The sequence below is a fragment of the Periplaneta americana genome, chromosome 14 (genome assembly GCF_040183065.1).
Source record: "Periplaneta americana isolate PAMFEO1 chromosome 14, P.americana_PAMFEO1_priV1, whole genome shotgun sequence".
NCBI classification, from domain to species: domain Eukaryota; kingdom Metazoa; phylum Arthropoda; class Insecta; order Blattodea; family Blattidae; genus Periplaneta; species Periplaneta americana.
In genome coordinates this window covers 89,264,545-89,325,492 of record NC_091130.1, presented here as the reverse complement: position 1 = coordinate 89,325,492, position 60,948 = coordinate 89,264,545, and the positions used below count along the sequence as shown (strand labels likewise).

Below are 60,948 nucleotides of genomic sequence, written 5' to 3'. Positions count from 1 at the left end.
CTTTTAAGTATGGATAGTCTTTTCCTAACTTCTGTTCCATTTATACTTGGACCAGCTAGAATGTGGTATGTGCTTGGAATTAGGCTTTTGGGCAAACCACTGTGTCCTGGAACTTGACTTTTCGGAACTACATACAGGTTCCATCATCAGGGTAAGACCAGAGAGGTTACCTACTCCTTTGGGCTCATTACACCAGGTTAATCTGGATGCTCTTACCCTGATGATGGAACCTGTATGTAGTTCCGAAATTTTGGAAATGTCAAGTTCCAGGACACAGTGGTTTACCTAAAGCCTGATTCCAATCATAGTCACCGTGAAAACCTAAAAACTCATGGTATGTGCTGTTGATTCTGTGTTAGTAATTGGCCTCGAAGATAGTGTTTCATTTTAAGGATTGCTGTAATATACTAGCGAGAGTAGGAATTCCTCTTCATCTTTGTTGGAATCTCTGGTGCTTCTCCGATTGTTTTTAGTAATAAAGGTTGGATTTTAGCTTTCAAATAGTCCCATTATAATCAAGGTGACCATATGAAATTTTGAGAAAAGAGGACAGTTGGCATCAAATGTAGAACATCCAAGAAAAATGTAGGACACTTGAAAATAATCTAAATACACCAACGATTATATTGATTTTATTTTATTCTGACAAACACTTAAAAAGTACAGAGTACTTACATAACTCAAAGATATAATAAAAATAATGTTTCAAATTAGATATTAATAGAAACATGATTCTCCATTAATGATACATTTAAAATACTACAATAGGCCTACTATAGTAGGGAGCAGGAATATTGGCGGATGGAGGTATACCCCTTCATACTAACCCAACCCACGTTCCACCCCTACTTTAGCTGTAAACGTTCTTCGAAGGGTCGCTTCCGAAACATCTTTCACTCCTCGCTACGTAACCTAAAGTCTGTAACATCGAAATAGTGTTTACATATAAACACTGTCTGTGTGTCAGTATTTAGTGTAATTTCTGTGCGCAGCATTATAATTATATCATTAAACAACAGCACATGTGAACACTTCATTTGTTATAATACAAACTACTGGTATACAATATGCGACATGATTTTATAACTACTATACTGATATCGAATAGCATTTGTATTTTGAGGTGAGTGAACTAAGAAAATCAGTTGAATTCATATCTTCCAAGTTCGACAGTCTTAGAGAGGAACTGGTGCACACAAGACATGAACTCAACTCCACGCAGGAGGAGATGAAGAGGCTAGTGCAAGAAAATGACCATCTCAAACAGGAAGTGAGTGATCTGCAGCATTACACACGCAAAGACAATATAATGCTATTTGGAGTTCCGGAGATCGATGAACAATCAACTTATGAAGTCATTGACCAAATATAGGAAGTCATAGGCGGTAATGAATTGGTGCAACATGATGTAAGCGTAGCACATCGCATACCATCCAGGCCAGGGAAGACGCGTCCTATTGTCATCCGCTTCACAAAGAGTAGAAGTCGTGATGAATGGCTCCAGCTGTTCAGAAATGAGGCCAAAAATGATGGCAGCGGTCCTGGGATTACGACAAAGAAAGTCAGCAGGGACCTTCCGGCAGGAAGAATCACAGCAGGTGACCAACTGACAGCAGTGACCAGAGACCTTTTGAACAAAACAAGGGTTGCAAGAAAAGATGAAGCCAGTCCCGTGAGTAAAATCACTAATGTTGACGATGTAAATAATTTGTAAATAGTATTGTGTCGGTACCCAGGTTTTATTTTATATAATATAATTGACTTGACAATGGCTAGTAATACTACATTAAATGAAATCCATCAGTGCAAATTTAATAATAATAATAATAATAATAATAATAATAATAATAACACAATGGTTTTTAACGATTTACTTCACTGTAATGAGTATATTGCCAATATACTGTCAGATCTTAAAATATTTCACTTAAACTTATAGTGACCTAATTCCTGTTTTCCTCATTCTCTTAATAACCAGAATTTCAATCATATTACGAAAATTTTAATTTGTTGTATTAATTAAAGTTTTTTTTAAGTATTCGTAAACACTATAAATAATTCCTTTCGCTTGGCTCTGCGTATCTGCTCCCTTTTAGACATGTCGCTCAACTAGGCACAGAAGCAATTCCACTGTTAGTATTGAAAATTACTGTTTGAATATGTGCACAGTGAACAGACAACAGCTACGATGACTACTCTCTCAATACCCAACAATTGGCTTGCAAGCAACTACACCCGAACGCATCGACACACTGCCAGTCAGTCATCCCAATGGACAGGTCAGAAGAGAGGGGGTGGTACGTGCAAAGATGTGCTATGTACGACCCGCCAATATCTTTGCTCCCTACTTTAACAGTTATTGTGATTTGGTTTGGATGTATTTTTCTGACGAACTTATTTGCTTTAAAATGTTTTGCTGGTTTAAAATATTTACAGAACTGTAAACAAGACAAATGTTTAAGATTATATTTTACTAACAATAATCCTTTAACTGAAACTATATTTAACTGATTTCTTTTATTTGCCCATAGGGCTAAAATTAAGGAAAAAACCCTTTCAAAATTTGCTTTATGGCTTGGCAGTGCAAAAAGTATTCCGCAATTTTCAGCAGTTCTGAATGACATTCAACATGTTTGCTAGTTTAAAAATATTTAACCCACTTATCATTACAAGACATATTTCTGAGGTCTGTACTGTTGTTTTTAAGAAACCAGTTCAGATTCAATAACTGGTCACAACATTTAGATTCATTATTTAATAAGCTTTTCTCATGTAAAAACTTAATACATGTTTCCATATCTTTCATCAACACATTTCCATTCATATTCATCCATTTGAAACATTGAAAATCAGTAAAAGATACAGTTCATTTCTTTATATACCCATAATCACAGCTTTGCCTATACAAAGAAATTGCTTCCTCTATAAAAACAATCTACCTCACTATCAAAACCCTTCTGCCTTGCACATGACAATACCTCTTTAGCCTTAAGAGAAATAAAGAAACACTGTATTCTGTTCTCTAGCAGAGAAGATACATTGTCGTATATTAAGTATCAACGATATGTTTTTTTCCTTTTGCATTTCTGTGACATTGTCGTGTAAAACAGACATCAATGAATACATATGGCATAGCTAAGTCTTACTTAACCTGTCTGAAAAGAAACTATTAAGAACTTTAGGAGCACTAGGCAATGACGTTGTCGGGTGTAGTTCCTCGGTAGCTGAGTCGGTAGAGCATGTGTGTGCTAAGCGAAGAGACCCGAGTTTGATACCCGGCCCCAGAATAATTTTTACCTTAAAATTATTCCAGTCTGCTTCACAGGGAGCTTTACCTGAAAACCAAATTTCCATAATATGTACGTCATTTTAGGTATGTTAACAGAAAAGCACAATTCAAGTCATACAAAGTTTTTTGTGTGCACTTAAAGTTGAGTTTCTGGCATCTTTTCAGCCCACTTGAGTTGTGTGGATATAAAGGGAAAAATTGTGATGGTGTCGGGTGTAGTTCCTGGGTAGCTGAGTCGGTAGAGCATTTGTGCGCTAAGCAAAGAGTCCTGGGATTTATACCCAGCCCCGGAACATTTTTCCCTTGAAATTATTCAAAACTTGAGATGTTTGCATCGTTGTTGTTGCAATCTAGATGTTTTGATTATGTTTTTGGCATTGAAGATGGACTTCCAGATCTTGTGCCCATGCAAAGAGCACACAGTTATTATAGCAATATTTTGTTAACACTTATAATAATATGAGATCATATATCATTATTTTCTTCTGTTTTATTTTAATAGACATTAAAAAGATGCATATATAGACTTCTTATCGAATCAGGACCACATTTCATAAACACATTAAAACGTAGATTAAATCATACATGGGCAAAGGTGCCTCATTTGAGAATTGGTGCCTTACCGGCTTTGGCAATGCTTATCGCTCTGTATGACATAAGTGTCTTGCTTCCTTTTTCCCTCTACTCGTAGCTCATTGGTGTGGGCAGATTATATGTTTAGTTAACAGTGGCAGAATCATGGCTTATCAAAGTAGTGTGTATGAGCTGAAAACAACTCTCATGTGAAATGAGAAAGGTTCTTTTGCTGTTTAAAGGGGGGAGAACAACATTGTCTGTTAAGCTCGGAAATCGTAGTAGCCTATCAGGTTTGACTGCATCAATTACATGGTACATATTTTACGTATATGTTAAATGTAACTTACATTGCGTCAAAAAACTAATTTTTACACGATTTTATATGTGGCGTAATTATTTTAATTTTAATAAAATGCCATCACAATATAACTGGCAAACATTTGTTTTAAATAATTTCGTTTATGATCACAGGAAGGAAAATAATTTGAGTGGTAAAATGTGATGTACATACAAGATGATAAGAAAAAGATTATACTATTTTGAAATGTGGTAGTAGGCCTATTCATAAAAACAAGGAAAAAGTCTAAAACATGGGTACTAAAATAAAGATTTTTGAAGAAACAAGGACTGTGAAATTCGTACTGTAACAACATTTAACATTAATTTATTTGAAGAAACAAGGAGTGTGAAATTGGTATTTTAACAACACCATAATTATCCTCTAATGTCAGCAATTTGCTTGTTTCCTATTGCAACACAGTACACTAAAGAGTACTAGATGTGACATGCACAAAGCGAAACAAGCGAAGAGCTCATATGAAAATATATGCTATTGTTACAGTAGGCTTACCTACCAATTTAACAGTCCTTACTGTGTAGTAAAAGTCAAAGGTGTTGCCTCTGGGAAAGTGTGCACAGAGAGTTTTCAAAAGGACAATAGATTTTGTTTTTTCTCTTTTAATATTAGCCCTATGAATAGGACTTCTTCTGTCAGTGGTTGGAACAACTTACTTAGTTGAGATTTTTCCAGGATTTTCCCTCAAGTCATTAAGAGCAAATGCTGGATAACTTTCGGCATTGGACCCTGGATTCATTTCGCCAACATTATCACCTTCATCTCATACAGATGCTATATAACCATAGCAGTTGAAAAAGCGTCGTAAAATAACCAATTAAACAAATCGTCGACAGCTTTGATGACTAATACGAGTAACCTCTGGTATATGTACCAGCATGGTGATTAGCTAAGCAATACACAGAAACACTGTGTGGTGTCAGCGAATCATTTCAAATGATAGACGATATTATAACACTTGATATGAAGAACACGTATGAATTACTACAAGTAACGGACTTTGGTAGCCTGGGAATTCGAGTTAACAATTATTTAACACTTTGTTTATTTAATTTGTTAGAGGAAGTTGTGATTTTATTACATTTTTCTTTACATTAATAGCAAATTACACATTTTACGCATCGTGTAGAAATTAATTTTATGCGCAACTTCCTATGTCTGTCTAATACCCATTAATAAATGTTATACATTACTCCTTAAACACACCAGATTAAAAGGTACGAGAAATTAAATGTTGTTGGTACGTACTATTTCCCAATGAAATTTATAAATATCAAATGTGCGTAGAAAACAAAATATGATTTTCTGAAATTATTTTTAGGTCGAGAATGTGCACATCTATTAAGCAATCTTGAGAAACACCAGAATATTCAAGAGAATAAATGTAGAAAACGTGATGGAATAATATTGGCTAGTTTGCAATTTCTTGGGAACTTGCCTGTGATTTAAATCAACTCAATGATGAAGAAACGGTAAAGAGGTTTATGATTAAAACTGCCAAATTAATTTGTCCAAATTAAATAAAAGTTTTCGAGAGTCTCACATTAACCAGGCACTTTCCTAATAATTCACCATTGCCTGCCTTAGCAATTACGATAAGGTGACGCAGGTCACAGCAGTTTATATTTCCCATCCCACTCTGCAGTCTGCTCTCCTAATAAACAAACTATTTCAAATAGAGTGCCTCATGTAACAGAAAATTGTGCCCATGTCTGGATTAAACTATATAAACACGCACAGACCTTCATCTAGATTCGGGACCAGGTGTTCACAAAAACATAACCTACAAAGCTAACAAAAAGTAAAAAACAAATCATTCTCATGTATTCTGAATACAAATGTTATTCGACTTTTGAAACACTGCTTGTAGACTTTTATTTCTAATTGGGAACACGTGTTCACAAAAATACATTTTTAAGTAACTTGCCTGTATTGATTGACATTTCTTCCACCTTTGAATGACGTGTAATTATTTGTAAAATTTGTGCCAAATTGGCATTTATGTTTCAGCATTCTTCAAAATTTCCAGAGTCGCAAAATACTAAATAACCAGACCACAAACATGAGAACTAGTTAGTTACTAGACTCTCACACACAACACAACCTTCTCATATTATGACAATTGTTGCTCAAAAGAAAGAAACCGCGATTATAAATTCAAATTCTCCTTGAGGCAAAGCTGCTTTCCAGAAACCTTGTAAATAACTGCGACTTTTTCGACAAAAAAGTGAATATTATCTGTTATGCCATCTTACAGCAAAATTTGTAAATGCAAGAGAAGTAAATACGACATAAATGTGACAAATTGACACAAACTGAATCTAATTTCTCAAAATGTAGGACATGTCTGGGAAAAGGAGGATGTATGGTCACCTAGGTATAATATATGACGCATGTCATTCACAAAAGACTTTGCTCTTATAGACTTGCATTACTTATAGTTTACGTCATCTGCATTAAATAAACAGAGACCACATATTCGAAATGCAGAAGTTATAGAGTATTTTACTGACATCTCGGCCATATTCAAGTGCCAATTTTATATTTTTCTTTACTTGATCTCCATCATTTTCCGACCTCTACTAATGTGACAAAATTTTCATGTGTTTTTTTTTTTTAAATCAATCAATCTTCTTAATGTAGCCAGCTGTTTAGTGACAACATAAAGTCCACTATAGTCCACTGTAGTCTATTCAGTTGTTGTTTTGCACGAGAAATGAGGGGTATTTTGATCGGTGTTCATTATGCTGTACTCCAACCACGAGAAAGTCTTCGGGGACTGAGACGAAGCAGGATAATGCTGTGAATGAATGTTGATGTCATAAGATCACACACGTGGATACTCTTATCTCTATTGGCTAGCTGTCACAGCACAAACAATAACATTGATATACACATGTTTATACTACCCTAGTTACAAAATTGGATCACAGTTAATCTCCTGGTCTTTTAATCTCTCCATACAGAAAATAACATATGGAGGAGAGCGCATGGTTTTTAAACTGATGTTATAACAGTAATATCGTCTATCTACTTCATTCCAATAGATGACGCAATAGTAAACACATTCCTTTCACGGTTGATCTCCTGGTTGGAGAACAGTAGATGCCTGTTGCTAGTAGCCAGAGTTGGGGTGTAGTCAATATATACTGCAGGGCTGTGTTTTCTGCAACCGGTATTGATGAGTTTAATTTATTTCTTCTGTGGTTTATGGATGGGCAGTATAGAAGAATGTGTTCCAGATCTTCATCATGATTATTACACCACAGACAAGTAGGTTTATCAGAAATGTGAAATCGGCATAGGTACAATTGAGTGACAATGTGACCTGTTCTGGCTCTTGTTAAAAATGTTTAAACATGTCTGGGCAAGTTTTTGTACATTTCCAGGTCATTTGGTTTCTTTTGTACAGACTGTAAAATTTTTCCTTTGTCAGAAGAGAGCCAATTGTTGATCCATAGGTTTGTAAAATGAGACTTTACTGAAGCAAAAGCACTGGATAGAGATATGAAGAGGTCTTGGTGGCAAATACAGTATGTTGCTTGTTTTGCAATATTATCGACTTTCTCGTTTCTAGGTATACCACAATGACTAGGTATCCATTGAAATGTTATTTCCTTTTGGAGTTCTTTTAGTTTACTTAGTTGTTTCTGAAGTGGAATAATTCTATGTGCATATAGGTTTGGTACATATTTAATTATATTAAATATAGCCCCCTTGTAGTCTGTAAGTATGCAGATAGATTTTTTTTTTTTAATAACCAGAAAACTATCACATCAAATGGCTGAAGAATATGACTTTTAGACGTAAAGCCATAACTACAAAGCATTAACCTGAGAAGGAACATTGGCAATGTTGATGTTTTCATCAATAGTGTGTGTATTATACTTCATTCGTGAAATGTAATTGCAATGGCAGATGAGTATTAGTATCAGTAATGAGGCATTTAGACTTAAGTATGCAGCTCATCTGAAATTACGTGGAATGTTGAAAATAGTTTCCTTCAATGGCCAAGCAAAACTGGCACTGCATTACAAAATTATTTGAATCCCACTAAAGCACCTCGTGAATAATGCTATTTATTGCTTCGCAAATTTCTCTCTTTAGATAATAAGTGATGCTAGGATTGTTCTCATCAAAGTTATTCTATAAATAAAAGTTGCAGTACATTAAATTGTGTGATCTTGGTCACCATAGGCCTCTGCTTATCATCTCAGCCCCAAGAACTTGATGCAATGCTGACATAGGAACATTTGCTGTGTGAGCTGTTGCTTCATCTTGTTGGAAAAAATTCATGAGATTTTTAGTCCTCTTTAATTTCTCAAAAATTGTAGCAAGATCATATCGCTGTATTGTACAGCATTCACGGTTTCTTCGTAAAATATAACAAGAGTGATTGATATGCTACACCCCAATATTAACTCTTTGGAGGAGCACGTTTAGGTTAGCATGTGAATTAAATTCATTGTGTGTTTGAAAGTAATCGTGTAAATAAAAGCAAGCCTTGTCATTCGTGAACAATGATTGGATTGCCAGCTTGAGACAAAAAGTGTTGCAAGGGAAGCAACTTACTACTATGATGTAATCATTCAGTACTTGTGATAAGCGTGCATTAATAATTCACACTATGCAGGTGAGTGGTGAGTTGTTCAACTACACATGCACTATATTTAATTCTTTAATGTTATTTGTAGTTATTTGATTTAAATAAATGTGAATCATTCATGATGTGACGAGCGTTTTCTATAGTCACACATTTTGATAATTTTTTGATGCAACAACAATAACATAGCATTCCTCTGCCTCACAACTGTATTGCACAAAGTGAGCTCACTGTTTTTTTCTATTGCAGGGTATCGGTGGAACTGAACTCCTAAGTAAATATTTTCTGTTTACCCTGCTTGTTTTCGTTTGTGAATTTGAAGTTTCATTCTGTCTTATGAGTCATTTGTTAATTTTATAAACTGGTTATTTCTTCATTTAAGCAATTATTTTCATTATAGATATGCCTGCTGTGCTGTGCTGACCTCACAACAGCCATCATAATGATTAGCATCATAGATAAAATACATGGATGAGATATCTGTGAAAACACAGTTCCTTGATGAATCTAGTAGACATCCACTAAGAACAAACCAACAACTTAAGTTTTCCTTCTCAGTAGAATTTAGTTTATCATTATTATTATAATTATATTATTATTATTATTATTATTATTATTATTATTATTATTATTGGTGAAGGAAACAATAATCACCAATTAGGAACAGGATTCATAAAAGAATAAAATCAGCAGTAAAAAAGGTCGAATTTATCAGTGACAGGTTATCGTATTTAGTACTTAAGGGTAGATGGTGCGATATCATAGTTATAAATGCTCACAATCCTACAGAAGAGAAAGACGACCATATAAAGGATAGCTTCTATAAGGAATTGGAATACACTTTTGATCAGTTATCTAGATATCACATGAAAATTTTATTGAGGGATTTCAATGCCAAAGTAGGGCAGGAGGATATTTTTAAACCGATTATTGGAAAAGAGAGCTTACACGTAACTAGTAATGACAATGGAGTTAGGTTAGCCAACTTTGCGACATAAAAAAATTTAATTGTCAAAAGTGCAACATTTCCCCATAAGGATAAACATAAATATACTTGGACTTCTCCAGATGGATTGACACACAATCGAATAGATCACATCTTGATAGATAAACTCAGACATACTAGTACAGCAGACATTCAAACTTTCAAGGGGGCAGACTGTAATTCTAACCATTATTTGGTAATTGGAGAATTAAGAGAAAGACTATCAGTAGCTAAGCAAGTAGAGCAGCAAGTTAATATTAGTAGATTCAATATCCTGAAATTAAAGGATGAGGAAATTAAGCAATATTATCAGGTCGAAATTTAAAATAGGTTTGGCACTTTAGAAAGCTCGGACGAAGTTGAGAAAGAGTTACATGTTAATAGCGTGTGAGAAAATATCAGAGATAGTATTAAAATTGCAGCTGAGCAGAGCATAGGTTATTATGAAACTAAGAAAAAGAAACTGTGGCTTGATGAAGATTGTTGCACGGTAGTAGAAAGAAGGAAACAGGCAAAATTGAAATTCTTACAGGATCCAGTTGAGGCAAATAGAGATAATTATTTCAATTAAAGACAGGAAGGAAGTTGTAGACTTAGGAATAAAAAGAGAGATTACTTGAAGGAAAAAATTAATGAGGTAGAAACAAACAGTTGGAATAAAAACATTACAGATTTATATAAGGGTATAAAGAAATTTAAGAACAGATATCAGGCAAGGGTAAACGTAATTAAGGATGAGAATGGTGACTTGCTTGCAGACTCTCATTCAATCCTGAACAGATGGAAGAACTATTTTGTGCAACTACTAAATGTACACTTAGCGGCAAAAAGAATGGGCCGACTCTTGGTCGATAGAAATGCTGAGTTATATCGCACGGTTCACTTGTGTAAACGTAACCCACTGCAAGGCATTGCTGTGGTGTCTCTTTATTGAAAGTCGTCCACCTATAATGTAGTAAACCTTACGAGTAGTGTGTGGCCCAGTGGTAAGGTGTCTAACATCCGTACCAGAGGTTGTGAGTTCGCATCCCGGTACGGTACAATTATAATTTTTTTTATTTTAACTTTTACTTAATTTATTAGTTTAAATGTGAAATGGCATTTGTTAACAAACTTCGTTATGCCTGTCTTGTAAAAATATTATTGCCCGTCACCTGTGGGCTATTAATAGGTGAGACCTGGCCTGTATAAACAAAAATACTTGTTTCACATCCTAAAAAACCGGATGCATATCAAACACAAATAAATAATTAAATTAACAAAAACAAACAATTTTTTAATATATTAACAAAACAAGGCCTGTGATGTGGACTAGTATCTCGTCCACAAACCATCTGCGTCAACAACTGCCCTCATTCTGTGCGGCATCAAGTCTACAAGATTATGGAACAGGACTAAATTCTTGGCCAACTCCTCCCACACATCTAGAACTCTGTCCCACAATTCCTCGGGTGTCTGAACACGTGGTTGTTCTGCCCAATTAGACTGTAGGATATTTTTGACTGCAGCCCACAAATTTTGAATCGGATTCATATCTGGTGAATTTGGAGCCAGTCAACTGGGTCGACATCATGCCTTCTCGTAAACCATCTTTGAATCCGGTTGACGGTGTGTATCAGATGATTATCCTGTTGGAAGAAAAGTGATCCTTCTGGATATCGTTTTCGGGCAGAAGGGATCATTACATTTGCCAAAATGTGTTCGTAGACTTCTGCCGTAAACCGCCCGTGGATGCGTTCCAGAAGTCCTGCCCCATCATACGACATCCACCCCCTAACACTCGACCCTCACGCAACCCGACTTGTTAATTCGTCTCACGAAGCGTTCATCATATTGGTGGCCATTCATACAATAAAGTAGGGCAGTACTGTCGTTGCTACTGGAGACAATTACTTCGTCGGAGAAAATGACATTTCTCCAATCGAAGTCCTGTCGGAGAGTAGCATACGCAGAATGCTACCCGAGACAATTACCTGGTCGGAGAAAATGACATTTCTCCAATCGAAGTCCTGTTGAAGAGCAGCATATGCAGAATAACCTATGCAAACAAGGGCAATGCGTTATTGTTCCTGTGCCATCTTCAAGCGTAATGACGAGACAGAACGTTGTATTAACAGATAGCAGTATTGCTTGAAAGAGAGAGGGAGGTTTATTATTTATTAGAGTTATTCTAAGAGATATCGCCACATAATTATAGCTTTGCAAGACACATATGATGACAAATTTGTAATAAAAAAGAAGAAAATTGAGGGAGATTCGAACCTTCAGCTACTACTACCAACTTGTTCAATAGTCCAATGCCGTAACGACTTATGCTACTGTGACTGTTAATACCAGTGCGGCATAATACGTGGTTTTCCTGTTCATATTCGCTCCGGTTGATTTTGTATTTATCAATTTTATTATTATTTCACTCTTCAAGGGCCCTGATGTATCTAGAATCAACTCGCCATTCGATTTTATTACATATTTTAGACTCTTAAACAAAATACAGCAAATTTAAATGGTTTAATTGTGTGTTACCTAGTGAACTATGGCTTTGACGAGACGAGCATGTGCAATGTTATGTCTCTGGAACTTAGAAATTGTCGGCCGGCCCATTCTTTTTGCCGCTAAGTGTACATAGGCCAAATAGAAATTATCAGGACGAAATTCAAATACAAACTGCTGAGCCACTTATACCTGAACCCACACTTTCAGAAGTCGAAATCGCGATAGACAATCTGAAAAAAGTAGAAGTCTCCAGGTATCAATCAAATTCCAGCAGAATTAATATAAGAGAGTGGAAGCACATTATCTAGCGAAATTTATAAGCTTGTACTTGCTATTTTGGAAAAGGTAATTGTACCAGAACAATGGAAGAATTTCATAATTGTATCTATTTTTAAAAAGGGGGACAAGACTAACTGTAGTAACTTTCGAGGAATATCACTTTTGTTGACGTCGTACAAAATTTTGTCCAATATTCTTTTGAGAAGATTAACGCTCTATGTAGATGAAATTATTGGAGATCATCAGTGTGGTTTTAGACGTAATAGATCGACTATTGATCAGATTTTTTGTATTCAATAGATATTGGAGAATAAATGGGAGTATAAGGGTACAGTACATTAGTTATTCATAGATTTCAAAAAGGCATATGACTCGGTTAAGAGAGAAGTTTTATATAACATTCTTATTGAATTTGGTATTCCCAAGAAACTCGTTTGATTAATATTAAAATGTGTTTCAATGAAACTTACAGCAGTCCATATAGGCAAGCTTCTGTCTGATGCTTTTCCAATTCACTGCGGGCTAAAGCAAGGAGATGTACTATCACCTTTACTTTTTAACTTTGCTCTAGAATATGAAAGTTCAGGATAACAGAGAGGGTTTGAAATTGAACCGGTTACATCAGCTTCTTATCTGTGTGGATGACGTGAATATGTTAGAAGAAAATCCACAAACAATTAGGGAAAACACGGGAATTTTACTTGAAGCAAGTAAAGAGATAGGTTTGGAAGTAAACCCCGAAAAGACAAAGTATATGATTATGTCTCGTGACTAGAATATTCTACGAAATGGAAATATAAAAATTGGAGGTTTATCCTTCGAAGAGGTGAAAAAATTCAAATATCTTGGAGCAACAGTAACAAATATAAATGACACTCGGGAGGAAATTAAATCCAGAATAAATATGGGAAATGCGTGTCATTATTCGGTTGAGAAGCTTTTGTTATCTAGTCTGCTGTCAAAAAATCTGAAAGTTGGAATTTATAAAACAGTTATATTACTGGTTGTTCTGTATGGTTGTGAAACTTGGACTCTCACTTTGAGAGAGGAACAGAGATTAAGGGTGTTTGAGAAAAAGGTTCTTAGGAAAATATTTGGGGCTAAAAGGGATGAAGTTACAGGAGAATGGAGAAAGTTACACAACACAGAACTGCATGCATTGTATTCTTCACCTGACATGATTAGTAAATCCAGACTTTTGAGATGGGCAGGGCATGTAGCACATGGGCCAATCCAGAAATGCATGTAGAGTGTTAGTTGGGAGGCCGAAGGGATAAAGACCTTTGGGGAGGCCGAGACGTAGATGGGAGGATAATATTAAAATGGATTTGAGGGAGGTGGGATATGATGGTAGAGACTGGATTAATCTTGCTCAGGATAGGGACCGATGGCAGGCTTATGTGAGGGTGGCAATGAACATTCGGGTTTCTTAAAAGCCATTTGTAAGCAAGTATTATTATTATTATTATTATTATTATTATTTATTATTATTACTATTTTGCAGAACTGCCTTAAATGAATAGTCTTATGTTAATAATGTCTATTCAGCAACCACACCAGAGGAAGCTAAATTTTATTTAGATTGAGCATTTCTTTGAAAACATTTGCTATGTATTAACAAATACTTCACCTTAGATTGAACCAGTTTTAATTGTTGAAACTTGATTAACAATTGTAACATTGAAATAAATAACGAGTTAAATACTAAAATCATATTTATTCAGGCAAGGAAAAAATCTGTTTAAATTATATATATTCATAGATACATACACAGAAAAATTATGATCTAATCATTAACTATAATTCTTTAATGCCTATTTGTAATTTCGAATAGTATTGAATAGTTCTCCTGCAATTTAAATTGCAAATTGAAAAAAGTAAAATGACATAAGTACCAAAGTATTTATATGAATAGTTGGGTACGTCCACTAGGAACAAAATGAATAATATGATGTACCAGAGATATTAATCAAAAATAATATTAGAGGACAAAATAATTTCATCCCTTAACACAATACTTTGGGACCCATGAGTGAAATTAAGAAATTCTAAACTACAACAACTAGATTTTTCAAATTTGGACCATAGATGTATACTAATATAACTAAAGAACTCACAAAAATTTGTCCTTGTAGCTTTCATGCTTCACAAGTTATGGGCAAGTTTACATTTTGGGGGGTGGGAGGGGTAGTAACTCGAAAAGTCTTTTATGTAACAATTTTCTTTTTTTCATTCTCATAATTTTTTAATAGGCTCACTACACATATACTTATTTAAATTGACCTGGGTTTCCATGCAGATTGATTAGATAAACCTCTAGAATCTTTTAATATTGTTTTTTTTTTAATAAAAAAATATATTAAGAAACTGAAAAAAATATATATTGAAATTTTATTGACTTTAAAATTCAGAGCAATTTTTATTCACTACATATCTGTGAACTTAAATACTAAGTTTGAACTGTCTATCAAAATCTACTTCGCAAGGAGCATTTTGTAGGAATGAAAATGCTGAAAATTTCAAGTGTGAGAAAACAGTGCAAAACTGAGCGTGTCGCAGCTGGAATTCAAAGCAGTGTGCAAATTTTAAAATTGGCATATGGACTTTAAAAATGGCGCTACCATAATGGTGGTACTATTTTTTGATAGAGGGAGGTATGAAGTATTTTATGACAAAAAAACGAAATTGTGATTTTTTAGAGAATTTCTTCAAAATTCACATATGGGTACCCGCATCACTCTTCTTCAAATAACTGTTCATAGAATCCTCTGTTCTCAGGCTGCAGAAATGGCAACATAGCTCTTAGGTTGTTTATTTTTTTCTTTGAAAGTTTGCTTCCGCACTTCAATTGAGGGATATCTGAAAAATTGTTTCTAGTGCAACATTATTCTTCATTACCCAAATGTCAAGGGCGGCCAGGTAGCTCAGTTGGTAGAGCAGCTGGCTATGGACTGGAAGGTCCGGGGTTCGATCCCAGGTGCCAAACTTTCAGAACGGCCCCGAGGTTCACTCGCCTCCTATAAAATTGAGTACCGGGTCTTTCCCAGGGGTAAAAGGCAGTCAGAGCGTGGTGCCGACCACACCACCTCATTCTAGTGCCGAGGTCATGGAAAGCATGGGGCTCTACCTCCATGCCCCCCCAAGTGCCTTCATGGCATGTTACGGGGATACCTTTACTTTACCCAAATGTCATTCCAGGCTTCCAAATGATTGAGGGTTCTCTTCACTTGCACAATGTCTGGCCTATCCTTTGTAATCCATTTAGCCTGTGTGATGTGTATGTTAGTGAAATTGATTAATGAACCTGCAGCATCTTTGAAGTCCAAGAAATCTGTAACTTTTATAATGGTGACATGAAATGGTTTTGATGTTACAGTTACCATAATTTTAACCAAGTCCAAAGGTAGTTCATACTTCTCTTTCTATTTTCTATTTGCGCAAAGTCCCTATCACAACTCATGTATGAATGTCCCTTTACCAAGTATTTACCACCATGTGTTGCTATAGCTAACTGAACAAGATCAAACATGTTCTGGTACATAGCTCATATTTTATGGAACAATGTCGGGTACATAACTCAACTGTAATCTGTCATTATAATATTCACCTGCTTCTCCTGGTGTTTGAAGTTAGCCCAGTTTATACGTTATAAGCATTGGCACATAAATTTCATTTTCTCCATTCACCCAGTTTCTCATGTTTTGGCACTTATTTATTTGGCACTTGGCCATTATTTATTTCAGTATTACAATTACTTATAGCACTCCAGAAATTGTACGAGATTTATGGTGGTAACATGTGACTCTCCACTTTAAGTGAAGCGATGGGTGAAAATTTGACAAGTTTCGCTCAAAAATCACTTTTTTTATGAAAGTGAATCTGTGGTCCTACTTTGCACTTCGACGAAGTTTTAGAATCCCACAGCAATTGTGTCATTAATTATGCCATCTTTTAAAAAGCTGTGCTCATTGGGCCAATTGCAGAAACAATGTTTAAGGTTAAACACCACCTAAGTATGGCTGCCATGTTGCAGAGATGATGTTTAATAGTAGACACTGTCCAAATCTGTGTTAGCAGTTGATGTTTAAACACTGCGAAGGACACTGTTTACAAACATCTCGGCAACATGAAACGACCTGGCCAGTCAGAGGTGGGGAGGCAAGAATAAGGAGATGATCAGACTGTCAACTGTCATGGCAGAATAACATGCAGCGCAAGCAGTTAGAATCTTGCTTACTTACAAATGAGTTTTAGAGAACTCAGAGGTTCATTGCTGTCCTCACAAAAGCCTGCCATCGGTCCCTATCCTCAGCAAGATAATCCAGTCTCCAGCATCATATCTCAATTCCCTCAAATCCATTTTAATCTACATCTCGGCTTCACCAAAGATCTTTTGCCCCCAGGTTTACCAACTAACACTCTATATCCATTTCTGGATTCGCCCATATGTGCTACATGCCCTGCCTATCTTATTTATGTTGGGGTTTTGCAAAAAGCTCTTTTTTATGGTGTTGGGTTGTTAGCCCTTCACTCAATCCCCAAGCTGGAGACCACTCCTTATCGGCTGTCTGCGACTGCTTATTCAATATATCCACAGCTACCCTCCATATCTGAGGCCATCTCCTCTATCCACATACTGAGGACGCGCCAGTAATTCAAGGGACCTATAATACATGGGTCTATCTAAGAATCTAGCAAGCCAAAATGAATTGTGATGTTTGCAACAATGTCTTTTCTACATATTATTTAGTGAAGAGACATAAAAAACAAATACTTAAAATTTTGCCTAATTTCATTTGTAATTCATGTGATGAGAACTTCAAGTGAACACGAATTAAAACGACATGTGAACAGTGAACACTCCACAAAGAAAGGTAAAGATGAATTACATTGTCCTGACAAGTGTTATTATTGCCTAAAGTTGTGGGGTGAAGGGAACATTAATTCTTCGCAGATACTGTATGTGAAGAATAGTTAAAGAAATGAAATAAAATATTAAATTATTAAAACCAAACAGGTAGGTCTACCTGTTAAGAAAACTGTTCCATCACAGCAAAGCAGCCTACTCTTTATAAGTTTAGTATGCCTAGTATAAATACAACACCTCCCAAACGGTGATATGCATGTTTCTGATTGATATAAACAATTCTGAAACATCCATTCCATTGTTTCATGTTAATTGAATGTCTTTAAAATAATTTCAGTTGATGGTTCTACTGATTAGTTCATTACTGTACAAAAGTTGAGCAGGCATGTTTTGAATAGTCACAGCAATGAAATTGGTGAAGGATCTTCTATCACAGAGATATATTTTAATGATATGGGAGGTGAGAATTTATATAATATTATTTTCAATTCTTGATAACTATTTAAATGAATTCACAGTTTTAAATATTGTGCCAATATTGTGATATTCATATATTTGGTATTTTATTTCAGGATTTAAGGAATGAACATTACAGGAAGAAAGGAAAACAAGTACAAAATACATACTACGACGTGTGCCAAAAATTACAAATGGAAAAAACAGCATCAATATATTGTCATTGTAATGTAGCATCAGAAAAGAGTAAAGGGACAGGGAATATGTCATGCTAAACTTCAACGTTATTGTAAAATAAACAAGATCTGCCCAGCAACAATGAAGGTTCTAAGTGATGTTCAGCAATGTACATTTTGGACACGATAATGAGATAGGTCATATACCTTTATCAAAGAAAGAAAGAGGACAGTGACAATTTAGGTGCTTCTTCAACATTGTTAAGGAATCTACAGGTGCTGTTCCTGTGAAAATATTAATGACTGATGTCATTCTATAGTACAGGAATCAACAACCTACGGTCCACAATGTACAGCTGTCAAAAAAAAAAGTGGCCGCACTCGTGAACAGCGAATATTTTCAAAGTCCACTTCGGATCGCGGTGATGTTACACGATGCATGTGCTTGTACAAGCAGTTCCGGAACTATGAAAGTGTTCCATATCTGCGCCTCGTAGACCAGTGGTAGAGTGCTTGTTTAATGATTCAAAGGTCGTGGGTTCGGGCCTTCTTCAAGTTTTCATTTTATTTTTTAATCGTTCTTTAGCGATGTAAATGATATTCAAATTATCATTTATATCCAGTTATCGTTCTTTATGGATATCATGTTATTTATATTTTGTTATCGTTCTTTAGAGATATGAATAAAATTCAGGTCATCATTTGTATTCTGTTATCGTATTATAACGATATGAATAATAATTATTATTGTATCTCCAATGGGGGTTAGCCCTATTTTACATATGTATGTTAGGGCTATAGTTTTACACACAAAAAAAGATAAGCATAAAGAGAAATGGAAAAGAAAATTAAATTAGCTTACGCGATGTAAACAAAACATAAACAATCCGTAAATTAGGCATTGCGATTGCAAAACAAATATCAGGTATCAATTTGAAACATACAAAAACATTAACAACACACATATGTAACACTTCTATAACACAAATATGCAGCTTTCCGTACCATACATAATAAATTAATACACAATAGTCACACAAACACAAACTATAATTACGACATTGCGACGACATCAAGCATCCCATAACTGACTCACATACATAACAAATCAAGCATCCGTTACAACACATACACTTCAACATAGTAACCACACTTTTAAAAGTTACAAATTTGGCTCCAAGAAGAATAAATAGGACACTGTTACTAATTACTATTCTTCTACAATTTCTTAAGTACATCTGTAATAAATCTGTGAAATTCCGATATGAATAATATTCACGTTTTTTATATTGTTATCGTTCTTTAGCAATTTAAATAATATTCAAGTTATCATTTATATTCTGTTTTCCTTCATTAGCATTATAAAACAATATTCAAGTTATTTATATTGTTATTGTTCTTTCGCAATATATTAATTAAACAAACCGATATTTATCATTTATATTCTGTTGTCGTTCTTTAGTGATACTGTATAAATAATATTCAAGTTATTTATATTGTAATCGTTCTTTAGCGATATAAATAACATAAATTTAATATTAGGTTTGGAAAAATCCAGTTGCATAATACTGGTATTAGTTTTTCTTTTTGTATTATTACATTATACTATCTTGAAGCACAATAAAATGAAAAGGAGTAATGAGGAATTGAACCTGAGACGTTGACATCTAAATTCCGACGTTAGTCCGCTGAGCTACGAGAGCAAAAGTGTGGAAACATTTTCGGAAAAATTGGCCCAATCACACTCTAAGATTTTCTGATGATTCGTAGAAGCTAGTCCAGGATGCGGGGGGCAAAGGCTAATTGAGATTTCCCGGTCTCTGACCGGGTCAAACATCCTGATAGAATTAATATTTAAACCTTGCCGTGACTTTCGGTGAAGTCCGGAGGGCCCAATTAGTCAAATCCACTCTCCTCATCTCCACGCTTGGGCCCCCTGGAATTTAATAAGATGCGAAAAAGATAGTGGTGTGCGGAAAGCAACGGGATGTTACCGCATTTAGGCCTATCCTTCCCAAGAAAACTGCACACATGAACAAAGGAAGCTTTTAATAGAAGAAGAAGGATCTTCTGCGGACCTCTGGAAAAAGAACTAAGGAAGAGACTAGTGAAGTGCTTTGTGTGGAATGTGGCATTGTATGGGGAAAGAACATGGACATTACGACGAAATGAAGAGAAACGAATTGAAGCATTTGAAATGTGGATGTGGAGGAGAACGGTGCGTGTAAAGTGGACAGACAGAATAAGAAATAAAATTGTGTTTGAAAAAGTGAGTGAAGAAAGAATGATGCTGAAACTGATTAGAAAGAGAAAAAGGAATTGGTTGGGTCTCTGGTTGAAAAGAATAATAGACGACATTAGGATATGTGGATCATATGTGGAGACTAAGAGGAAGGCAGAAAATAGGAAAGATTGGAGATTGCTGGGTTTGCAATGAAAGACCTGCCCATGGACAGAACATTTATGTGTGTATGTTCAGAATGCCTGGAATATCGTGTCTAAGAACAGTCGCTATTTGCAAAGACTAGTCAATTCCATGCCCACTCGACTGCAAGATGATCGAGATAAGAGGAAGATAGACTAAATATTGAATTGTGGCTTTTTTTGTTTTGTTTTTTGAATGCTTTAAGGCCGACGCCAGGAAATTTGTTATGTTTATGCCACGAAAGATATTTTATTGAGAATAAAATCTTTTTTCTTTCCATTTGCAGCCACAATATCATAATGATAATGATAGTCATGGCATAATATATTAATGAACCTGATGTTAATTACTAAATTAATCATAAAAGAGAAAGGAGCCATTATGTCCAGTTTGTCTCTCTCAAAAACAGAACAAAAAAGGACATAAAAAGCACGAGGTTGTAGTCGAACACAGGACCTCATGAATAAGAGGCCTGAACGCTACCATTATGCTATCGAATAACACACAGTATACTTCAATTATAACTGTAGATATCAGGCAACGTGGTCCAACAACATGTAACATCGCCTGTCTCCGAATTGTAGCGAAGATACCCGAAGGGAACTTTGTTTCAGGAGAGCGGCCACTTTTTCTTTTGACAGCTGTACTTCTATCTGGCCCACTGACGAAAGGCAAAAAGTATATAAATAAAATAGGTAATAGATTTACAAGAATTAACTACATTTTCTTTCAACCTAAATATAAATTATTATTTTAGAGAACTTAACAACTTCTGCTGCAATTGAAGGGCTCGGTTCAATAAGGTGTTAACCCACACGTAGTTACTTCTGAGATATGAGCATTTTAAAGTTTAGAAAAAGGCATAATTCCAAATATTGAAATTTAAATGCTGAAACTGCTTTCAATATGAAGCTGTGACTCTTAAGTTACATGTATGTAATTTTGAAACATTTTACCGAATTTTGAAGACTATATTACAGGCATATTTGATAATTGGGGATGTCTATGTGGGTTAGCACCTTATTGCACCAGATGGTTGGACACTGCTTTTAGAGGGATTACGATTGAATTACAAACATAAATTTATTCTGAACACTTATACAACCTAACTAAATTAGAATTATAATGAATAATATCTGAATTTGTCCTCTACACTTGGACATTCTAATTTACGTTGTATTATATTGTGTTTACAACAAGATTTGCTTATAATAATAATATTAATAATCCGAGGCACGACAGTCCATGAATGACCATGATCGTCCAGCCGGCTGCTGACCTCACGTCCACATGCCGAAGCAGAGGTGGACGATCATCCAACCAGAATGCAGGTATCGTGTCAGCACGGTGATCCCCAGCCATTATAGCGGCTTTCGTAATCAGATTTCGCTACCTATCGCAGCTCTCCTTGTGCATCACGATGCTGAGTGGGCACTGGTCCCATACACTGGCCGAAATTTAAATGGCATTACAACAATTCAATTTTACCATGCACTATATATCATCAAGTATATCCACATTTTCAGGTTAATGTTCTTCACCGCAGTACTGCGAGTAACAAGAGTCCTGTAGAAAACATGATGTACTGGTGGGATCTATTCCAGAAATAACATTACATCTGCAAATTTTCGACTCTCTATAGGAAGTTGTGTTGAATATTTAAGTTGTAAATAACAAATTGAAATTGTTGAACTATGACGACCCCATTTCTTGAGAGTGTACTGAATGTAATGAAAGTTCATGCTAGTAAGTGTAACCAACCTCTAAAAAGCCTGGTAAAGCTGAGTCAATCTTAAACAAAGAAGCATTTGAAAATTGGATAGGTTTCTTTGAATCTGAAACTGTTTTCTTCAGTATTGAATAAGTCAATGGACGAAAATTTCTAAAGTCCAACTGCTACATCTTTGTTACTGTAAACTTATTTTTTCTATTAGCATTTAAGATTATACAGGGTGTATCAAAAGGTCTGGCCATACCTTAAGGAGGTGATTCAGGACTCTATTTGCAACAAAAATCCTAATACATTTTTTTCAATATTCATCCCCGTTTCCGAGTTACACGAATATCACGTACCGTATCTATCCTCATTTGATTCCACACCTAATGGACCTGTCTGCTTGAGAGAAGGCAGGATAATTGTCAGTAGTCTAGAGCAGATGCTAAAAATTTCCCCCTTTCGCACGAATACACACTTCAGCACGCCGCCTGACCGCTCGCTGCACATTATCCAATCCGTGCTGGTGTATCTCCATTGCAGTCGTGTTAATCTTTGCAACGAGCTCTTCCCTGCTTGCTATCTTCGTTTGGTGCATTTTCTCCTTCATGGAGCCCCAGAGAAAGAAGTCCAATGGTGTTAGGTCTGGTAACTGGGCTGGCCAGGCAATAGGACCACCACTTTCAATCTATCTACCTCGAAAATGGTGATCTAACCATTGGCGTACTGGAAGTCTGAAATGTGGTGGAGTACCATATAGTTGATACCATAGTTGCCTGGCCAGCCCGGTCCCAGACTTAACACCATTGAACTTCTTTCTCTGGGGCTACAAGAAGGAGAAAGTGTACCAAACGGATATAGCAAGCAGGGAAGAGCTCGTTTCAAAGATTAACACGGCTGCAATGGAGATACACCAGCACGGATTGGATAATGAGCAGCGAGAAGTCAGACGGCGTGCTGAAGCGTGTGTTCTTGCAAGAGGGGGACATTTTGAGCATCTGCTCTAGACAACTGACAATTAACCTACCTTCTCTCAAGCAGACAGGTCCATTAGGTGTGGAATCAAATGGGGATAGATACGGTACGTGATATTCGTGTAACTCGGAAACGGGGATGAATATTGAAAAAGTGTATTAGGATTTTTTGTTGCAAATAAGATCCTGAATCACCTCCTTAAGGATTGACCTGACCTTTTGATACACCCTGTATATGACCAGTTCTGTAGTATAAACGGTGGAACAATATCTCCGAGAATACAACTCTAGTGTATGCGAACAAAATCACGATCGCTTTAGTTTGAATAACTTCTTTGTTGAATAGTGAAGTATATTGTTGTCCTTTATTTTTCCTTCTCTTGTTTTTAAAACGTTCCCAGTCTTGATGGTGACGCTTTCTTTTCCTGTTTGGAGGGAATTTGATGTGACTGATCTCAGGTTCTCTTGATAAGTTTAATTCACACTGAAACAGTGAAGTAAAATTATATATATATATATATTCATATATATGTAACTTTTATAACATTTAACTTTGATGCAAGAAGGTGTCATCCCTCAATACTATTTTAATAATGAGAAATTAAAATAATTCTTACCTCTTCCGATGTGCCTTCATTTCCAGACAGATATAATATAATCTGGGTCGTCGATGCTATCATCAGTGTAGTTACTCACGTCATTGTTTCAATTAACTTCTTTTTTTAGAATCTGTTCATTTGGCTACTTTCTCCTTCCAACTTGGTATAGGTTAGCGCCTTATTGCTCAAAACAAATAGCTCTTAACATTGATTAGAAAAAGGATATGCATTTACTGCTGCGAAATTTATACTCATACCAGAGCCATCTTTTGATAGAAAGTGCACAATATTATTCCACGTATGTTTGTGTATAAATCTCAATTTTCACAAAAGTGAGGGTTAGCACCTTATTGCACCGAGCCACTGCCATCGTGATCTAGACCAGGCCGTAATGCAGGTTGTGTGACGTCACTCGATGAGTCGGGCTTTTCTATTTGAGTATACGGAGCTGAGTGAAATATATTACTTTATAGCGTGTCGGCGCTCAATTTTATTTAGTGTAATGTGTGTATAAGACCCCTTCACACTTCTTATTGCATAATATGTTGCAGAAATAATTACAAAATTGTGTTATTTTAATGTGAACGGAGTTTTACATGGTAACATAACCTGGTTGCATCAACATTTTAAGTTTGGAATGGAAGCTATTTTGAGATTTAATAAAGAAGAATTATTTATATTGTAATTTTAATTTAGCACGTCTACCTTCCTTACTTGTAGGTACAAAATTTACCACAGTCCCTCCTATGAAATTAGTGTATGTACAGTTGTGTGTTAATCTGGTAGGTTAGATAAATACAATTCATTACAACCCAGTAAAGTAGGGAACAAATAAATAATACAATTACATTTTTATTCAATGTAATATGTGCATAAGTTCCATTTATGTGTTGCATAATGTGGCAGGAATAATAAAACTGTGTTATTTTTATGTGAAGAGAATTTACCATGTTAACATAACCTATCTGCGTCAACATTTTAGGCTTAAGTTGAGAACGAAAACGGTTTTGAGATTTAATAAAGAAGAATATATTTTTAGGATAAACTTCAGAACACGGTTACCGTCCTTACTTATAGGTAGAAAATTCACCACAGTCCCTCATATGAAATGTACATACGTTATATTACTTAGTAGCGCTGAGGTATAGTTCCGGTAATTTCTGAACTGAAAACAGTTGAATTTATTTTTTGTGGAGATGCATTTGATCCTATAAGCAAGGCATATTAAAATCCTGAACGAACCGAACTAATTTGTATATGCAAGATGTATGAATACGAAGGGAACTACCTCAGCGCTAGTTTAGCCCTAGTAACATTTAAACTAATCAGACTTCAGACTGGAGTACCGTCTGAAACGAATAAATACAATTGAAGTGTAGACAAATTGCATTTATAAGTTATACGTAGCGTTATGCTTAATTATAATGCATAATTGCGAATATGGAAATAAGGCAAGTACTGATAGAATAAACATAACCTATAACTTCAACACATTAAAATATGCGTGCGATGCAACTGAAAATTGTTGAAACGTGCATAAATGAATGTGCAAGAATTTCGTAATGAAACATGAGTGCTTTATTTCAACTAATTACAATTCTAGATACTGTAACAGTAATGAAAACTATAGGGTATAATTTTTCGTAATATACTATATGTATCTCGTTTTTAGTTCAAATAGTGTATATTATCAAACGTCGTATTATCTACTCGTATAATGTAGGTTATTCACAAATAAAAAGGGGGCAATAATTTAAATTTAATAAGACAAATACGGTAAACTAACAATAATGGATTAGACAAGAGTAACATCGGTAACGCTGCACTTAGGCCTAATCACAACTTACTTTACATGCCAGTCAATGTTTCACTTTCACGTATATATTATTACACATATTTAGCCTACTGTTTATAAGACCAAAATTTCACTTAACCACATAAGGGCTCAATATTTAATCGAAATAAAGGCAGGTATTACACATACGAACTTTGCCTGCAATAACGTAATTTTCACACCAAAAATAATATTATACCTTAAATTGCAAGTAAATTGTGTCTCAAGTGTCTCACAATCACTGTTTAAAATTTTACTGACGCAATTACACTGCATTTCAGAGAAATATATGTTATTCTTCATGCACTGCAACTAATTCATATGGTTGAAAGACCGCCTTTCGCGATCAGCTGTTAAGCGAGTCACGTGGTCTGCCTTACGGCCTGTATTAGATCACGATGGCAGTGACCGAGCCTTTCAATTGATTAGTAGGAGAGGCACACTCCCTGTCTCATATATACTGTATTAAAATTAACTCTATGAATAGCTTCTTCTTTTGTCCCTGCTGCATTGTATAATGAACTCACCCAGTGGCGGCCGAAGGCCATTCTGTCAAGTGGGGCACAACCTTAATGATGAACCCTGAAAATTAAAAACATATAAAACCAATTTATGTAGACTAACCTTTCTAATTTTTGTAGATGAGCTCCATTTTTCGGTTCTTTCTGCGAGCAAAAACCTCTATAACTCTATTGTTGAAGTTCGGAATAGAATGTACCATCTTTCTCTCAATTGAGAGCACTGCTACGCCCAGAGGAAAGTTAAATGGAATTCTAAGTGTAATTCACAGAAATGTGCTGATTCTCACTCGTTCGTACTCTCAGATCACGCAACTGCCTGCCTTCTTACTACCGCAGCACTAGACTTGGGGAAACTCAGTTGAAAACTGTAGTGTGCACTGAAGGCGGCAAAACGCCCGCCAAGATTCTCTTTTGTCAGTGACAAAGCTTTTTGAGAACTACCAACTTCATGTATTGTAATGTAAACTTTCTTTTTTTGGATACGATGGAAGCATAAAAGTTTACAGGGAGCATTAATACTGTGACAAATGAATATACAGTATATACATACACACGTGATTTATACAATGAGTCTAGCTTCTAAATTAGTAAACTTACATTTAGGCCTAACGTTTTTCATGTCAAGTTTAGCTGTAAAATGTCGTCTGCTATACAGCAAGTATCAACACCCCTAAAAAATGGCACGCAGCTAATTGGACTGTTCCTAAACTAAAGAGACTTCGTGGGCACGGCAAATACAGTGCCCAAAGCACACTGTCTGAGGCAAAGAGCTCCGCTTTCCTACAACTCGCACCCCCATCCCTTCCTCGTCCATCGCTGGGCACGAGAAGAGAGAGCCCATTTTATTACCTGTTCAGAAAACTTGGGTTTCGTAGACTACTACAGATTCTGAAAACATTAGTAGCAATGAAAATGTGAAACTCTTTAAGTTATTATTTCATAATGCAATTAAATTGTATTATAATATAGTCATAATACGATAATAAAAAACACTGGGAGGGCACGTGCCCATGTGCCCCTTAATAAAAGCCGCCCCTACTCACCCATCCAAACACGGAAGTACCACAGTTTTGCATAAAAGATTTTGTGAAATGTTAGAAATGTTGCAGAAGGAATTTCATGCACGTTTACAAGATATATATATATATATATATATATATATATATATATATATATATATATATATATATATATATATATATTCCAGTGATATTCTCATATTTCAGAACCCTGTCACCATATATATATTCCAATGATATTCTCATATTTCAGAACCCTTTCACCATTGAAATAGAGACAGTATCTGAAATGTACCATCTTGAACTCGTTGACATGCAGACTAATGACGAACTGAAAGAAATATCTCATTCAAATACCAGGGTACAATTTTACAAATATCTCTCAGTTGCACAGTTTCCTAACATAAAAAGAAAACTTGCAGCTAAAATTTTGACAGGTTATGGAAGCACTATATTTGAGCAGACATTTTCAAGGATGAGTAAAATCAAAGTTTCGCTCAAGAATAACTGCTAACCATTTATGTTACTGTTTACGTATATCAGTCATCAACTTCTAAACAGATGTCAATTTCCTTGCATCTAAAATTCAGCCGCAATCTTCTCATTATATATACGGTGTAAATTATAATATTAGATTTTAATTTGTACAATTGAAGCACATATTGTTTTGAGACTTTGAATTTATGAGTCTACCAAAGTTGCAAAGGCTAATTTACATTTGATTAGTTATATTATTTCTTCAGTTATGTAATATGTAATGAATAATTTATTAATGAAGGGGTCATTCTGTGTGTATGTATGTACATGCGAGCCTATGGGTCTCCACAACATTCTACTTCCAGGTGCTTCCTTGCTTCCATCCCCTCCCCTCCGCCGGGCCCGCAGTTTTCCTTCTTCTGGTCCTGTGCCGCAATTCAGCGCTTGCCAAAGCCCGAGTTCCGTGTCTTCCTCTCGCTCCGTGTCGTGCTGGATGCGCGTGCACACTCCCGAGGCCACCAGGATTTTCTAGAACTCTCCAGACGGGTACCACATTGCTCCCTCCTTAGGACTGTAAGTCCCGGACAATCCCTTGGTAGTCCACTAGATGACCCAACGTTTGGGTCCTCCAACTGCTCCCTCCTTGTGGTGGTGTCATCCCATCCTGGGCTTGGCTGGGCGGTGATTGCTCGTACTGCGTAGGCGCCATCTCACTGTTCTACTTGATCCTCCGAGAGCCCGCTGGCCATGGGTTGGTCTTCGGCGTCCATCAGGAACACTTCATCCTGACCAAAACGGAGTATATGGCGCCAGACGTCCACCATTGCATCGAGTAACCACTTGGCATTGAGTACCATGACGACGTCTTCAGTGATGTTGGCGACGAACACCCACATCCCACATCTCCAGTCTCCTCTTCCCCAAGGTCAGATCCAGAAAGACATCCCGCTGGATTGGAAAGCTCTCGTCTGAAGCGGTACATAGTTCATATTGAAGCATTGGCGTCCTCCCAGGCAGGCCATGCACGACTTCTGGCCTGGCGATAGTGAGGGTCGCCCCAGTGTCCACCAGTTCTCTGCATGGACGCCCTCTTATCCGTCCTTCAGCAGCCCATCGTCACATCTTCTGTTGACTGACTTCAGAATTAGCCGAGGGGACAGTGATGATGAGACACAGTGTGTAATTTAGAGTGTCTACCCGGCCAAAAATCGTTTCTCGAAAACTGATCACTCAATTTTCATAAAATTTGGTATGTATCTTCAATATTATTGAAGTGGATAAGTTTTTAATAATGAAAATGAAAATAGCAACTATTTTTACTGAGAATAAAATTAGTAATATTGTAAAAAAAATTCGATTTGAGTGAAAAAATAAATTAATGTTCATAATATGGAATGCGCTTAAAATTGAAAGCATAAGACGAAGGAATATTGCTTCCTACATATCTTACTCGTTCAGACGTAGCTGCATCCCCATCAGAATCTATAACTTCGCTGCTAGTCTCTCCTTCGGCAGCACCGAGTAATGGAGGCTCGGAGACAACTGCAGCACTACTATTAAAACTGACCGCGATTTTCTCGTCTTAATTTCTTTAAGCTGGTAATGTAAGGGTCCAAAGAAATAAGTAGCCTAAGTAAAAGATCAATATTTGTGTTTTTCTTGATGTTTTTCTTGCGAAGACTTCTCTGAAAAGTGTAATATATAGTATTTGTTCCTCGTTTCCTGGGCTTCCTCAGATAGTTTGCCAGTAAGTATAATAGTGTCCTATGACCTTCTGTCCATGAGCCAACGGTTTGTGAAGAGTTGTAGGCATATAATGCTATTTGTGCAAGCATAAATATAATTCCCTTGTCTCCCTTGCATACATGTCAAGTGCTCGTTCATCAGTATTGCAAAACTACAAGAAAAAGGTTCTGATATTGTGTGCATAGGTGACTTACTAGATTTCCATCTATTCCCGTAATATATGTGAAAGTGGAAACCTCCCTGAAAAATATTCTTGCGGTATTTGCATAGTTTCTATTGCGACTGCTTTGTTTTATCATGTCAACAAGGTAGTCCCCTTTCCTGCCTGAACTTATCCTACCTTCAATGTTTCGCAATAAAACGGTGGATCTAAATTAACTGTTACAAGATTTTGCATATCTCTTAATTCTTTATATTGATTAGAGGTCAACTGTAAATCGGTAATCAAAGCGAGATCCTTATTAGGTGACAATTGTTGGTCGTTCCTTACAAAATCAATTTTCACCCTTTTTTTCTCCATTTTGTCGCACGTTGAAGTGATGCAAGTGAAAGCTCTCCTACAATATTGGCCGCATCTCTTTTCCTAGAAGTTCTGAAACTCATGTGGGCAGCAGACAGCTTTTCTTCTGGCGATCTTTCTTTAAAAAGTAGACTAGTTTTTTTTTCTTCCGTTTTGGTCTTTCGCTCAGTTCTCCGAAACGTTTACGTGGACGTCCTCGAATGCTTCTACTGGCAGACTCAAATTGGAATTGTTTTGTAGTAGATGGCAAAGTATTATATGCTTTACTCTCAGACTTTGTATCTTGGTTCAAACATAGCGCATTACATTTTAAGAAATTTGTCTCATTTATGCCGTAGTTTTCCCACCGTAATCGAATTTTCGAGCATAAAAATTTAATTAATTTTTTATTGACTAAAATGTCTTCAGAGTAATCTTTGAGACCAAAATGTTCAATTATATTTGAGAATTTCACTTTTCTCTCGCTCTTGTTCCACATCTGGAAAACAGCTCTCCGGATTACGGAGTGCATGGTGTCTGAAAATAATTAATAGCTACTCTGTATTAGAGATGGGAAAAGTTATTTTCTCGTAACAGTTCCAACTGTTCCAGTTCCATGAAAATACTAGGTTCCAATAACAGTTCCAAAATAACAGTACCACCATATATATTATATAGCCTACGCCGAAGTTCGCTCCACAGCACCGGATCGAATCCCTCCTCCAGTGTTTTTCCCTTTGTGGCCTGACTCCATGTTGTTACCATAACAGATAAACTCTGTAGGATCAGAAATTAATTTTTACATTATATATATATATATATATATATATATATATATATATATATATATATATATATATATATAATTAATGTGGAAACTGTACCAAAATAAAACACACCAGGAATGAACGAAACTCCTCCAGAGTCAAGTCCCTAAATTCAGTTCTGTCATTCTGTAAAGCGTGTGACACAATTTATTTTTGTTAAAACCCTTTAGTCAAAGTAGTTTATGCAAACATTTGGGTAAAAGGGGCAAAAGTATAAGTCGAGGGCCATGAGAAAGTCCAGAAGTCATACTTACAGTATTGACACCACGAAACCACTTACGTTATATTTATGCTCGACGCCAGTTCAGGATTAAAAGTTGGTATTGATTTTGTCCCTGAAAATTGTTAAAAGTAGCCAGATCTAGTGACAAAGTCGCTAAATTGATAACACTGCGGCAACGGTTGTCATAATCAACTCGTTGGTCAAAATGACAGTCTACTATATACAGTCGCGAAGCTTGAGGTATTTTTTTTGCAAATCTCGTGATAAAGCGCTCCAAGCGGTTAGCAACTAGAAACAATAGACTGTCCATGGTCGACTTTGGACTGTGTCGTATTTCTATCGAGTGCTAGCTCGTTGCGTATTTCACATTGATGCTTGTGAAATGTTCGTTATTGGTTGTAATGAAAATGTTAATGGCTAAAATATAATAATTTGAATAATAATATGGGATAAGGAGGAGACGTTTGTAGTGCTATAAATTGTAGCAACAGTAAGAGAAAGAGGCCAGAGTTATCCTTTTTCCGATTTCCGAAAGATTCAGAAAGGTTCCTGGGTTTCCACAAGAATGCTGTGCAGAAACAAAACTCTTAATTTTGAAGTTCTTTGTGACTGTTAGAATACATTATATCTTTAAATTTCACAATGAAATGTTTCAGTCTAACCGAAAGGACATTAGATACCGGTTAAAGTTCTGTCACTTAGGCTGCTAAATTTCCAGAGAAATAAAGGTTAGGTCTACTTTATTTTTTCAGAGGATATATTTTTAATTATGCTATTAATTTTGTTACTATTTTTATGTGTTATTTTACTAAAGACGTAGAAAAATTAAGTTTGTTTTAATGAAATTTATTGATCACGTTTTATTTTCAGTTCTGGTGGGATTATTATTGCTTAGGCCTCCTTTTTTTTTCAAAGGACATGTTTTTAATTATAGCTGTTAATTTTGTTGTTATTTTTATTTGTTGCTTTACTAGAGACGTAGAAAAAGTCTGTTACAATAAAATTTATTGATCACGTTTTATTTCCAATTCTGGTGTGATTATTATTGCTTAACCTCATCCCACTTTGTTAACTACGTAAGCCTACACTACAAGTACCGGTACACGAAGTTACTCCATTAATTCATATTTCCATTATTATTGTTGTAAAGGGAAATGCAAATTAATATTTATTGGTTTCATAGTTAATTATCGCTATAATCTTGAATGAGTGAAGCTATTATAGTAAATTTCAGTTCGTTTTGCACGAACAAAAATTATACTAACTTATTTCTTGCAGGTATCTTCGAGTTTATGGTGGAATTTAATATACTTCATTAAAATAATAAATTAACTTTATGCATTTAATATTTCAATAATGGAAGGAAGGTGTTAATTTTTCCAAAAGAACACGACAACGAAAGTGCAACATATTTTGTCGTCTGCTAGGAGAGAGATCTGCGATGATGAGGCGATAGTAGCGATCCTAGTGGTGGGCAACTACCCATGTTTGCATTTTTACTACATATTGAACTTCGCGACTGTATATAGTAGACTGTGGTCTAATACTTATTAGTATTAAACTGTGGTCATAATGTTGACGAGACGATAAAAGTCACCCTCGGCTCCCTTTATTATGCATGCGCTATCGGTGAAGAAATTCCGCTTCCGGTGTGATGCTGAGCCCCGTTGTAAGCATAAAAATGTTTTATTTACCGCAATCCAGATATTCAGTGCGTTCCATTAATTACATTACATCCTCAACATGTAATTTTGCACCACTATTCAAGCAACAAACACTTATTTTGCACTTATTTAATGCTAACGTATTATTGTTTTTATCATCATTTATCTTAAATGAATAATGTCTCCATGTATCGTCTCTTATTTTCTCAAAGATAATTTCTGTAAATATTCCTCATAATTTATATATTATTTTCTGTTAATGTATTGTGCTCTATTTTTGCCCTGTAAATATCTTACATTTGTAACATTGCATCTTATAGTCGTTATTTATTATCCTTATATTTTGCCATAACCTAAATCAGTGGTTTCCAAATATGGTGTGTGATGAACCCTTTGAAGCTTACATTTCATTTTGGTGGACCTCCAGTGTTTTCTGTAATAATCCGGTAATCATTTTGTACTCATTAAACATTTGCATAATGTAGTGAATTAACTACCCTTAATAAGTTGGTAGCTATATTAAATATCAGTTTTAAGTTTTGAATATAATATACAAATACAAGGTTATTTTATGTTTTATCATATCTTTACTGTCAAAAATAAAACTATACGGTTTCCAGTGGGATGTTTCTTTTGCTGTTAAAATTAACATTACAAAGACTGGGACTTTCAAACTACCTAGTACGACCAGCACAGGTCATTTTGACATGTACGTTTTATCCTAAATTTCTGTCTCATTAGCAGCTTTCATTTGAAATATCGTCTTATTACAGACTTAGTGGGTATAATTAAAGAGTTGCGAGTTAATAATTTCAGAACAAAATTTGAGACCACAATACACTCTTCTTCTAAGAAGAAATTGTTATGTGTAGATGAAGAAAATTTGTTTTATTATAAGTACTAGCATATTAATTCTGCCATTTCTCAAATGTAATTCTGTTCTTAACATCATGTTCACTCAATTTTACATTAAATATTTTTGACATATATATTTTGTGTTTTCTGAATTTATCTATAGTCTATTGATTATTATAATCACATCTTGCACACACACACATGTACATGATTCTACACTTTGCACACACATACATGATTCTTTCAGAATTTGTTATACTTTGCACAGACATGTGATGTCTTATTTCTGCTGTGACACCCTCCAATCTGACAGGTCTTCCTCTCTGGTTTCCTGGACACTGCTGGAATATATAATCTCGCGAGATATAACTAAAATCACCAGTCTCATTTTCATCTTCGTCACAAACACTAACTGGATATTCTCTTTCCTAATCTATTTCTGACAGTGTTTCTAAATAATGCAGAATTCTTCATCCCTCATAATCTTTCATAACAGAAGTTCATCGCTCAAACCCTTTCGTGCCATGTTTGCAAAATAACTACAGTACATGGCAAATAGAAATCTTGAGATAGACTAATGAAATACTTCACACAGTTGCCAAAAGAATTGCCGCTGTTATCCAGAATATATTGACTATATTGTAATGTCATAGGAAAGCGGTTATAAACTCCCTATTGTCGTTCTTATGTTTTGAGTATCAACCAGTCTACATAAAGGGAATATTTTCGGTAATATGAAAGACTTGCCACATACATTCAGTAAGCTTGTCACATGGGGACAATGTAGGCCTATTGAGTTCATTATTAGGATGCGTAAGACGATCATAAAACAGCAATATTTGTAGTTTGCTGCTGCATGAAAATAAGACAGTGCAGACCAGTAAAAATGACCTATGTTCGTCCTTCTAGGTAACTGTACTTTTATCCCCATAAATAATGATAGGGACTTGACATTTTCAGAGGATTTAAAAAGAGTAAATTCAATAAATGTCCTGAAGGACTAGATTGATGAGCAAATACACAGAGGAGGTACAAATTAATTAAATATCGAAATGAGTCAAATGATCGGTTGGTTCTTCTAGTGTTAAACAAGTTTTTTTTATACTTATAAAATTATTAGTGGAATGGTTGAAGTTGCTTTGCGAAGTCTGGCTGAATTGTAGGTACTCTAAAGCTGCAGTTTGTTTACGGCGATCATTGCTTGGAGTTGCTGGCAGTTAAAATGAATGAGCACTGTTTCTTTACAGTGATGATTGTTGGACGCGGTGCAGATCGTTGGAGGTTGCTTCTGAAGCAAATTCAGGACGCATATCACTCCATACATCGCTCATTTGCGATAAGAGTGACACAACTTAAAAAAGTGTTAATTTTACAGGAGAAGCATTTCAAAATTTTCATATTCTTAGAAATCAAATTGTAGGCACACGCATTTTCCAAACGGAATGCAATTTTGCATATATATTATATTTCTAGTGTTGTAGCGTATAGTACCATAATTATTAATTAATTTCAATAATTTCAACAAATATTTTAAGTTGTGTCGTTCTTTTTTAAATAAATATATGTCTGTTTTTAGTTATGACAGTAAGAATATTTACCTGACGTACAATAATTGTACAATTATTGCAGTTGTACAATAACTGCACAATTATTGTGTTTGTAGAAAGGAAATTTTTCGATAAAGTAATGCAAGGGAATAATTTATTGGCATGTCATTACAGAATAATATTATAAGGATGCTCTGTGACATTAATTAATAAATTTAAATTTTAACAAAGATGTTGTTTTATTGACAAACGAATGTAATAACTTTTTATAAAAATTATACTTTATAATTAACCGTATAACTTAATGACTATTTTTAAATACATGACTATGAATTATGTTAGAAAAAATAATATAATAGCAACAACCTAGATTGAGAAAGCATTATAAAAGATCTGAAATTCTTTACACAAAATCATTTTAGAAATAAATTGCCCAGTAAACATAAACTACAGCACAACACTTTCAATACAGTTCACAACACTTCTCTACACTTTCAAAGATTCAAAGAATTCTTTATAGAAGCTTGGAATGTGATTCAGTTTAATGAGATCTAGTAAATCTGCTTCTTTTCTCTCACTTATACCTATTTTTTTCATTATAAACTTGTGGCAATTCTGGAGTCTCGGTTTTGGTTTCAGTTCTTGAAGAACTTTTTTTAGTTATACTTCTTGAAATTCTTCGTCGAAATAGAATGTTTTGTAGAAAAATGACAATGGATGACTTTGATGCACTGTCAAAACCTTTACTTCGTTCATTTTCCTTGTGCTCCTGAAGTAATTTGCGTTCTTGTAATTTGTTCCTAGATTCTTGATATTGAAAAAGTCCTTATGGGATATTTCCTTGGTTTTGTAGGTCCGTCCTATTTTCTTTGCAGCTTTAACAATAGAGACAAAATGATGTGGAGTGTAAATCGGACCACTTTTGGACACGCGTTTTACTTCGCTCTCGATAATTGAAAGAGCACTATCATCTTCATCCTGAGTGTGTCCAGTTATCAAGAATTTATGGATAATGGATTTCAGATTTGGGAATTTGGATACAGTGAACACGTACAGATGGATCATGAACCTCAGAACAGAAGTCCTCAGCAATGCTCAGTATAGAAAATTATGTTTATGACTTCAGCCGACATTTTCTGTTTTTCTTCCAAGAAGTTAAGTACACAGATACCTATTTCATTGACATCTCTTTCTGCTTCTCCCACATGCCAAATGAAATAGGTGACATCAGTTGTTTTCAAGTCAAAATGTTAAATTAAAAACATTCTATTTAGAATCTGTATCAGCATCATTTACACTAGCATTCTTACTTTATGTAAATAACAGGGCAGATCATTATTCATGTTACATATTTTAAACTTATTTCATTTACAGGGACACTGTTATTTCTTTTAAATTTTTAATCAAGGCATTAATACTATTCATCTTGATAAAATTTTCGGTATATTATTGAACAAACATTCCAGTTGTGTTTGAGTAACCGGCTGCCAGACATCATTGTCTAAAAATGTTTGTTTTGACAGCTTTAGAATTACATGGGAACGTAATTGACTCATTTCCGTGTAAAAAAAAATTACTAACCATATTCAAAATAAAGGTAAAACGTTATTATACTTTTCAAATAGACAGACATAACATTAAATAATTATTAAATTAAAATAGTTTTAATCATAAATACCGTCACAATATTAAATGTAAGCTTACTGATAATAAGGGAAGTTAAGTAAGTATTTGTTACTTACTTACAAATGGCTTTTAAGGAACCCGAAGGTTCATTGCCGCCCTCACATAAGCCCGCCATCGGTCCCTATCCTGTGCAAGATTAAGCCAGTCTCTATCATCATACCCCACCTCCCTCAAATCCATTTTAATATTATCCTCCCATCTACGTCTCGGCCTCCCTAAAGGTCTTTTTCCCTCCGGTCTCCCAACTAACACTCTATATGCATTTCTGGATTCGCCCATACGTGCTACATGCCCTGCCCATCTCAAACGTCTGGATTTCAAGTTCCTAATTATGTCAGGTGAAGAATACAATGCGTGCAGTTCTGTGTTGTGTAACTTTCTCCATTCTCCTGTAACTTCATCCCGCTTAGCCCCAAATATTTTCCTAAGCACCTTATTCTCAAACACCCTTAACCTATGTTCCTCTCTCAGAGTGAGAGTCCAAGTTTCACAGCCATATAGAAGAACCGGTAATATAACTGTTTTATAAATTCTAACTTTCAGATTTTTCGACAGCAGACTGGATGATAAGAGCTTCTCAACCGAATAATAACACGCATTTCCCATATTTATTCTGCGTTTAATTTCCTCCCGAGTGTCATTTATATTTGTTACTGTTACTCCAAGATATTTGAATTTTTCCACCTCTTCGAAGGATAAATCTCCAATATTTATATTTCCATTTCGTACAATATTCCCGTCACGAGACATAATCATATACTTTGTCTTTTCGGGATTTACTTCCAAACCGATCGCTTTACTTGCTTCAAGTAAAATTTCCGTGTTTTCCCTAACCGTTTGTGTATTTTCTCCTAACATATTCACGTCATCCGCATAGACAAGAAGCTGATGTAACCCGTTCAATTCCAAACCCTGCCTGTTATCCTGAACTTTCCTAATGGCATATTCTAGAGCGAAGTTAAAAAGTAAAGGTGATAGTGCATCTCCCTGCTTTAGCCCGCAGTGAATTGGAAAAGCATCAGATAGAAACTGACCTATACGGACTCTGCTGTATGTTTCACTGAGACACATTTTAATTAATCGAACTAGTTTCTTGGTCTTTATTGTTGCTTTAGTCTTATCCTGAATGCTGAACACAGTTGGAACCTGGAGATTAAAGTAAAGAAAAATAATAATAATATCGGATATGTAAGCAAGAGTTTCAAGCCAAGGGAAGTCCTTGGACAAACTCATTCCTGTTAAAATCTTAGAAGTGTGAGATAAAAAATATTTCAGCCAGCTGATATGTCACAGAATGCGATGAAGTTAAATTTAGTTAAAATAACGTTTGAAAACATACATTGGTTCCACACACCCAGGTGGGCAACCACTTGCTTAGGTAATTTGTCAACTATGAATGCCATAAATTGTGTATTAAGTTATACTTCAATATTGTATAGCATTGTTACATGTTTTAATAATTTTTGTCCTGTAAACATCTTACATATTATTGTAATACAGTTTCTTGATGGTTTCTTGTCCATTTTGTTACTCAACTGTGGAATAATAAATAATAATGAATATAGGTCTATGCCGGTAATAATAAAAAAATATATTTTTTTCTTTTTCCGAGATGTTCCAGTCGAACCAAACCACTACTCTCTATAGAGTTCAAATAATAATCTTTGGCCTACATCCTACTTCATCTTTCAAACAAATTAATTCGATTTTTAGCTAAACTAGTGCTGAAGTAGTTCCCCGCTTATATACATGTTGCATATACGAATCTGTGACAGGTTAGATTTGGTTAGTTTAGGCTTTTGTTATGCCATGCATATATTTGTCTATGATGCATATACGATCAACTGTATCTACATAAAAAGAATCCGTTATAAATTCAACAATTTTCACTTCCGAAATCACCAGAACTACCTCAGCGCTAGTTTCGCCGCTTTATTAACATAGGAATATCTCTTCGAATTGTTAACAAGGTTGAGATCACTCTTAATTTTACTGGATGTGATGCCCCTGGTTTTATAAATTTGCACACAAAGTGTCTTGCAGCCCCTCTGAAGTTGGCACCTACGTTTGGTGATATTTATTTGCATATCACGACATTCATAAGTTGGTTTACAGTTGAAATATCCAGAACTACCTCAGCGCTAGTTCTTGCCGCCCCTCTGAAGTTGTAGGTGGAATATTGTGTTGGCCAAGTTTAATATCAATACTACCACCAGAAATTAACTCTTAATACATATAGCCTATCAAGACTTATGAGGAAATATTCTGGAATACAATTATACGAAAATAAGGTTTGACTTGGATAACAAGAGCTGGAGTAATAATTGCGAAATCTACCAATGCACTATTATTATAATTACGTAACTTGTATCACCGAAATGTAAATAATATATGATTGTGACGAAGGTGAATCTAGCATGCGGTGAATAAAACAATTTTTATGCTTACAACGGGGCCCAGCATCACACCAGAAACGGAAATACTACACCGATTGGCGCATGCGCAAAAAGAGAGCCGAGGGTGACTTCTATCGTCTCGTATAATGTTGTTCCATACACGGCCGTCTTGATGCTAGCTTCGCCTCATCTTTGAAAGCGAAGGGAGCATCAAGTCGGCCGTGTTCCATAACATCGAGTATATTGTAACATGTAACAGCAAGTATTTTGTATAACAGGTACAGTACTACTAGTATGTAATGTAACAGTAATGGTTTGGAACAGGCCGTTACGTTATTTTATAGTCATGACTCATAATGTAGTTCAGGCGCGGATCTAGAATTTAATAATAGGGGGGGGGGCTAATAATAATTGAGGGGCTGGGTGCAAGAAGGGCATTTTAGAGGATGTGCCCTTTTTGAGTAAAACGCTTTATTGTGATCTCTGATCTGTTATGCATATGATCACAAAGTTGTAGTTCAATACTGTAATCATAGAGGTCAGGAGTACCGGTACACAAAATGTAAAGGCATGCATAGATAACATTATTACGGTTTGAGTTTCCAACATCAATTTTCTCTAAACCTGCATTTGAGAGAAGTGCCTTTCTTGCACCAACCCCTCAATTAACATATGAATACAGTAGTATAATCATTACATAGAACAATGGGATTAAAAACAAATAAATAAACCACAACAATATTGTCACTCTTAGGTTCTAAGTTTTGAGTTAGTTCTAATTCTAAAGGAAATGGTGACTGGAATGGAAAGTCGATTAAATGTTACTTACAGTTTAACGAAGCTGAAGTCGTCTGGGATGTTTTACTTTGGTTAACCTCTTCAACAATTTTCTTTTCAATAATGGTGCCACAACAGTTTATGAGATCGTTTTGCGTTGTTTTACTTGTTAGAGAAGAGTTTTTTTGGGGCATTTTTAAGATGAATATGCAGAATCTGATCACCGGCATCAACGCGATATTTAAGAAGCTCCTTGGAATTACCTTCGTTTTGATTTTCGCTTTCCAAGTCAATCGCACCATTATCCCTGTGTCCTCTTAATGGAATATTTTGTCGGCCGCACAAAATAATTGTTTTTACAATTGGGACAAGTTTCATCCTGTTTTCGCGCATTGTTTGTAACACTTCATTATTCAATTGAACCAGAACGTTCTCTACCTTACCTTCAAACACTCGTTTAAAGTTGTCACATTTTAAGAGAGCAGTTTTGTTATAACTGTTCTCTGAATGTCTCCTGAATATTTCAGAGGCCTTTTTTAATTTTCTTAGAGGTTTCGTAACTAAATTGTGTAACGTAAGTTTGCTTCGCCCTCCCTCTTTAGTTCCGAATAAAACGCACACGTGACAGAACGCACCTTCATCCTTCTTACTGTAAGACAGCTATGGAAATCTTTTAAGCCACGCATGCTGAAATTGTCTAGACTGTCCCGATTCTAGTGTCCTCGGAAATGGATATTTTTCGTCTGGAACCCATGGATTTGTTAGAGCTTTGTATTTTATCTCGTCACTGCATATTTCTTTTTCCACTAAGCAACCAATATCTAATTCATTATGAGTCGTCGAACTAGCGTCATCACTTTCACCGCACATAACCGATTCCCTGTTACGGTATTAACAGGCATACACTTTTCTTCATCAGTTGTATCATTGTCATCCGTACTGCACTTTTCTTTCACTTCACCACATGGTTTCTTGAAAAATTGTAAGATATTTGTTTGAAACTTACGTTCCGACATTTTATAATTTCTTATAACTGTTACACTAAATAATTCACCTGTGCAGACTGATCACTTCTCGTCTCAATTCAGAAGTCGAATGTAGTGGCTATTGTAAAGTACGATAACAAAGATATTGGTAGCAGCCTAGCTACAGTGTGGTAGAGGTGGTTACCGTTAGATTTCCGTTCCGAAGTCCGAGCTATTGTTAAACCCCATGGTAACGACCCCTAAGGAATGCGACCACTTACCTGATCTATTCACTGCGAACTGTAAAGAGAGTTTGTATGTCAAAGTAAAATAGCAAAATAATATGAAGTTTAAAGAGTGAAGAAATCATAGAAGTTATATGAATGAAAAAATAATGCTTTGTACATTTTAAATAAAAAAAGTCTTTGAAATGATAGGGGGGGGTCTATAGCCCCCCAGACCCCCCCCCCTTGTATCCGCGCCTGATGTAGTTCCATAACATCGAGTATTGGCAATCGTAAAGTTTAGCGGTCCCTGCTTAGGTCGTTATTGCACGCATGCAAGTACAACGGGATTCAAAAGCACTGCCATAATAAAAGAAGTCTGACGGTTTTATGCATGCAATTGACGGCGTAGTTTACGAAGCTGACACTAGAGTGGCATAAAAAGCGCAATTATATTAATTTGTCTATGATTATATTTACATAATGAACGTCAGTCACTTTAACCTCTCCTTTAAATGCCAGTCGACGGTTCGAACCCCGAAATGAAATTATTCTTTATTGTAGGTATATAAAAAGCGCAATTATATCAATTTCTATGAATATATTTACACAATGAACGTCTGTCACTTTAACCTCTTTTATTATAGGTACATAAAAAGCGCAATTATATTAATTGTTTATGAATATATTTACACAATGAACGTCTGTCACTTTAACCTCTCTTTTAAATGTCAGTCGACAGTCGACGGTTTAACCTCTCTTTTAAATGTCAGTCGACGGTTTGAACCCCGAAATGAAATTATTCTTTATTACAGGTATATAAAAAGCGCAATTATATTAATTGTCTATGAATATATTTACACAATGAACGTCTGTCACTTTAACCTCTCTTTTAAATATCAGTCGACGGTTTAACCTCTCTTTTAAATGTCAGTCGACGGTTCGAACCCCGAAATTAAATTATTCTTTATTATAGGTACATAAAAAGCGCAATTGTATTAATTGTCTATGAAAATATTTACACAATGAACGTCTGTCACTTTAACCTCTCTTTTAAATGTCAGTCGACGGTTCGAACCCCGAAATTAAATTATTCTTTATTATAGGTATATAAAAAGCGCAATTATATTAATTGTCTATGAACATATTTACACAATGAATGTCTGTCACTTTAACCTCTCTTTTAAATGTCAGTCGACGGTTCGAACCCCGAAATTAAATTATTCTTTATTATAGATATAATACAATTGCTCGAAAAATGTAAATAAAGTGTATACAGAATGAACTTCTCCCTTTAAATCTCAGTTTACAGTTTGAACCAAGTGACGGCTATATTTTCCGAGTTAGAGCCCCGAAAATTAATTACTTTTATTGGGGGTATAATTCAATTGCTGTAAAAAATCTATAAACTTGTATACACAATAATGTAATAACACAGCCATTTTAAATTAACAAGCAAAGCTGTTGTCAAAATTAGTAATGTAATAAATTTAATTAAATTTCGGGTCTCGAACTGAGAATATATAACCGCCCTGGGTTGAAACTGTAGACTGATGTCTAAAGTGAGAGGGTAATTTTGTATACTTTTTTTTTAGGGTTTTCCAGCAATTGTATTATATCTATAATAAAACAATAATTAATTTTCGGTGCTCGAACTCAAAGAAATATAGCCGTCACTGAGTTCAAACTGTGGACTGAAGTTTAAAGTGAGAGGGTAATTGTGCATACTTTTTTTTTCAAGCAATTGTATTATACCTAGAATAAAGGATAATTAAATTTCGGGACTCGAACTGAGGAAATATAGCCGTCAGTGGGTTCCAACTGTGGACTGACATTTAAAGTGAGAGGTTCATTTTCTATACATGTTTTTACATTTTTCCAGCGATTTCATTATACCTACATAGGGGTTCACAACCAGAGTGGACCAAGTTCATCTGGAATAGTTCTGAGATATTGAGTCTTCATTCACCTTCCATAGGAAATGCTGTCCTCTGTGGAGTAACAAATGAGTTATGGACTTTGTTTGTTATGGCAATGGATAAATCTAAGTTTTCTTCATCCGAGATTGTATTAATCCACAAACTGATCACGGGTGGACTTGGTCAACTCTGGTTGTGAGCCCTTCAAATAGTAATTAAATGTCGGGGATCGAACTAGGGAAATATAGCCCTGACTGGGTTCAAACTGAAGACGGATATTCGATGGAAGCGAATGTGACTCTGGTGAAGCCAAAAATAATAATTAATGTCGGAGATCGAACTTGGCAAATATAGCCCTGACTGGGTTCAAACTGAAGACTGATATCAAGGCCTTCTCGATATAGACCAGGGGCCTGTTTCTCGAAACTCATGGACTACCGTAATAATATTAGTCTGCACAGTAGTGATATTAGTTTATTAAATAAACTTTTTATAAAGTCTGTGTTTCTAGAAACTACAAGGGTAAAGTAGTAGTTACCAGTTCACAGACTAGTAATATTGTTCGATTTCACCAGTTCATAAGTGTTTCTGTTTCTTAAAATGCTGATTTAGTTGATTATGCTAGTATTGAACAGGAATATTGCTACAAGACTCTAAAGATTGGATGGTTTCTATATTATCAGTTACCAGTGAAAACCTTTCTCAGATAATCAAAACAAAATATTGTAGTTATTTTTTTTAATATGTGGTTTACTGGTTGCGATTCAAGTGATGAAGTTGTTGTGAGAAGAGCTAAAACCATATCCAGAAAGAACAATTATTCCATTATGGAAGCACTGTTTAAATATAATGAACAGATTAGGTAAAGTGCTGAAAAACTTGAAGAGTTGTTAAATATAGTGGGACCTGCCATAACAAGACAAACAAATAAAAGTCATGCATTATGAGCAAAGCTTCAAATACAAGTTGCTCTACAAATTGGAATGTTGATTATTTGGCATATTTTCCAATGCCATCAGGTCTTTCCGACCTAGACCAGCAACACTTGCAGAATTTTTTCTTAATAATCTAATACCAATTCATCAACTGCAGTAATTTTTGCTGGCTTCCCTCCTCCACCGCCAGTTCTTCTGACCTGTCAACTTTAGCCTACAAATTAAATATAAAGCTACACTAGTTTATGAATAGATCAAATGTAAAGCTGAAAAAAAATAGCGAATTTTTCATCATGTCCTATTAAGTGGCATTCATGTTGGCAGTAGACACACTGGCTACATAATATGTTCATATTATGATACTAACTGTGAACTTGAATTTGTACTTGTCAAAGTTGCTTTCTTAACGTATGCATAATCTTTGTTCTGAGGTATCAGTTCCATAGCCTCAAATATTACAAACATTTTTGTTCATTGGTTTACTTTACCATTTTTGTTAATATGCTTTAAAAAGCATCGAATAAAATATCCTTTGATTCATTAATCATATTCACTATAGTTGATTTACTTTAAATTGATGGCATTTCAGCCGAAAAGAGAAATCAAAACCAAAACAGCCTTATAACCTCAAATAACAATACAAATTACTCTTAAGGAACCCGCAGTTTCATTGCCGCCACACACAAGCCCGGCATTGGTCCCTATCCTGTGCAAGATTAATCCAGTTTCTATCATCATATCCTACCTCCCTCAAAAGCATTTTAATATTATCCTCCCATCTACATCTCGGTCTCCCCAAAAGTTTTTTCCCCTCCGGTCTCCCAACTAACACTCTATATGCATTTCTGGATTCGCCCATACGTGCTACATGCCCTGCCCATCTCAAACGTCTGGATTTAATGTTTCTAATTATGTGAGGTGAAGAATACAATGCGTGCAGTTCTGCGTTGTGTGACTTTCTCCATTCTCCTGTAACTTCATCCCTCTTAGCCCCAAATATGTTCCTAAGAACCTTATTCTCAAACACGCCTAACCTATGTTCCTCTCTCAAAGTGAGAGTTTATTTTAATTAACACATTTACCTTCTTTAATTGTAGGTAGAAAATTCACCACAGTCCCTTCTATGATATTAGTTTACGTCCTCTGGTAGATAGTAGATAAATATAATTCAATACAACCCAGTATAGTAAGAAACAAATAAATAATACAATTAAAATGTTTATTTAGTGTAAAGTGTGCATAAGTTCCATTTATTTGTTGCATAATATGTTGCAGGTATAATTATAAAACTGTGTTAATTTTAATGTGAAGAGAATTCAGCATGTTAACATAACCTGTTTGCATTAACATTTTAAGTTGAGAACGAAAGCTATTTTGAGATTTAATAAAGAAGAATATATTTAGGATAGACTTCAGAACACGATTACCATCCTTAATTGTAGGTAGAAAATTCACCACAGTCTCTCCTATGAAATGTAGCCTACATAGGTTAGGCTTACTGTATATTACTTTCCCTCGTAGATAGTCGATAAATACAATTCAATACAACTCAGTATCATAATAAATAAGTTAATTAAATACAATTGAAAATGCGGGGTATCATACGTGACATTATGCTTAATTATGATTTATAATTGCGGATATAGAAATATGAGGTAAATACAGTAAACATAACCTATAATTCCTATATGGTATCATAACGTAGTTATGGAATGACGGGGCATTGGAGAACATCAAAATTAGACAGAAATGGTTATATTATATAACTGGTTCTTAATTTGAACTGAGTACATTAAGCATTCCTGATATTTTCCGGAAATGCTTTATCAGTGTCCATAACTAGTAGCCTATATGTGAAGATTTCTCAACACAAATGCTTTCTTTCGCTGTAAAAAAATTATTCAGCAATATATTTATACATATATTAATACAGTGGTCTGTAATTTGAATAATTGTGCTATCACATTCACATTCGACATGACAACATAACCTTGTAAATCTGGTTGCTTTGAGGTTGCCTTATTGCAATACAGCTGTCATTTAGTCAAGTGTCCGAAGACCAATAAAGTATCACTCATAAAGCAACTAAGCCAAGAAATAATGGGGGTAGGGTGGCCAGTTCCTGTTCCCTTCCATTGCATACGTCACTGAGTACTAGCGCTGAGGTAGTTCTTGTGATTTCGGAAGTAAAAACCGTACAATTTATTTTTTTGTGGAAATGCATTTGATCCTATAAACAAGGCATAATAAAAGTCTAAATTAACCAAACTAATTCGTATATGCAAGGAGTATGTGCGCTAGTTAAGTCCTAATAACATATTTAACTAATCAGACTTCAGATTGAAGTACTGTATGAAACGAATAACTGCAATTGATGTGTAAACAAATTGCCTTTACAAGTCGTCATACGTAACGTATGTATGTATGTATGTATGTATGTATGTATGTATGTATGTATGTATGTATGTATGTATGTATGTATGTATTGCGAGTAATTTTACGGCTGTCGCCGTCTCCCGCTTCTCAACTTCCAGGTACTCCGGTTTTGCCAATCGCCCATTTGTAGACCCCTGCAGACCATATCCTCCTGAACTTCCTTGCTCCATTTTTTCATTGGCCTTCCTCTTCTCTTTTTTTCTGGGGGAGTCCAGTTGAAGACCTTATTAGGCCAGCGGTCGGCTGACATTCTGTGGAGATGCCCATACCATATCAGGCGTTTAGTTTCCACTGATTGTAAGATATCTCCTGATACTTGCATTATATTACGGACATCCTGATTCCTAATGTGGTCCATCCTCGAAATTTGACAACTACGGCGCCAGTAATCCATTTCTAAAGCCAACAATTTCTTCTTCATCCTGTCTCTCATTTCCCAAGTTTCAGAGCCATAGGTACATATACTTTCTATTATAGTTTTATATATACTTGTCTTGGTTTTCCTTGTTACCTTGTCATTCCACAGGAGTGTATTTAATTGTCTTATGGCCCGCTTTCCTTGACCAATCTTATTATTCATATCTTCATCACTTTTGGCCTGACTGTTGAGGGTAACACCCAAATATTTGAATGACTCAGAGTTTTCTATTTGTGTATCCCCAGTATCTAAATTTACCTTGCTGCGACTACCCACAACCATGTATTTTGTTTTCTTGAAATTAATTGATAGGCCCCCTTCCTTATAAGCGTCACTCAATTTACGAAACATATAGCTGGAATCTTCTTCATCTGCCGCTATCAGCACTTGATCATCAGCGAAATGTAGGCTATATAAAGTATCTTCCCCGACTGGTACACCCATCTGACCACCCATGAAAATGATGCAAGTCTGAACACAGTACCTATGTCTGACAGCCAGGGTTGTCGGGTATCCCAATTTAGGCGGGATTCTCCCAATTTCCCGATTAAAGGGAGTCGGGATTGACAAAAATCCCGATTTTACAGATATTAGCCTTGAACATAATTAAACAAATTAGTCTGTATTTCCTATTATCCGATATTTTTATTTATATATTGACTCAAATGGTAACATTGTAAACACAGAGATAACCTGCGGATATTTAGTAAGTCTATGAGGTAGCCCAGCTGATTGCCGTAAGCCTAGATCATATATATAACAGATTGACCAAGCTTATATTAAATTTAGACGCAACTGGAAAATAACGGACGCTATGCGTCGCTAGTGTCGAGAAATGAGCTTGCAATAACAAATACTAGATGGCAGAGTACCTGAACAGTACATAGAGTAATACGACTGTGGGATGACTTTTTTACGTCATGCCACCTCCAAATTTCTTTCTCATTGTAATGTGAGGTTATGTTACAATAAGACTTTGATGTGTCGCTAAATTGTAGTATACAGAAGCTTGTTTTACCCAAATTCATCAACACACATAGATGACATTTTGGTACATGGCTGATATAATGTTGTTTGCGTTCAATATATAATCTGTCATCTGTCTGTTTTTAATTTTCAGTATACAATACCTCCCTAGCAACAATTATCACAAAATACTAAAAAGATCAGATTTGTCTGCGTTTGTTGAATGCACATCATGATGCTCACGAAAAGGCACAAATTTATTTTGTGTGAACAAGATTACAATTTTTGAATATGAAGGAAAAGCAGGTATCCCTCTTCTGAAATTTATCCGAAAGGGGAAGAATTACAATTCCCTTCCCCCAAACTTGTTTCCTCTTTTCTAGGCCTATATGTTTTCATTTTACAGGTGTATTATATGATGCGATATGGAAGCAGATAAATAATAACTGTACGTTTCTCGTCCACATTAAATTCAACGTGTTCATAACGTAGACCTGATATATTGCTTCATGTAGGCTACACAGCTGGCAGTGTTCTTTTTACGAATAAGCGGTCGTACTAATCATTTTCTTTTCATCTGAACTATTGCTAGAATATGCGTTTGTGTTTTTATTTGCTCTGTATGTTGTTAAATAACTACTGAACATCGTCTTTGGTTAACAAATTGTTCTAGTATTCGTTTTATATCAGTCTTACGGTATTGAATTATGTCCATAACGTGGGCGAGATATTATCAGGCTGGAAAATTCGCTCTGAATGCATTTTTTTACACAATTTTCTAATTTTCAGCAGATTTACGATAACCTGTGCGGTTTCTCTGCTAATGCAGAGTTAATTGCAATATACGGTAATTCTGTTATTTTCCTGACACTTTTAAATCCCTTCTCAAACATACTGATTTAGATTCTTTACCCTATTATAGGTATTTTGCTCTCTACAAATCATCGTTAGTCAAATGAAATAGCCTATAATAGTTGTTTGCAACGAATTAGTAGACAACCTCAATCCCTCCTGACCGCCTCCCTTACGAATTTCTTTCTCACTTTAATCAAATTTACTTTATACTGGTCCTTAAATTACTGACACTAGTGCTGAGGTAGTTACGGTGATTTCTGAAGTGAAAATCGTTCAATTTATAAGGGTGAAATCAAAAGTAACTTTTGTAGCCTTTCCTTGTCCTTAATTGGAAATTTGAGTAACTTCATATGACGAAAATATTTCTTCCTTCTTCTACAGTTAACATAATCGCAGATGGGCATTTCTAAATGAAGTTTGTTACACAGAAACCTTTGAGACAATATTGACACTTGAAGTTCTTTATATAGTTCATCTATAAGAGTTAAATTAGCGCTGAGGTAGTTTCCTTCATACTCAGCTTATTCACCTTACATACATGAGTCTGTAATAGGTTAGGTTTGGTCAGTGCTGTCATGGTAATTTTTTTCTTGGCCATACACCCCACCCTTTGTTTTCTCCCTTGAAAAATATTTTACTCTCGTCTCTCTATTTCTCCAATTGTCATTTAATTATTTTTTTTCATATTAAAGAAGAAGTAAAGAAATTGTTTTGCTTTACAATTTAATTGTACAAGTTTGATTTAAAGAATACACCATGAAGCACCACCATAGATGCACACTTGTCTCGATGAATCTTGGAGTGTATATTTGCAGCACTTCTTGTTTTTCAACCATTATTTTATATAATTCTGGATTCCAGTGCTGAAGAGGTGGATAATTTTTGTTTATGAACATCAAACAAAATATGCGGTAGGTACAGTAGGAACAGGAAGAGATGATGTAAGATCTGTATAGATCTCCACGTACAAAACTTAGGCACCCATATGCCGTATGGCTCCTTACAGACAAAATTTTAATTTCCCCATACGATTAATTAAAAAAAATTGTAGGTTCCATACGATATATGGCCTCGTGTGGCCTCCATGACAGCACTGGGGTCAGTTAGTTTAGGCACTTTTACACCTTGCATATACAATCAAATGCATCTCCACAAAAAAAAATTCCTTATAAATTGAACGGTTTTCACTTCAGAAATCACAGGAACCGCTTCACCCAGGTAAGTAGTTAGCAGTTAATCATTTCAAAGCTCTTGTTATATTATAAAATAGCATCACACAATGCTGCCAAAATAAATGTTCCCAGTGTTAAAATTACAGAGTGTAAATTTCGCTTAGGACAGTTTTTGCTCTGGAAAATTAAAGGAAACAAACAGTATATCAAACCAGCAGCTGAGACACAAAGCACCTGAAATTCGAAAGTGGTTAAAAATATTTATATTTCGTTCTTTCTTATTTACCAGCAACAGAAGTACCGATATCAGATTTTTTGCAGAGCTAATATCAGAGGCCCCTCCTATTAGAGAATGTTTTGAATATTATTATATTCTGGAAAACTACATTGGCACATCAACCTCCCCTCCCCCCGCCTGAATTCTGGGCTGAAGCACGAAAATTTCGAAATGTACAAACTACAGATGCGGCAGAATATTACCACAATGGTCTTCAGCAAGAATTTTGTAAGACATTTCCAAATATCTTCATGGTCATTATATGTATTAAAATAAAACATATACTACATGTGAAGTACCTACTAAAAATGAGAGAAATAGAAATGGGAAGGACAATAAAAAAAGTGGAATGGACAAACACTAAGAAACTATTCATCTTGAATCAATATGAACAATAGGACACTTTTTTTTGGTGTTAGTGGTATAGAATATGAAATTAAGTTGCATCAATAAGTTTTTCGAGTTTAGCATTACTTTAAGTATTTATTGTCCCCCTGTTGGAAAGATGGAATTGCTTTGTTTGAAACTTGATGAAATTTTATTGTACCTTAACTCAATTTATTAAGGTAGAATAATATTCAAAATAATAACTGCAGGCCATTTTAAAATAAATCTGTTGGATGTAAATTATTTCTTAATTTATTAGGACCATAAAGGTATTGTTACAAGCGATAGATTGAATCATTTTTATCTTAATAATTTAATGTAGGATGATTATTTCGGGAATTGTTATGCTCTAAATTGTGAGGATATTTTAATACTTTTTTAAAATATAAATCTGGAATATGTTTCCAGTTAGTAAAGAGTAATTCAGAGAGACAGAGGTCTCAAGCATATTTATTGACACATGCCAGAATTATTAAATATGAAAAAAAGAGTTCTTGCACTAACATACTGTTTATAAAGTAACCAAATCTTAAGAAATACAGTATATGTACTGGTATTCTATATAAGGGCATAGGAGTGAATATAAATCTGTTTTAAGGAATTCCTATTTAATATTCCTGCTATAGGAACATGACAAAATAAATACAACGCAGCATGGAAGCTAATTCAACTCTTATCGAGTATTGTTGATGAGATGTGTTATGAAGGTAGACCGAATCATTCAATATAAATGTATAAATAGGACGAATAATAATAGATTAATTTCAGTGTATGTAGTATCATAACTGAAAGCGGTAACTAGTCTATGAATGATGTCTTAACAAGTATAAATAAAATGGACTCTTGACAAGAGACACACATTTGGCTTCAGTAATAACTAGGACTTCAAGGAATTTATGGTAGCTCACCCTGTCAGGCAAAACTCTGAATAGTCAGCATTGTCGAACTATAGAAGCGCGATTAAAAAGTATTTTTTCCCCACCCATTACATATGATTGCTTTTTTCAAGTCCCGGTAATAACATTATTAAATTAATTATCCCACATATTTGGGTGGTGCCTTTCTTTGTTTCTGACATAATTTATGAGAGTTTCTCTTTTACACTTCAATAGAGAAATACAACTTTCAGTGGACAATGAACGTGTAACTCTAATGGAACTCTAAGAACCACAGCATTAATGTTTTCTTCTTTTCTTTCATGCCCTTTAGTTTTTGTTGCAGATAATATCATGCTATTGGATAATTATACATGCAACTTTCTAATAAAATTGGCATATATTTCACTGGTCTCAGAAGTAAAATTAAATGTATAATAGCTTCTCGGTGCAAAAATATTTACTGAAAATTATTGTAGGATTTGACTAGAAATGTCACTTCTCAGGCAAGGTTATTCGTGGATGACTGTATAATATACAGAAAAAATTAGTGATAAATCTTATATCACCGCCTTGCAAAACTAGCTTGACGTTATTGAAAACTGGACTACTACAAATAAAATTAAAATCAATGTGAGCAAAAGTAAATCAATATGTATCCTTCTGTAAAACACAAAATTAAATTCGTCTCATATACCAATTAAATGGATCACCAGTGTCACAAGTAAACACTTAGGTACTGTATATATTTTAGTAACAAACTGGTTGAAATAAGTCACTAATATTACAAGGATAGCCTGGAAAACACTACATTTCTTTATGCGTATTCTTAAGAAAGCTAACCGAAAGTCAAAAGAATTAATGTACATAACCCATGTTCGGTCCACTGCTGTGGAGTAATGGTAGGCACATCTTACCGTGAAATGAGTGGGCCCGGGTTCAAATCCTGATTGAGGCAAGTTACCTGGTTGAGGTTTTTCCGAGGTTTTCCCCAGTTGTAAGGCGAATGTCATGTAATCTATGGCGAATCCTCAACCTCATCTCGCCAAATATCATTTCACTGTCATCAATTCCATCGAGGCTAAATAACCTAGTAGTTGATACAACATCGTTAAATAATCAATTTAAAAAAAGACGTCAGATAAGCAGAGGAAGTTACAAAAGCTTGTAGTGGCGAAGAATTTAAAGCGTCTGTGTTGTTAAAAAAAGGGAAGTAGTACAAATGGCAGAAAAAGTGGATAGCTTATATTGATGTATTTGTTACGTGACATTACACAGGAGATATCACCACATATGGTTGTAAACAACCGTGGATATTTTAAATCTGAAAGTGTACTTTAGTGTAATTTTTTTTAATTGGGTTATTTTACGACGCTGTATCAACATCTAAATTATTTAGCGTCTGAATGATATGAAGGTGATAATGCCGGTGAAATGAGTCCGGGGTCCAGCACCGAAAGTTACCCAGCATTTGCTCGTATTGGGTTGAGGGAAAACCCCGGAAAAAACCTCAACCAGGTAACTTGCCCCTACCGGGATTCGAACCCGGGCCACCTGGTTTCGCAGTCAGACGCGCTGACCGTTACTCCACAGGTTTGGACACTTTAGCGTAATCAAGTGTTGCTTTGTATAATAAGAACTGTAGACACAGTGTATACGGTAAATCTCTATATGCATTTGAAAAGATTAGTAATCAACTTGACAGAAATGTTCGTGTGTCACAATATAATTTGTAATATTTTATTTGCTAATGGCACTGTTATTTTTATTAAAGTATGCGATTTAGCAGTTACATGTACTTCACAAATGTCTTAATTGTTTCAAAAACAATTAAATGCATTTATGACATTTGGCACAATAATATGAACATTTTCCATTTTGGTAATAAATTAAGTGGCAAGAAAATGTTCATGTGTCACACCATATAATATTTAATATTTTTTACATTATTAATTATTCCTTTTCATTATGATTTTCCGTTTATATTTTGGAATGCTTACGTTAAAAAACAGTGATGTGTCTTTCATGAACTCCTAAGTATTTGATTAAGTATCCTGTGAAGATCATAGTTACTTCGAAAATGTTACGTGTGTGACTATGGAATGACCCATCAGTATTGTTAGTATTGTTACAAATTACAAAACCTGAAACTGTTAGAATGGGATCAGGAGTAGTGACAAAAAATGTAATGTTGTAGGCCTACATCAACATGACTATTTTAATCCAGTTTCTAATAGTTTTTAAGGTTTGAAGGCCTTTTGAGGTAAACAGTATTGAACATGTGAGGGAAGGGCTATTTCTTGGTAATGGATTAGGCCTGTATATTTTATAATATTATTAACTATATATTGTTAAAGTACCTAGTAAATATTGTAATATGTATATTATATAATACTGTAAACGAGACAATATCACAGGCTGCAAACTAGATTATTCTTGTTTTTGTATAATTATACGAACATGTCTGAAATAAACAAGACTACCATTGGTTAGGTTAGGATAGGATTACTTATATATTGTAATCAGGCTATATGCACAAATTTTCCAATATACTACTATCATAACTAAATAGGTAATGTTAACATTAATTTTCATAAGTTTTTGTGGTGCAAATTAAAATAATTCAAAGTAAAGTATAACAAAACTCCGACAACATTATAATTATGAACGTCAAATTCTCTTATTTTATTTATTTTTCAGTGTTTAGTCCCTTATTTCCCATTGTTCTTTGGATTTATCATTAGTGAAATATCAATTAACGGATAAATTATGTTATACACTCAGTTGATAATATAAATAATATTCACGACAAATATATAAAAACAGAAGAGATAACGATTCATAATTTAGCCCACCGATAACTTTATAACATGGTCTAAAAATTCTAGGTAGATTGGCTTTGCGCGAGACTCTGCATTGTATTCTATTCAATACAAAGGCGTACTTTATCTTATCTCTCCACTTCGCCCACGTGACAACTATAATTAGAACTCCCTCGTTCCGAACTTGCCTAGATCATATAGGCACTGCCATCGTGATCTAATACAGGCCGTAAGACAGACCACGTGACTCGCTTAACAGCTGATCGCGAAAGGCGGTCTTTCAACCATATGAATTAGTTGCAGTGCATGAAGAATAACATATATTTCTCTGAAATGCAGTGTAATTGCGTCAGTAAAATTTTAAACAGTGATTGTGAGACACTTGAGACACAATTTACTTGCAATTTAAGGTATAATATTATTTTTGGTGTGAAAATTACGTTGTTGCAGGCAAAGTTCGTATGTGTAATACCTGCTTTTAATTCGATTAAATATTGCGCCCTTATGTGGTTAAGTGAAATTTTGGTCTTATAAACAGTAGGCTAAATATGTGTAATAATATATACGTGAAAGTGAAACATTGACTGGCATGTAAAGTAAGTTGTGATTAGGCCTAAGTGCAGCGTTACCGATGTTACTCTTGTCTAATCCATTATTGTTAGTTTACCGTATTTGTCTTATTAAATTTAAATTATTGCCCCCTTTTTATTTGTGAATTACCTACATTATACGAGTAAATAATACGACGTTTGATAATATACACAATTTGAACCAAAACGAGATACATATAGTATATTACGAAAAATTATACCCCATAGTTTTCATTACTGTTACAGTATCTAGAATTGTAATTAGTTGAAATAAAGCACTCATGTTTCATTACGAAATTCTTGCACATTCATTTATGCACGTTTCAACAATTTTCAGTTGCATCGCAAGCATATTTTAATGTGTTGAAGTCATAGGTTATGTTTATTATATCAGTACTTTCCTTATTTCCATATTCGCAATTATGCATTATAATTAAGCATAACGCTACGTATAACTTATAAATGCAATTTGTCTACACTTCAATTGTATTTATTCGTTTCAGACGGTACTCCAGTCTGAAGTCTGATTATTTTAATATGTTACTAGGGCTAAACTAGCGCTGAGGTAGTTCCCTTCGTATTCATACATCTTGCAAATACAAATTAGTTCGGTTCGTTCAGGATTTTAATATGCCTTGCTTATAGGATCAAATGCATCTCCACAAAAAATAAATTCAACTGTTTTCAGTTCAGAAATTACCGGAACTATACCTCAGCGCTACTAAGTAATATAACGTATGTACATTTCATATGAGGGACTGTGGTGAATTTTCTACCTATAAGTAAGGACGGTAACCGTGTTCTGAAGTTTATCCTAAAAATATATTCTTCTTTATTAAATCTCAAAACCGTTTTCGTTCTCAACTTAAGCCTAAAATGTTGACGCAGGTAGGTTATGTTAACATGGTAAATTCTCTTCACATAAAAATAACACAGTTTTATTTATTATTCCTGCCACATTATGCAACACATAAATGGAACTTATGCACATATTACATTGAATAAAAATGTAATTGTATTATTTATTTGTTCCCTACTTTACTGGGTTGTAATGAATTGTATTTATCTAACCTACCAGATTAACACACAACTGTACATACACTAATTTCATAGGAGGGACTGTGGTAAATTTTGTACCTACAAGTAAGGAAGGTAGACGTGCTAAATTAAAATCACAATATAAATAATTCTTCTTTATTAAATCTCAAAATAGCTTTCATTCCAAACTTAAAATGTTGATGCAACCAGGTTATGTTACCATGTAAAACTCCGTTCACATTAAAATAACACAGTTTTGTAATTATTTCTGCAACATATTATGCAGTAAGAAGTGTGAAGGGGTCTTATACACACATTACACTAAATAAAATTGAGCGCCGACACGCTATAAAGTAATATATTTCACTCAGCTCCGTATGCTCAAATAGAAAAGCCCGACTCATCGAGTGACGTCACACAACCTGCATTACGGCCTGGTCTAGATCACGATGGCAGTGATATAGGCCAATAATATTTATCCATGGTCATCAATTGTCGACAGTACATACCGTTGCTTACGAGAATATCTCGTAAGCAAGAAATAATCGATTTAGACCGACCAGACCGGTTCAGAGTTCGTGTTTCGTGATGGTGTTGGTTCTTGTGCCATCTGTTGACGATTATTGAACTACATCAAGCCGGCCTCGACTGCAAACCCTAAAGCCTATATAAAAGAGCTATCTGTTAGTATATATGATCTAGGCCGTAAGGCAACTAAATTCGCAAAATAATACTTCTTGTTGATTATTCCGTTCCGGTCCCTAGTCGCTGTTCTCGCAATTTGTAAACATTGTGTATCTCAAGTGCGTTGACTGGCAAGAAAGATAGGATTTTGATATCGTACTTTACACTAATAACAGAAATATACAATTTCTGCGTTTTATAGTTTAGTGAACTATGTTTAAACATGGATTCATCGTCAGATAGTGAAACTGTTGCAGTGCCGGTTCCAAAATTAATTTATTAGCAAATTGTTAAAACGTAGGCTATTCGCGGTTAGTAAAAGAAAAAAAATATTGTAGTGTTCACTGTACTGTGTGTCCTTCGTATTTTAGTGCTTCTCACGGAGGCGAATAGGCCTACTACATTAAAAAGCACGCGAACACTGCAGAAAACTGCTATAAATCTTATGATAGGCTAAACTGTTGGCAAGTCTAATGTCTTAGGTTAGCTTCTGATATCCCGACTTCCCTCGCAGAAAACCTAGCAACTCTGCTGACAGTAGAGACACGTTATTAAAGGTATCGCAAAAAAAGTATTGTTCCTTTAAACAAAACCATTTAGCTTTCGGATACGCAATACGACACGTATTCAAATAGCGGTTTCGAAATCCCGCGCGTTTTCTACCAACAAATGGCGGCTTTCTGCTGCTTCAATTTGGGAACATATTTCTCAGTTCTCCGCTACGGCGTGATAGGGGCTCGACTGCAGACATATACCGCGAATGCGACTATGGTGTAAACTACGTCCATAATTCCATAAAAGAAACCGTTAGCCTTCTGTTATTGCCGTCATCCTTTTGAGTCACATAGTACTTCCTGTCCAAAGAGTGTAAATTCCATTGTTATTTTCATGCGTGCAAGAACGACCTAAGCAGGGACCGCTAAACTTTACGATTGCCGAGTATTTTTTTTGTAACAGCGAGTATTTTTTGTAACATGAATATTTAATGTAACAGTGGAAGAGCCACGTACTACTAGTACGTAATGTAACAGTGGTATTTAGGAACAGGTACGGACGGTAAATGATCACATACTTCCCTGTATGCCATGTGATGCAGTACGACGTCATAATGAGTCGAGATGTGAATTCCTGGAAATGAAATCTTTCCTAATGCTCAATTGAATTCGTAGATCAGGTTTGTTCGAAGCACGAAATGTAATGTAATTTTAAATTATTTGTAAATTGGTCACGAAATCGAAATGGATCCCAGTGGTAAATAAAACCTAACTTATTCTTCCTCTTCTGCTTAGCTGAAAGTCACAGTAGTGTTCAATTTCTCCAAAAATGCGTGAATAAAAGCTTTAATAATTTCGGACGTGCTAAAATTCATATTAATAATGTACCGTCACGAAGAAAGGAATCTCATTCTAATGAAATATGAAAATTTACCGTTGTACTTTTTTTTAAACAAAAGAACTTCAATAATACAGTCATATTTCAACAGATTTTAGTTTAATTTCAAGAATTGGTAATGAAACTAACTGTAAAATATTTGGAATTAAAACAAAACCTATATATTTTCATCTCCCTTGTTAAAATTCACAATGTAGTTACCACAATACGGCATTATGTTATTTGATAGAATCCTATACTTAATTAACATCAGTTCCAAGATAATGTGTACATTTTTTAAAGACTATTTTCGTATCTTTACTATTTATCCTATACTTAGATTCCAACATTTTTTTTTTCAGTACGACGAAAGGATTCCCAATTATGCTTTCAAACAGTGGCGCCAACTTATATGGGCTCGTGGAATCCGAGCCCACCCAATAATTTATCGTGTTGTGAGATTTATTTAAAGCCTGGCTCAGAAGGTTCGTGTTTCTGCGATGGATTCCAAGGTGGCTAGCAGGCTGGGTTCCGTGGTGGCTACGGTGCTGGGTTCCGTGGTGGCTGCGGTGATGGTTTTAGTTCACACGGAGCGAGCCAATACTATTATAACGTCTTTGGAGCGAGCTGCCTTGCATACTAGATCCAAAGAGTTTGAAGTATTACAAACTCTTTGGCTGGATCCCAGTTTGGAAGTTCGAGATGCTGGCGCTGTGCGATTTGTAAACATCAACTATGGAAGCTGTATGTGAAGCTGTACGAAGAAGACCTTTAGCAGGCTTTGCTGTTTTGCTAGCTTTGAACGCTGAGGAGACGGATCAAATTAAAAAGAGTGGAGTGTGGAGCCGAAAATAAATGGTTACTGCGTAGAAATACGGGCCAAGATGTCTTAACAATGCTGTGTATATAACATATAAACATTTTTCTTCTCTGTACGCCTCAATTAAAGTTCTGACTTGATCATTGGTCCAACCGTAGGAATTCATAATCAAAATTTTCGAATTGCTCTGTTAAAGGGAGAGGATGGAATTTTTTAAAACTTTTTTCCAATTTGGTGTAAATTATTAATTGTTTGTATGTAGAGAGCTCATAGCTGTGGCAAATCAACCAAAAAAAATAGTTGAAAAAAAAATCGGGGGCCCAAATTTGAAAAAAAAAAAATACCCAATGCAGGATTGTACTAATACCGATATATCTAAACCGTGTTGAAAGATAGATAAAACAATTTTTGCAATGTATTTGAAAAAGTGAGTTCTACAAACTGTCTGTAACAGAATTTTGATATTAATCCCTACGATGGTAAAATAAACAATTAAAATTTAATAACAATTTTCTGATTTGCTTTCTCGCAAACAAACGCACGTATTTATAAAATGAAAGCAAATTACAAAATTCTGTTACAGAGAAATGTTTCCTAATACTATAAAGAATGTGTGCTCTGTATATCATGCATGTAACTGTAATAGTTCAGAAATTATATTCATTTTGTATGGCAACAGGGCAAAACAAAAATGAAACGGGCGTATAATTTAAAAATCCATAGCGCAGGAAGGTTAAAAATGACGTCTCAACATCCGATAAGGTCACAAATACCCACAAAATATTATGCATGTATTCCACACATGTCAAATGTATTTTAAAGAAATAAAAAACCTTTTTTTTTTAATATTTTAATTTACCGGAAACAACAATAAAAGTGGGCGAGTGATTTAAAAACCCATAATGCAGGATGTTTAAAAATGGCGATCCACACATATCACAGATAAAAAATATCATCCTCTCCCCTTAAAATAGTAGCTCCTGCAACTTTCCCGAGGTTGTTGAACACTGTTGTTTTCTTGCTCCCAAGGTCCCAGAACAGTCTAGATAAAGCCTGGTTCAGACGGTGCGTGTTTCTGTGATGGATTCCAAGGTGACTTGCAGCACAGTCTAATTAGACTGCAGGCTGGGTTCCGTGGTGGCTGCGGTGCTGGGTTCCGTGGTGGCCGCGGTGATGTTTTTCGTTCATACGGAGTGAGCTGCCTTTCATACTGAATCCAAAGTGTTTGAAGTATTACAATCTCTTTGGCTGGATCCCAGTTTGGAAGATGGAGATGCTGGCGCGGTGCAATTTGTAAACATCAAATATGGTAGCTGTATGTGAAGCTGTACGAAGAAGACCTTTAGAGCCTGTGCTGTTTTGCTAGCTTTGAACTCTGAGAAGGCGATCAAATTGAATAGAGTAGAATGTGGAGCCGAAAGTAATTGGTTACTGCGTAGAAATACGGGCCAAGATGTCTTAACAATGCTGTTTGTGTAGCGTATAAACATGTTTCTTCTCTGAACGCCTCAATTAAGGTTCTGACTTGATCTTTGGTCCAACCGTAGGATTTCATAATCAAAATTTTCGACTTGCTCTCTTAAGAGGGAGGATGATATTTTTCAAAACTATTTTTCCTATTTTGTGTAAATTATTAATTGTTTGTATGTAGAGAGCTCATAGCTGTGGCAACTCAACCAGATAAAAATAAAAAAAAAAAAAAAATTATTTCGGGGCCCAAATTTGAAAAAAAAAATATACCCAATGCAGTGTTGTACTAAAACCGATATATCGAAGCCGCTTTTAAAGATAGATTCAAGCAGTGTTTGCAATGAATGTGCAAAAGTATGTTCTACAAACTGTCTGCAACAAAATTTTGATATTTGTCCCTATGTTGGTAAAATAAACAATTAAAATTTAATAACAATTTTCTGATTTGCTTTCTTGCAAACAAACGCACGTATTTTTAAAATGAAATCAATTAACAAAATTCTGTTACAGAGAAAAGTTTCCTAATAGTCTAAAGAATGTATGCTCTGAATAACCTGCATGTAACTTTAATAGTTCAGAAATTATATTCATTTTGCCTGGCAATGTAGCAAAAAAAAAAAAAAAAAATGAAGCGGGCGCGTAATTTAAAAATCCATAGCGCAGGAAGTTTAAAAATGACGTCTCAACATCCGATAAGGGCACAAATACCCACAAAATGTTATGCATGTATTCCACACATGTCAAAGGAGTTTTATAGAAAAAAAAACATTTTACTTTAAATTTAATATACCGGAAACAACAATAAATGTGGCCGAGTTATTTAAAAATCCATAAAGCAGGAAATTTAAAAATAACGATCCAC

At 35.1% G+C, this 60,948-nt stretch overlaps 1 long non-coding RNA gene across 1 annotated transcript; it reads right to left on the bottom strand.

Annotated features, from left to right (window-relative positions):
• Positions 1-610: 610 nt before the first annotated feature.
• On the bottom strand, positions 611-26,941 carry LOC138713551 (uncharacterized). The gene is made up of 2 exons (XR_011335908.1): positions 25,825-26,941; positions 611-3,335 (listed from the first exon to the last, which is right to left on the bottom strand). It is a non-coding gene; the product is annotated as an uncharacterized lncRNA (long non-coding RNA).
• Between the last annotated feature and the right edge of the window lie 34,007 nt (positions 26,942-60,948).